Raw genomic sequence first — 68567 nt, forward strand, 5'->3', positions numbered from 1 at the left:
GTGTAGGATCTTTGGTAGGGTTAACTCTGTCGCGTGGAGCGAGGGCAGAGAGAGAGGGAGTCTGGCTGGAGTAGCGAGTGGAGCAGGTGTGTTGTGTGAAGCTCCCGCGAGTTGCCGCGCTTTCGGGGTTTGGCAGCATGTAATTGCGCTCAACTTGCTATGATAGTTTCTGACACGGTGTCGCGGACGGGAAGTGTTAGCTGGCGCACATTAAGAGCCCGTTTCGCCTGTTGACCGTGTCGAGAAGAAGGCGCGCCAACATCCAGCTTCTGCAACAGCGACGGCCGACAATGAGTGACTGTCGCCACCTCCTCGATCGACGGCTTCAAACCTTCAATCAACCAACAAGGAAGACTGGAAGCACGTAAAGTTTTAGAACTGTATGGCAGACCTCAGCTTTTCAAACTGTTCAAATCACAAAATTACAGCAACGTAGCATGAACCTTTGTTGCTCATTGTCCCAATTGCATTACCAAGCAGGGTCCCTTCCTTTTCCGGAATGAACCCGAGTGTCATTGAAATTCAAACGCCAGCATTAAAGTAATATTCTATTTCACTGCTTTAATTTCAAAGTTCAGTTAAAGTGTTCATAGCTGGCTACAATACTTAGATTACACAAGCACAAATTAGGAGTGTGAGTTTTGTTACCATATTTTAGCTTACCTGTGAGTGCAGCTCAGCTTGGTACGTACTAAATTTTACTATTGTTAATTGTTCAGAATCATTTAATTCAAGTTCAAAGTTAAATCTCTTATTTCTAAATTGCGTAGATTCAAGTAGCTTTTGAAATGATTGTTGAGGTAGTCCAAGACTAACCGTATTTTACTGAATTTCGATGTGCTTCAGAGATGAAAGCTCACTATTAACTTCAGTCACTAAATTAACTTTCTATTTTTCGGTTTTATTAATTCTTTTGCTAAATTAAGTCAGAGTGTAGCGAAATTTATTACTTCTGACAAACTTTCAGTTTTCGCACTACACGTGTCAACCTTCAGTTGCCACACTTCTAGTGCTAATTATATGTGTAATAACCTTTCTTTTTCATTTACTATAGTAATTGTCCTTAGGAATGGCGACCGTAATTTCCCCCAAATCTCAAATATCTAATTAGCGCCAATTAATTGTTAACGTGACGACCGCACATTTACTTTCTTTATTAACTTTACCCCTTTTTAAAATTAATTTCCACCAGTTTCATTTGCATTTTCCCTTTCATTTAGATGTAACCCTTTCCTCCCTCTTTACCGACAGATTAACTTCGGTGACGATTGCTTTTCCCAAATTTCCATGAGGCACGCGCGGTTTAATTTTTCACTGTCATTAGAGTCGATAAGTGAGGGGGAGGTTACAATCTCATCGATGTTCTGGATTTTTCTTGTGACTTTCATCACAAAAAAAGGTTTGATATGAAAAGTGTTGTTCAAGTGAAAACAATAACGTTAGGTATTTAAGTAAGAGATAAAGACTCCTCTATTTTGGCTATCACTTCCTTTGAGACACTATAATTTGTATTACTCTAGATTTGATAACACTCTTTTACTAAAGTGTGAATTGCAGATTATTGTTAAATAAGGCAAAGGCATTCTAGGATTGCTAAGAGGGGTACCAACTAGAAAACTTCAGGAACCACTAAAATAGACTAAGCAATTCAGTTTTGGTATCAACAAGTGATTGGTGTGAAACACTTAACATACTTCCATTTTTCTTTTAGGGACTGCAAAGTTTAGCCCGACTAGCTATAGTTTTCAGGTAATTTTCTTTTCATATGATCCATTTCTTCATTCTCCAAAAGCATTCAGTTGAGCATTTTCCCAGCTGTCCTAAGGCACCTTGGCACAAGATCGTCACCTTAACTTCGTAGTTCTTCATCCACAGATCAAGGTCATCCTTTAAAATTAGTCTTGAACGCTATTTTCCCAACTGCAGTGGTATTCTCTTTAGTGAGCTATGAAGAAAGGCGACCTGAGAAGGAACTATCCATTTGTGACTCTGAAACCCTAAGTGACTGAGCGGTGTGAACAGTCTGCTTCAATCTGTCGAGGTCTTCCCTTGAAGCAGGGCGACTAACTCTCCCTTATTTCCCAGGATCTCCTGTATTATAGAAATCATTTTTAATCCTCCCAGCTCCCTACTTGACCCCCTGTTTCTCTAGTATATTTCGTGAGTGATCATTGTTATAAATATTAATCTCGCGAAGTGCTATGGATAGTTCAAATTCCCTGACCAACAGATGTCGAAAAGTTTTCGTATGATAATCGATACTATTTTCTATGTATACCGCTTTTTTCTGTTCGTGCTTCCACGGAAAGTAGATGGTTTCGCTCAAGAGAATGCGAAAAAGAGGCATATTACTTAAACAAACTTCATTAAAGAATAGATATACTAAGAAGCAGTATTTAGTGTACATACAATTCTTTGAGTAAGTTCCGGCATGCTGTTCTTGTATTTACACAAAAAACGAGTCACATTTCACACTTTTGCTCTCTAACAACTTTTTCTCAGTTTTTGGAGTCATCCAAAAATGCAATATCGTGTGACTTAAATAGAGCGAAAGTAAGCAAAGTATGCTAGTTTTTATATTTATGTCTCCATTGTAACCCATTCCAAGAAAATGTAACTAAATCTTCCTTAAACTCCTTTAAAATCATGGTCAGCTGTTGGTCATCTCTCATATCATCAAATGCTGGTTGTGCTGCCTTCAAACATTGATGCATAACAGGCATTTGAGAAAAATTGCATCAAACAACATTGCTTGCTGCTCCTTGTTCTTACATTACATCTCTCGATGCTATCTCACCACCAAATACCTCAGGCCTGATGAAAGTTCTTCAAGTTCTCATCCAATGGCTGCTCGTATACAATTTTGCCAGTGCGCTACAATGTGGTGACCTATAGCCTTTTGACTTACAAGGGTCGTAGTAGTAACTAAATTGGCTGTATTAATTTTACATATATGAATTGAAGTGTTTAAATATATTTACATTTTATAATCAGTAGTTTAACAGTGTGAGGAATAAAATAAAATGAAGAAGAAATTAACAAATAAATATTAGTAGTGGCAGGGATCGAACCTGAGCGCATGAATTGTCAATCAGTGGGATTGATCACTCAGTCATGGCACCATCATGACAACTGCTCCTCTAAAATCACTCGTACTCTATGCTAGCACAAAATGTTAAGAGCAATTTCAAAGAAACATCTGACCTGGTGCTGTGAGCAACACAGCGCTCATAGTGCTATAAAGGATGACGTCACATCAGAGCATGTGCTGTCGAAAACAGGTAGCTGCGTTCCTTTTCTGAGTTGATCATAGAATGGCTGACCATCATTTCAGCACCTGATACTGGTTTCTGTTTATCGAGGTGAGAGTGCTTCAGAACGTGTTTTTATCCATTTTATTTATGTGTCATTACGGATTTGAAGAGATAAGGCGTAAATTTAGTGCAATTTAAAGAGAAATGGCACGATTTTAATGTGACCTCCAGCTCGCATTCAAAGAGAAATGGCGTAATTTCAGTCTGATATTTACAGTGTGCTGTAGCATATTAGCATTTTATAACCGGCTGCCACTGCTCATATCTAGTATCATTTGGTGCATATGGACTTCATACATACAGAAGTAATTTGGCTCCTGCATACTGACGTTATAAACGAAAGAATTTACTGGTATCGTTTACAAATACATGAACAACTCACAGCTTAACTACAAACCCCTAGTCATAATATGAAATTGAGCTTACACAATCTCCATTATTTGACACTGTCTGAATGTGGGAGGGGTTAGAGTGGTGTGTATGACATCGTTAGATGCACCATAACATTCAATTTTTAATGTATATAATGGCTTGGTCAGGACAATATTGTACATTCATTATGGAAGAATTTATACAAAATAGCGGATCTAAGATTAAAACACAGCGCGTGTTTCACACACATTTTGCTCTTGGTTGTCATGATCCCATTCTCACTGGACCAATAATTTGGTATTGGGCATCTAATTTTAGAGCAACATCTTCCGCACTGAAAAGAAAACCACCAGGACGAATTAGGACGTCAGTATTACTAGGAAACGTGGATAGAGTGCGGGCATTAGTTAACAATCCACCAGGCGTTCTGTTGTTCATAATCATGTCGCTTTACTTGGATTATCTGCAAGTAGTGTTAAAAGAATCCTCCACAGTCACCTTAAGTTGCATCCACACAAGGTGCAGATAGTGCATCAGTTGAGTGAAACAGACTTGGAAACATGGACGAAATAGAAAAACTAGTTTCATACTTTGTGTTTCATTTTCTAATCTAATTCTTTCAACATCAACTGACTTAATTCAAGTGAAATAACCCATGATTTACACTGATTGATATTCGTTTTATAATCACATTTGAAAACTCTATTCATTCCACATAATTATTCTTCCAAATATTTTAGTCTTCTGACAGGACAACAATGTCATCGACAAATCTAAATGTTTTATTTAATTATCTTTCCAAATTTTCCTCAGTATTTTTACTTCTGTTTCAACATATAAACTGAATATTATTGGGGAACAGACAATAAACGTGCTTCATTCCCTTCTCAATAATTGCCTCTATTTCACATCCACTGATTCTTATACTGTTGTGTTTATATGCAAGTTGTAGATAGATTACATTAATACTTCATCCACATATCATGAATATGACACTTTGTAATGATGTGGCATGTGTCAGCTTAACAAAAATTTATTTACATGTCATAATTAAACTTATTAATAATTATTTGATTGATTTTTTATGTATATATAGTGAATTGTGGAGCTACTGTGGATGTACGTAGCTCTTTAAATAAATGTTGGCAAGATGATCCTCCAAGGGATCCAGCTATTATTCTGATTACACACTTTTATGCAATGAATACTTTTTTCCTTCAATGATGGATTACCCCAAAATATTATGCCATACGAAATCAGTGAATGAAAATATGCATACTAAGCTAATGTACTGGTATTTTTATCACCAAAATTTGCAATAACTCTAATAGCAGAAGTTGCTGATGTCAGCCGTTCAGTAGTTCATCAATGTGTTACTTACAGTTAAATCTCTCATTAGTGCACACACCTAGAATTTGAAATATTCTGCCTTAGTTACAGATTTCTGTTCAAATTCTATTTGTATTAATGGTTTTATATCAGTTACTCTGCAGAACTGTAGTACTGTGTTTTGAAAAAGTTTAATGCGAGTTCATTTACTAAGAACCACTTAATAAATTTCTAAAAGACATTATTTCCGATTTCCTCAGATAATTCTTCTTTATTGTGTATCAATAATATCCTTGTATATCAGCAAAAAGAACTAACTTTGCATCTTTGTGAATATAGAGTGACAAGTAATTAATATACATTAAGAACTATAAGAAACCCAAGCCTGAAACCTGTGGAACCCCATTCTTCCTACCTCCCATTTTTAAGGAATCTGATGATTTTTTTCGTATTTTGTGAACTATTTATTTCGACCTTCTGCACTCTCCCAGTGAAATATGAATTAAACCATTTGTGCTCTGTCCCACTCACACTACAATAGTTAAATGTAAGCGTAGGCTTCCGCGGCCGTTGTCTTCTTCAATAAAATTCTTCAGGGTATCACACCGCATCGTCATAATTTAAAATGCGCCAACGTTTCGGCCAGCGTTGCAGCTAGCCTTCATCAGGGCCTTACGTTAACTGAACAAACGTTAACTGCTGGCCGAAACGTTGGCGCATTTTAAATTATGACGATGCAGTCTGATACCCTGAAGAATTTTATTGAAGGAGTACAATAGTTAAGCTTATAGAAGAATTCTGTGATTTACATAATCAGAAACCATTGAGATATCACAAAAAATATCCCAATGGGTGATGTTTGGTTATCAGACCATTTTATATTTGATCAATGAATGCATTATTGCATTTTCTGTTGAAAAGTCTTTCTGAAAACCAATTTCATATTTTGTTGGTACTTTATTTTTATAACTGTGTGAGGCTACTCTTGAACATATTACTTTTCCAAGAATTTTGTATAAAGCTGTTAGAAGTGAGACAGAAATATTTGTTGGCATGAGACCTACCCCCATTTTTATGCAATGGTTTAACAATAGCATATTTCAGTCTAGCAGGAGAAACACACTGTTTCAGTGAGCTATTATACATGTAGCTGAGATACTTACTCACCTCTTGGGAACAAAGTTTTAGTACTCTGTTGGAAATGACGTAAATTCCATGTGATATTTTACTTTCGAGTGAGTTTATTATTTTCAAAATTTCAGAAGGAGAGGTGGGTAGAATTTCAATTTTCTCAAATTTCATAGGTATTACCTCTTCCATATATAGCTTTACCATTTCAAACGAACATCTGGACCCTAATTTCTCCACAACATTTGAAAAGTGATTATTAAAAATATTTTCAACTTCTGACTTTGTTAACAATCTTTTCATTCTGTACAGTCTTCAGTGCTCTTGTTTGCAACGTTTACCTTTCAACAATATTCCAAATTCTTTGAATTTTGCCAACTGAGGTACTAATAATAACTTTCCTTAAATGTAACACAGTAGTTTTCATATTATTTGACTGTTTCTGGGTCATTACTCTTTCTTGTTACCAGATAAATTTCTCTTTTTCAGTTACAAGATATTTTTATCTCTTCAGTAAGCCTCAGTTTTTTACATGGTTTCTTATAGTTATATTCCACTGTTTTCTTAGGGAAACTGTTGAAATATACCTACAAATGTGTCATGAAATGAGTTATATTTTAAATTATTATCAGGTTCCTAATACACCTCATCCTAGTCTAACTGCTGCAAGCTTCCTCTAAAATTTGCAGTTATTAAATCAGTAACTGAACGCACCATTTTGGTGGACTGTTTTGCATTACTGTATGGAGCTATGTCATATACTGTAACTAGCTGTGCATCATGATCGGAAATATCATTCTTAACAAGGTAAAAGTTTATTTTTATTGAATCTATCTTGGTCTATGAAAACATCTATCAGTCTGCTGCTTTCCTGTACTAACCAAGTATGAAAATCAATAAGTGATATCAAATTGAAAGAACCAAGTAATACCTCAAGGTTATCCTTCCTATTAGACTGTCAAAACATCTACATTGAAATCTCCAAAAATAATAATTTGCTTCCCTCTGTCTGACAGCATAACAAAGAAGCCTAGTTTTGAGAAGTTACAGAAGATTTCCCAGTGGGGACCTACACGCAGTTACAGTAATAAAAGTACCATTATTTATTTTAAACTCACAGTCAAATGCTTCTAAATGTTTCCCTATACAATTTTTTTTTAGTTTCTAATTCTTTCACACGTTAATAACTTTTGACTTATAAAGCAACTCCTACTTTTTCTACTTTGTTTCTACTTTCATGTGCTGAAAGATTATATCCACTTTACCTTTTCCATATTTGTGACTACATGATTTTCAGACAAGGGTAGTACAATTATTACATCCTCAGTTGCTAAATCTACCAAACAAACAAAAAGCTCATCTTCTTTGTTTTTTAATCCACTAATATTTTGATGCAATATACTATAGGAGTCCAGTAGTCCCAGACTCCTACAGTCATCTGGAGAGAGTTGGGCAGAATGCAGTGGTGGGGACCTGGCTACACTTGAGAGCACCAAGAAAACATAAATGACAATAACACTTTTATTAAGCAGCAATAAAGGATTCTCTTCCAAAACGCCACACCACATCTGGGCTGACAGAGCAGCAGCCTCATCAGCAATCGAAGGCTGGCATGTGCTCAACTTGCCATTTCGACAGGGAAGCGTCACGTGGTGGCTACTGGAGCAGAGGGTGGCCAGCGACTCAAGGAAACTGGCGGCCTCCAGCTCTACATATCGATCTCCAAAGTGCTCTCTTGGACCTCGATGATTGCATTCGGGAGTCATGTCCCCAGGTCAACCTGAAGTACTCACTGCCTCGCAAGTATTAACTCTCAGCCTCCATTTACGAGACAGGAGCTGGCAGCATCCCGTCTGCCACAGGAACGAGATGAGCAGCAGCAGTGGCCCTCCCTCTAGAAGACGGATAATGGACCACATCCAGATCATGCAGGTCAAGCCTCCAGTAGACCTGCAGGGTGATGGCGACCTCTGCACCCCATCAGCATTGCCTTGGAAGTTCGCAGTGCAGTTGACAGCAGCAGCACCGTTCCAGCCGAACTTTGTGTTTACATACATGATTGAAGACAATTAGACATGCTGAGGGTCGACCTGTACAGCATCCCCCCTCACTGGATGGGTGCCTGACACAAGGGCTGAGACTATACTAGGTACACAGCAATCAGCACTCAGAACAGGGGGGGGGGGGGGGGGGCAGTATTTACGTTGGGGCTTCCCATGCCTTCTGCGATGGTGGGGATGGCTATGCCATCTTGTGTCCTGGTTTCCCTCGCTGTCAGCACTCCTATTGATTTCAGAATTTCACATCTCCACCTTTCAGGGGTTCTTTTCTGTTGGTTCGATACCTGAATACGTATTGTTGGGTTGTAACTAGCCTTCATTAAAACACTCTGCTTTGTCACTAGTATGGCAGTTTCTGTTGGCTTCCAAGATGTCGTAATGCTTTGCTTGCAGACTTGAGCGCTCAGACGTTCCCCCACCCCCACTGCAATAGCTTGTGTGTTTGCCGCTACTCGGCGTTTCCCGCTAGCGGGCAGTTTATTGGTCATTGACACAGGTGGTTCGGCTTCCAGGGGCTGCCAAGGTAAAACTTGGGGAGTAAAAATACTAGCATTGTTTTTCACTACACATTTATGAACACCTTGTGGTATTTTAACATCTTTAGTACCTGCCGGTATATCTGGAGAAATGATCAAAGAAAAGGGACAGGAAGGTGTTGATGTGCTGCATTCATTGTGTAAAAGTATATGGGAAACTGGGGAGCGGCCGGATGGCTGGTCAAGTCTATCTTCATACCCTTACACAAGAAAGAGTCTATCACGAACTGCTCCAACTACCAAACTATTGCCCTCGTATCTCACGGAAGTAAAATTTTGATCTGCATCCAGAACCAACGTTTGAAGCCATACATTAAGCTTCATATATCCACAGAACAAGCAGGTTTCGTTGAAAGGAAAGGAACTCGTGAACAAATCCGCAACATAAGACAAGTAACAGAAAAATCACGAGAATTCTGTGTTCCTCTTTTCATCTGCTTCCTTGACTATGGGAAAGCCTTTGACTGTGTTGTCTGGGAAAAGTTGTGGCAGGTGCTTGCAGAGTTCGGTGTCCCGCCCCACTTGATACCATTGATCAGAAGTCTATACAATAATCACTTCTCAGTTGTAAAGACAAGTGCTACGTCTGATTCCTTCAGAGTATCAAAAGATGTGAGACAGGGTTGTGTCCTGTCCCCACAACTGTACAACATCTATGCAGAACACGTCATTAGGAAAGCTCTTGATTGTTGGACCAAAGGCATCTCAATTGGTGGGAGAACTATCAACAACCTCCGTTTTGCTGATGACACAGTGCTTTTAGCCAACAGAAAAGATGAACTTGGTGAGCTACTAACAAGAATAAAGGACATTAGTCTGGAATATGGATTATCATGAGTCCAAAACTCATGATAATTGATCGAGAAGAACAGACCCAGCTCACAGGTCGATTTAAGGAACTGGAAGCCTTGCATTCCTTCATCTATCTTGGATTAACCATATGCAGCACGGGAAGTTGTGAAGATGAGATAAGAAGACGGATCACGCTAGGGCGAGTGGTTATGAATAAGCTCCCCAGGATCTGGCAGAGCAGAGTAATAACAAATAGCACAAAGATCCGGCTAGTTGAAACACTCGTGTTTTCTATCTTCTTTTATGGTTGCGAAACATGGACACTCAAGCTCAGAGACAAATAGCGCATTGATGCGTTTGAGCTTTGATGCTGGCGTAGGATGCTATGCATAAAATGGACCGGAAGAAGAACAAATGTGTCCATTATTGAACAACTCGATATCTCCAGACGCCTTTCTTTTCGAGTCACCCAAAAAATTCTCCAGTTCTTTGACCATATTGTGAGAAGAGATGGAGAAAATCTAGAGAAAATAATCTTGCAAGGAAAGATCGTGGACACGAGACCAAGAGGAAGAGCAGTGAGCAGACGGATAGATCAAATCAAGATCTCCAGTCCACCTCTTCAGCAGGCACTAAAAGAAGCTGACAACCGTCTGGGACGGAGACAGATGGTTCATGGGGTCACGACACTCAGCAATGAACACAACGACTTATGATGATGATGATGATGAGTACCTGCCTGTCATAGATACTACCTTAGTGGTAGCTGCAGCTTCCTCGTCACTAAATTTGAGTTTGTAGACTACCAGAATAGATAACGCAGTCAATGAACTTCATATTCCTTAACTTTTGCCTTTGGGACTACTAAATTCCATGGTACAGTAAGAGACTGGTGAGAGATTTCCATATATAACACATCTCAAACGTCATATCAACAACAAATGCAAAATCCACCATCTTTGTTACTTTGTGTATAGTAGTAGTAGTAGTAGTAGTAGTAGTTGTGGTAGAAGTAGTCGATCCTACCTTCGTAACAACATACTTATGTCTTTCTATGTGTATGTATATTTTGAGCAACCATACTTAGTTTCATTGTATTATGAAGACAAATCCAATATCATAGTGAGATTATCCCTGGATGAATAAACAAATCAAATCAAGTGCACTCGTATTCGTCCAAGGATCACTTTTACAAAGATATTGGACATATCCTAGTATTACACTGTAAGAACCAAAAAACGTAATTCATATATATGCAGCCATTTTGCATACCTGCAAAACCGACTTTGTTCAGAATGGGGCAGGTAGTCGGCCGTGTCCACGTAGCAGAAACCAGTTGCCTGATGTGATTAAGGAAAACATGGAAAACCTGTATCAATTTGGCCATCATCTGGAAAACAAGGCCAGCGTATGAAACAGCGTCACCTCATTCAGCTTGTCCCTAGCGTACAATTCTGCTTTGCAAAGAACTTACTTAATTATGTAAAAAGCTAATTCTACACTTGTCGTTCATTTCTCAATATCGATTCGACAAAATTCCATCACAAGTACCTTCCGTATGACAGACATGTATTTTTAATAACAAGAAGTCTGTTCTTGTCATAATATGCGACAAAATCCCTAATTGCTGTCAGCAATAAACACACGCAAGTGCCAAAAAGTTCACGGTTTTTTCTAATTTTTGAGACAACTCGCACACTGCTGTTAACTTCTCAGTTGCTAAGAAATACTAATCTCCACACGAGATTAACGGTGTTCTTCCTTAGGGTTTTAATAAAATTCTTTCCTTCCTGTGACGTCAAAAGTTATGATTTGTATTACGGCTAAATTTCAAGAACATGCATGAGTATTTCTTGTACGGTTGTTCTAGAAGTTCCGAAACTGGTGACCCCGACGCGAAAAGATTTCAGATGACCGAATCACCGACGTGAACTATACCTTCGCTCTCCTGGCTCGTCGTGCGTTTACCGCCCTTGTGGCCGCAGGAGCTTTGTGGTTCGAGCAAATAGAGAAGATGTAATCACAGCCCCCAGCTGTGATAGATAGCTTGTGGAAAACTGAGGACAGGACTGATCCGTAGGGTGCCCGCCTCGCCAGAGGAAAGTATTTCGCAAATTTAACGCAGGAAGACATCGGCGACAAGAGGTCGTCACAATACTTCAGACATCTATGGTATTGCCTAACAGCCTACTATGTACCTTGTGGAGCAGCCATCTACCACCTGAAGTGAAAGCCATTACTGCATCGCAAACTGATATGGCCTTCGATGCAGTGGCAGATTTAGTGAACAAAATATTCGGCACGAGAACGCCTGCACAGGTAATCGCAGTGACTGCATCATGTAACAGCTTGTCGCCCCCAGATAATGACATTCTGCTACCAAGGACGACTTGTTGATGAAGCAGATTGGCGAATTGTTGATCCGTCAGGACCACAACAAGGACAAAAATCGTTACAGGAGGCACTTGAGGAGCTGCTGTTCCACTACTTCCTCAATCTCTGGGATTATCCAACCTACCGTCAGCTGGCATCGCAAAAGATTGGGGAACCTGGTGTGTAAATGCAACATGTCTTTGCTCACCCAAACGCCAGAGGCAGTCGGACGTAGGCACATCAACCAACTGCATTTGTTTTAGCACTTATTTGTCAGTGACTGTAAGCCAGGGCAGTAAATCAGATCTTTGTGTTTCTGTGCACGCAGCTACCCAGCAAGGGACCATCAACTGTCTTCTGCCTGACTGTGGCTAATAATTCAACAGTAATGATGCACAGCTCACTGCGTACCAAGTTTGACTTCGAACTGCAACATGACCTAGCATGGGATTTTACGATCACCCTTGCGTCGGAACCATAATAGGAGCAGATTTTCTGGCATTTTACCAGATGTTGCCAGATATGGCAAACGCATGACATGTGGACAGCGTCACCGGCTTATGAACATCAGGTTTTTGAATAAATGCAGGCACGCACATGGCCAGGCTCATGCAAGCCACAAGCAGCGCGCAGAAGTTCGCAGCCCTGAGACGACAACTTCGAGCGCTGAAAGAGATACGTCAAGACATAGTACACTACCTTAAAATTACCAATCGTCCACCCATATTCTGTCGACCTGCGTATTTGGTTCGAGACCGCCTGGCCACAGCAAAAGCAGAATTCGACACTTTGCTGCCTGAAGTTGTTATGCGACCGTCGAGTTGTCCTTAGTCATCCATACTTTATATGGTACCTAAGAAGTGCGGTGCATGAAGGCCATGGGGAGATCAGGGAGATCATCGAGCCCTTAATGTCAGAACCGCTCTAGATCGTTACCCCATACCCTTGCTCCGAGACTGTAGCTACACGTTGAGTTGTGCGACCTTGCTCTGCATCATGAACTGTGCAAGGCTTATACTCAGATTCATGATAGCCGAGGAAAACATACCAGAGTTCGCCATAATCACTCCATTTGGCTTATTCGAGAGGTGTTTCATGCCACATGGCCTTCGTAATGCGGCACAAACATGACAAAGGTTTATAGACTCTGTGTTACAAGGACTCCCATATTGTTTTGCAAACCTGGACCACATTCTGGTTTTCTTAGCCTCACCACAACAACATTAGGAGCATGTAACTGAGTTGTTTCATCTATTACAGCAGTATAGCTTTGAACACCGCTAAGGACGTTTTCGGTCAGACACAGATCAACTTTCTGGGCCATAAACTATCGTTGTCAGGTTCACTACCGTTACCCGAGAAAGTTAAGGCTATCTTACAACATCCATGGCCATGTCCTTTTAAAGAATCGTGGCGGCTCCTGGGCGTGCTTAATTTTTACTGTCAACAGCTGCAGCACGCAGCCAAATTGCAGGAAGCATTAATGGCTGCACTCATTAGCCCTAAGAGCGGAGGCAACTCAACTGTGATCGAGTAGCATGACCTCAGCATTCGAGGCAGCCAAACCAAGCATAGAAGATGGTGCACGAGCAGTGCAGCAAATGCTCCTTTGGCAATATTGGACAAGGCGAGCCAGGCAGCGATTGGAGGGACGCTTCAGTAACACTGTATTAACACATGGCAGCTGCTAGCTTTCTTCTCACATAAACCTTCGCCGTCACAACGAAAATGGAGTGTCTACGATAGAGAGTTTCTGGCAGTTTATGAGTCCATTAAATACTTCAGACCTCAATTTGAAGCCAGAGAGTTCAATTTGTTCAAATGTGTGTGAAATCTTATGGGACTTAACTGCTAAGATCATCAGTCCCTAAGCTTACACACTACTTAACCTAAACTATCCCAAGGACAAACACACACACCAATGCCCGAGGGAGGACTCGAACCTCCGCCGGGACCAGCCGCACAGTGCATGACTGCAGCGCCCTAGACCGCTCGGCTAATCCCGCGCGGCCAGAGAGTTCACTGTTTATACTGACCACAAGCTGCTGACGTTTGCCTTACGCCAAAACAACATCGACTGTTCACATTGACATCACAGTCAGCTGATCTACATAGCCCAGTTGAGCGTGAATTTTAGGCACATTTCTGGGATCGAAAACGCTGTAGCTGACTACCTTTCCCGTGTTAACAGCATCTCATAGTCATAGCTAATCGACTTCACTACTTGCAGAAGAACAATGGACCGACCAAGAACCACACAGTCTGTTCAAGGATTCATTTTCAGCATTAGACCCCCAATCATCAATGTGCCTGGAGCTGATGTCAAGCTATACTGTGACATGGAACCCGATCAAGAACTCACACAGACTCCATGTGTGGCCTGGCAGCCGTAAAGACTGCTGGGAATGAACAAGAGCGTGCATCAGTGTCAACGTAGCAAAATTAACCGCCACGTGCATGCACCGATAGGTAATTTGCGGACACGACTACTTGTTTTGCACACGTCTATATCGATGTGGTAGACCCTTCTCCCCGTCCAATGGCCAATACTAGATACTGACAATGATCAACCACTTCACTAGATGGCCGGAAGCAGTGCTAGTCGATAACATTTCAGGAGAGGCTTCAACTTCCGCATTGTATCTATGTGAACGGCCAGTTTTGGCTGTCCACTGCTTGTCGCGATGGACAAGGGATGTCCATTTGAATCTGAACTGTTCGCGCAGCTTAAAAAATTCTGCAGCACTATATACCATAAAACCCACGCAGTACCGAGATTATAGAATGCTGGCACCGTTCTCTGAAGGCCAGACTGAGGTGTCATAATTCAGACTGGACAACAGCGTTACCATTGGTGTTGCTTGGTCTGTGAAGACATACAAACTGGACCTGGACTCTTTACCAGCTGAACTGGCTAATGGAGAAACACTTCAATTACCAGGCCAATATATTGATCCACAGGCAGTCCACATTAATGACTCCTACCAGGCAAATTTCGTGTTTTGCCTCAGGGAACAAATCATTCAAATCCGACCTCATCAAGCATCGAGGCGTGGCACTTAGCTCACCTTTGCGCACCGCGAGCTACAATCATGCACGCATTGACATGTTACGTGCGAGTGGAGTGAAATCAGAGCTGACATTTCCACATACAGCCCCTAACCTCGTAACAGGCAGAGACGAAAGAACCACAATGTCCTTGTCAACAGCAAGTCCTGTACCATCTCGCTGGACTGAGTGAAGCCTTCATACGTATTCCCAGAAGAACCTACTGCTGTACTGCGTACCATGGCACTCATTCACTGCAACATCCGCCCGAGCACCGGCGTCGACACCAGCTATACCATCAGCCATCGCAAACAGCTTACGACAAGACAGACGCGTCGGGTCCATTTTCCAGCGCACTGTTTGGACGACGCTCCATTTTCCTGGAGGACTCTGTTTTAGCGACTAAATTGTTAGTTGCTGTCAGCTGACGTACATACGACAAGTGTCAGAGAGTTCACGCGAGGCGCTGTATTTACGTTGGTTTAGCGTTCCTTGATTAATATGACTTTCCGTGACTGTTGTCCTTAGAGACAATTCGCATATTGCTTTTCACTTCTCCGTTGCTAAAAATATTAATGTCCATACGAGATTAATTGAAGACATGCGCGGGAAAACAGGCTAACACTTAAACGTAAAAGCTTAGATGTTGCTGGGTGCGGGAACTATCAAAATTGACATTGGTTCAATCCCCAAATATCCTAATGTGGTAACGTATTTTGGGGTGACACGAAATGTCAATTTTGATAGTTCCCGTACCCAGCAACAGATGGCAACACTTATCTCTAGTTTTTACATTTGAAGGTTAGCCCGTTTTTCTGTACATGTCTTCAATTGCATTCTTCATTGTGCGTTAAATAAAGTTCTTTCCTTCCTGTGACGTCGGAATTTATGTTTCACATTACGGCTAAATTTCGAGAACACGTACGAGTGTTTATCGTATGGCTAGTCTTTAAGAAGCTCCGAAGAGTTAATGTGCTTACGTACGCATTATGATACCACTTTTGTAGATATGACATCACGAAGTTTACGATAATGGGCTTTTTAAAACAATCGAAATTTTACGCTGCGGCTCTTAGACCATAGATGAAAATAATGGTCGCTTAAGATTTTACCAATTACTGACAGAGAATACAAACCAAAAGGTTTAATATTCTCTAAAGGAAATGATTGAATTTTACGTGGAAGAGAAACTGCGGTTAAATTATACAACGATGATATGTTTTTCCACTAATAGCAGAGCAAAAGAGTCACTTGGGAAGTTTAATTCAACACTCGCGCTTTATCTCTTCCTGTCGTTGTACATGTATGCCAACGCTACGGCAAGGTTGGCAACAAGCAAAAGCACGCAGTGAGAGAGTAGTGACGATAGGAAGCGTTGTGTTGTGTGTTAGAGAACAGAGGTGTGTAGTGCCGTGAAAAAGCTATTGACGGGTGGTGTCTTATAAGTTTGGTTGATTGTTGGTCGGTAATAGCCGGGTAGAAGAAGAAGTTTTGTACAGGAATCCGGTTTCCAGGCAGCTCAAGGTATGCTTTTCTGAGTTGATGAAAGAACTTCTACACATATAGCATTACTTGAATGGTAGATGGTTCAGACGTATTGTCAAGATTTTGTAGGTACGGGAAATTATTTTAATTGAACCTGTAAATTTATATTATGGACACCTAGAGATAAATGGAAAAGCTCCGGAAATAAGCATATTACGTTAACAAGACTGCATGTTTGAATACGCATTCTAATGAAACTTAGCTTCGTCGCAAAATTCGTGTTTGCCTACTACAGCCCATTATATTTAGCAGTAAGTAAATAAAAGTGCAAATAGTGCATTATTGAATATCTTGGTATGATGCCAATCTCTCAGCGTTGAGTGACAACCACCACGTCAGAAGTTTCATGAAAGTCTTAATTTCCTTAACTTCATTATTCAAATAAGGTTTTGCCACATGTCATGGAGAGGACTAATGTTATGAGTGCCAAGCCTATGTGCTATCCTCATTTATTTATGCAAAATATAGAAAAAATGCAGAGTCTGGAGGTAACTTTCAGTACATTCCCAAGTGCCTTATTATTTCACTAACTGCAGAAGCCACATTAAAAAAAGAGCCGAAACGATATTGTTAAGGGCCTCGCCCCAACACTGTGAATTTCTTGTTACACAAAGATCAGCGTGTTTTGATACATTTCTCTCTTTATGTGTGGAATATGTTGGCAATTTGTCTTGATACCCGTATTGTAGAGTATTATTTCAATAGAACGTGGTTGATTCATACATAGCTGAAGTATTGTGGATGTGCGAGCTACCAGTTGTAAACTGTGATGGTTCTAGCAAAATGAAATGCTGCAACACTGTCTTTACAGACCAGTCAAACTCCTCAGTACTATGTTGAATGAAAGGTTTGAAGAGGGAAAGGAGGGGGGGGGGGGCAGATGGAACATAACTTCTGTGATGAAAATTTTAAATGAATCCTCTTTAAAAGTGTAACTTTGATTGTGATTTCGATGATCCTGTAAATAACATTTTGTACCAATATGTACTTGAGATGTGAAATGAGGCATTATGCATACAAACTTAAAGAAGGTGTATCAGAATGTATAATAGTCTGCAAACTGTACATATCATAATATGGAGCACACAGTGTTACACAAAATGTAACAACTGATTTCCTGTTGCTATCAGTCTGAAGATGAAGTGTGGGTCCCCCTCCAAAAAGTTTTACCTCTTCCCCAAGCTTCATTACCAAATTGACAGATCCTTGATGCCTCAGAATGTGTGCTATCAACCAATCTCTTCTTTTAGTCAAGTTGTGTCATTAATTTCTGTTTTGCCGAATGTGACTCAGTAGTCCCAACTTTTAGTTACTGTATCCATCCCTCTAATCTTCACCATTTATTTGTTGTTCTACTTTTAAAAGTTTCTCTTCTCTTGCCGGGACTGTTTATTGTCCATGTGTCCTTTATGTACAAAGTTACAATTGAGATACCTCCAGAAAATACTTCTTAACACTTAAATTCATGTTTGTGTTAATGACTTTCTCATTCTCAAAAATACTTTTCCTGCTGCTGCCAGTTTGCATTTTATATCATCTGTATATGAGCCATAGTCAGTTATTTTAATGCACAAATAGAAAATTACATCTAATATTTTGTCTCATTTCCTAATTTAGATCTAATCCCTCAATATCACCTGATTTAGTTAAACTACCCTCCATTACTCCTGCTGTATCTTTTTTGATATTCGTCTTATATTCTCATCTCAAGATGACATCCATTCTGTTCAGCTGATCTTCCAGGTCCCTTATGGTCTCTGCCAGAATTATAGTGTCTTTGTCAAACTTCAGAGTTTTTTTTTTTTTTTTTTTTTTTTTTTTTTTTTTTTTTTTTTTTTTCTCTCCCCCTGAAGGTTAATCCCATTTCCAAATATCTCCTTAATTTCTTTTACTGCAAACTCAATGTACAGAGTGAATAATGGCAGGTGTAGACTACAACCCTGTCTCACTCCCTTCTCAACTACTGCTCCCCTTTCATGCTTTTGGTCGTATAATTGATGTCTGGTTCCTGTACAGGTTGTAAGACAGTATTTTATCCTTATTCCATTATAAGAATGTATTCCAAATGACATTACAGTATTTATGATTCATGTGAGGATATTTTTGCAATGATCTTTTGGTTTAATATAAGGAAAAACATAATTCATGTATACAGAAATACACATATACAAATTGTTTTTAACTAGTAGAGTGTGGGTGGTTAGCCATGGCCTGGCATTTGAATAAGTTATTTAAGAAACATATGAAAAACTTAATTTAAGGTAGCCAGATAGAGCACAAGTCATTCTATGTGAGAGAACCCTCTATACCAAAAAATTAAAATAGTTCAAAGTACCTTGAACAATAACTTTTCTACAGTAGATCCCTCCTCACAATTAAACAACTCATTTAAAAACATATAACTATTGTATTTCTATAGGTATTTCAATTTCACCATTGTACAGCTGATTGGTAAAGAGAGATCACAGCTTGTAGGTTGACTACCCTGATCACATGCTGTTTTGTTTGTTCATTGTTATGATCTGCCACACTAGCTTTTCAGATGTTGCAAGATTTTCAGGGAAATTTTGAATTAAGTCGGGTATGTTTTTCCATGTGTACTGTATCAGATCAAAATGTAATGATGTTTTGTCACACACACAAGAGAAAACATGATGTTACTTATGTTGTAACAAAAGTAATGAACTTATTAATTTAAAAGCTCCTGAAAGTAAGGTCATGACTCTGGTGACTAAAACTATGTTGATCATGTGACAACAGTTTACCAAATTATATTAACATTTCTAATTCAATGTTACACACTATGTAAATTAAACAATTGTATCATTATTTGCTTTCTAGGTATCTCAACTATTTCACAGTTTAAGAATGTAACCTGCTGAGTGATCACACATTTTTAGGGAAAAATTTAAACAAGGCCCAGTGAAGTATACAGAATATCAGCCAAAATAACACAAAATGTTTAAATTATGGAGGATGGATGAAAAAGCAGCACTTCAGACTTCTAGCAAGAATTTAACACTACAGTATGAGCAGGATATCATAAGACAGAAGCAGGGCAAAAACAAGTGAAAATCATTAGTCAAGACAGGCAAAGTGTCTCCATGAAAGGGTTCTTATGGCAGTAGCAGATCAAGGGTTGGCAAATAGCTCAAGGAAACATTTTGTTGATGAGGTACCAGACATTGCAAGAAATTTGAATCAAGCTTATGAATATGAAAAGGGAGGCAAAAGTCTGGATGAAGAAAGAAAATCCAAGATGTTATGATTTTATTTTCATAGTGACATTAGCAGGACAGAACAACATAAAAAGGGCACAGTTAGCATAAAGAAGGCCAAAACTGGGAAGAAAAAAGTGGTGCATGAATGCACAATGATGATTATTTGCTTGAGACTGGGAAGAGTTTGTGAAGGAATATCCAGACTATGTGATTAAAAAAGTTAAAGTTTTTTAGCTTTGCCCATCATTTGTGTTTCCTGTTTTCTCTATTCTGTAACACGTGTATGTAGACACCGTAATAACACATAATTTTTGGTGGATAGTATAGGAAAAGAAAGTAGGGAGTATTTCCACACAGGATACAAGAATTAATAGCCCTCCTTCTGTGTGACCCTGAAACTTTGAGTGCATGTCAGAAAGATGTTGCTGTAACTCTGTGCAAAATATCTTCAATGATGAATTAATTCATACTGAAATACAATGGCCTCAGTCGGAACATATTGATGGACATCCCCAAACTGGCTTGTATCTGACTGTGTGAAAAAATACAGATGCAGTTGCCAACATTTAAACTTCTTTGTTATGTGAAAAGAAAAGTCTTTGCACTTGGAATATGTAAAGAAAACATTTGTTAATCATGATTCAGTTGCTCAGTGGATTTTACAGTAAACTACACAGTTGTGACCCCAGAGCAAATTCAAAGTACTCACTGGCATCGTCAACAAACTACTACTTTCCCTGCTGTTGATTGGTTAAAATGTGGTATTGCCTACAATTATGCCATTATAATTGATGATTTGTCACATAACAAATATTCTTTCTTCGAGAACCAAAGGGAAAAATGACTGAACTTCAGCATGTGAAAGTATTTTCCGGTGGCTGTGCTGCATGATTAAAAAAACACTGTACACTGTCTAATCGTTTATATTTTCAGCCTGACTCTAATATTTCTGTTGACTAGAATTTTGTAACTCTTCCCATGGCAAAGGGGCAGTTGATGGTGTTGGAGGAACTTTGAAAAGAAGGGGTTGGTGAAATCACATACAGAGATAGTAAGCTCACTATATGAATTCTATAAGCATGCAAAGCAGAATTTAAAAGGTGTAATGCAGCAAGTAGACAAAGAAGGAAAAGAATACGAAGAAGAAGAATTCAAGGAAAAGTCCTCATGCAATAAAGACAACAGTAACATAAATCCAGGGGATTTTGTACTTGCTTCTGTAACTGATGTGGAAAGATCCAGGGAGAAAGCAGAACTATTTTGCAGAAGTGGAGTAGTATAAGGCAGAAACTAACAAAGTTTTACTCAACTGTTTGCATCCAAATGGAAAGTGTTGGATTTGAACAGTAAATGAAGACAGATCTTTGGAAGTCATTAGGAACTACAGAGAAAGTACAAACTTCTAATTTGATGCATACCAGAGGTCAGTTTGTGTTTAAGTAATAAATGTACTTTTTCACACCTGATTTTTTTCCCTCCCATTTTGTATTGCATATTTTGAAATGTATGATTGTTTTTATGTTCATTTCATGGTAAACTCCCTTTCATTTCTCCGATTTCATACTAGCATATGTCTTTGTGTGTCACACAGCAGTCACACATGTATAATTTTCGGGAAGGAAGAGGGGTGAAGGGAAAGGACTGGAGTAGTTTAGGGAAAGGGGTACAGTTCAGAAAAATCACCCAGAACCCCAAGTCGGGAGAGACATACTGGCTGGGATTAGAAGGAAAGACTGATTGTTGGGAACTGCACTGGATGAGATTTGAAAACCTGAGAGCTCAAAGGTGGAAGACAAGATAATATGCAAGACAGAGATTACTACTATAACACCATGCACGAGTTAATAAGACTGAAAAGCTAAGTGCATTGTTTGTAACAGAGTAGAAGAGGGGGATGGTGAAAAATAGACACGTCAGAAAATGAAAGCCGTAGAAAACTAAAATGCAATGAAGAAAGGAGTAGTTACAGTGAAGAAAAGCTGGTATGGAAGGAATTAATGTAAATAAATACCAGGTGGGTGGTGAGAACCAAGGACATGTTCTAAGGCTAGTTCCCATCCGCAGAGTTCTGAGAAACTGGTGTCTGGTGGAAGATGGCGCATGTGGTGAAATAGGCACTGAAGTCATGGCTCTTAACGTTGTACAACATGCTCTGCAACAGGATATTGTGTGTTGCCGGTATACACCCTCTACCTATACCTGACTGATAACTGGGTGTTAGTTATGCTGATGTAAAAGGCTGAACAGAGTTTACATAACGGCTGGTATATGATGTGTGTCGTTTCACAGGTGGCTCTCCCTATGATAGTATGTGTTTTGCCAGTGGCGGGGTTGAAATATGTGGTGTTAGGAGGGTGCATAGGGCAAGTCTTGCTGCAGGGACGGTCACAGGGGTAGGAGCCATAGGGTAGAGAGATTGGTGCAGAAGAAGCATAGGGTCTGACAAGGATATTACAGAGATTGGGGGGGGGGGGATGAAAAGCTATTCTAGGTGTGGTGGGCAAAATCTCTGACAGAGTAGATTTCATGGCCTTGTCAAAGTAGCTGATTGATACACTCAAGACCAGGATAATACTGGGTGACAAGTAATGTGCCCGGAATTTTTTTTGAGGAATCAGCGTACCAGGATTGGATGTGATGACCCAGGAAATCTGCTTTTACTGTATATTGTGACTTAAAACTGTGAACACTACATATGTGGAAGTGGCCACGTGCATAAGGAGCATACTTTATGGTAAATGTTTCTTTTCTGACAAACCTATGTCTAATGTGCTACATTTTATCCACTAAATATGACAACTTGGCATGAGGTTCCATCTCACAATAATAAGAATTTTTGAAGAGTGGGTGATGACAGCAGAGTCTGTTGAAACCGGTTGTCGAAAATCCAGAAGTATATATGCGATCTCGGCTGTGGTACAGGAATCTTTTTACCAAGTAAAACGGTTCACTCCTTCTCATTTCTCAACATGAGAAAATTTAGTTAACTTAATAACATGAAAGCTAATTAAGGCATACGCACTGTTGATTTTATCTCTCAGTGCTTTTCACTGTATGCACTTGCACATGACCTTAGGGTCATGATCATGAGGCACTGTCCCACTTCTGTTACAGCTCCATGATTTTGCTTTTGCCTGTCTGAGAAACTTCTCAGCACCCCTTCGTGTACTTACTGATGTACCCATCTAATCTTAAGTATACTCCTGTAACACCATATTTCAAAAGGGTTCATTATCATCTTGTCTCTACTATTTATCGTCCCCATTTCCCATCCATATAAGGCTGCACTGCAAACACTTTCAGTAAAGTCTACCAAATACAAATTTTGTGTGGGACATATTTTGTGAAAGATCATATGGAAATGAAGTGGCGGAGATAAACAGTATGGGCACAAAGTGAATAGTAGCTTGTGTAATGTGATTCTCCTAAAGATTAGATGGTGGATAATAGTACATAATTATTTAAAATACATAATGCACATATTCAAGTCATATTAACAATGCTACCACGGGATTTAGAAATATATACGTTATGATATATATTATTGTTCGTAATTATTCATGAGTTATGTAATACAAAAATTGGGTGTGGTTCTAATTCATTGTCTCAAAATCTCACAAATATATTTATAGCTTGATGGTCACTGGATGAACAACTTCAGCTTACCATTTGCCTGTGTAATCAATTAACAGAGATAAATCTCTCTCTCTCTCATATATATATGTCAGTGTAATTCAGAATTTGTGATCAAACCATTAAATTTTGGTTATTGTTAGTGACAACAGAAGAGCATTCAGTTAGAAGCATTACTGTATGTAACAAGTAAATGCGCCTTTGAATATATCTTGCTGTCTATGGATCAGTGGAAATACTTTTCCAGGGGCAGAGGGAATGACTTGTTCGTTTCAGCTTTTAACTATCACTGTTTATTCAAGAAACTTAATTGTTATTTTGCGAGGTTGAAATGTATCATGAAAATGTAGTAGTATTATAGGTTAAATATTTTGAAGGGATGAAAAATACAGCAGTGGAATAAGAGGACCATTGATTCTGTAGACTTTCATGGTGAGCGAACTTGACAAAGCTGTCTGATTTTCATTCAGATGGATTATCATGAATTTTTCCAGCTGAAAGCCAGGTTATTAAGAAGTGTTGTAGTTACAATAAACATGTTATTTACATAACTGAGCTTTAAGTACTGTACGCAAAAATATTTGGTATTGGGTTGTAGCAAATATGAAGCTATAGGAACTGTAAAAAGCGGAGTATACTACATGAGTAGCTTTCCATCTCAGTTCAACCAGAGGGCACCACCTGACTGTCTCGATTTTGTTAAAGCTTGTGCTGTAGCTGCAGATACATTTCAGAGGAAATTCTAAAAAGTTTTAGATAAAGATGTTCTGTATTTTTGGCACCAGTACTATCAGCTTGGAGGTCAGTTAGCCAATGAGTGTATATCATAAATAAATCATCACATTTAACAACTCATTTTAATCTGACTGACTTGGTGGTGCCAAGTTCGAATGTAACATGGACAAGATCAGTGAGGTAACACATTTTCTTCTACTGTTGCTTAAAGTGAACAAAAAGAAGTTACTGTGCCAACCCAGTTTCAGCTACTGATGTCTTCAGCCTAAAATATTTTTTGTTACAGTTTCTTTTTTTTATTTTTTTCATCAAAAAAATTGATAAATACATGCTTTTCAAGCTTGTTTAGTTACTGAGACATCTGGACCTAGACTAAGTGTCTTAAATTTAATCATCAAATTTTACCGATGTTCGTGCTAAAATATCTCAAATTGGTGGTCAGTCAAGGTTTTTAAACTAGTTCCAATAGTAAGAGCAGATTTCATCTCCTAGATGCTTGTTTTCACTTGTTGGTATTTTTTGTTTAAGGGGTAACATTTAATAAGTAAACAATAATTAATATTTAATAAGTAAAAACTAAAACAATCAAATGGTGATGTGTTCCTTAAAGACATTTATCTTCAAATGCAGGCAATTTTGTTGTGACAAGTGCATATTTGATGTAAATGGATATCCAAGAATCAGTTCTTTTTAAGGGCATATAAACTGAAAGTAAATAAATTGTAAACTTCACACTCCTGTCTGTTTGTGGCATTTGATTTGACAAATAAAATAATGATTATTATTATTATTATTATTATTATTTGTTTGCAGGCATTTCCCTTCAAATTTTGATTGATAATTTATGCTAGTTTAGGAAGCTCAATCATCGTGAGTACCTGCATTTTACTTGCCACATGGTATAGTAGTAATTCTGCCATAGATCCATGTTGAAATGGACTAGTGGGTAACTCAGCGAAGTTTCATTTGAAAGTATTTTACTCAGGACAAAATTGATTGAAGCCGATTAGTGAATTCGATGAAGATGAATTGGAAGTGTTTATTTGCCCGTCTGGAGTGAAAGACAAAAATTTGCTAATACCACAAAGCTGTATTTTTAACAAGGTATGAATCTCAACAAACTGTTTCCTGCAACCCTCTTCAAAGGAGAACTGCCAGTCAATGATCCCAATGCCTAGAGCTTTGAAGAATTGTGTGAAGCCAGGCCAGAAGCTTAGTGCAGCAAGTAGAATAGAAGCAATTGTTAATAGAAATCTTAATATCGGAATCAAATTATAATAAAGATACAGAAGTAGCTGAGGCAGTGAATGCAAGCTTGACAATATGTATTGCTTCCCCATCAAGTTTCAGAAAGTTAGCACCAGTTGCCACACAACACTGAAGATTCTTGAAGCACAGGATGTCATCAGTAATAAAATTGCAATTGCTGATAGCTTTGATCTAGATAAGGTGATGCTACCAGGTACAAGCCCTTTGTGCAAATTCTGCATTTACTTTGATTGTGTGATAAAAGAGCTGAAAGGGAAGAAAGGTTTAGCACGTGAAGATGAACAGCTACAGATATGGACAGTGGGAAAAATAGCATCCACATTTAATGTCTGAGCAGATGTGGTGAACATTACCAGAAAGCTAAAGAAAGGAACAAGAATTCTTGCACTTCCTGAATAGAAGCACGGAAAAAATATTTAAGACCAAATAAAGTCACAAATTATAAAATTTTATGAATATGGTGAGTATAGCAGGATGTGTCCTGAGATCAAAGATTGTATTTTTGTTAGAATTCAAGGACAGATTATCAGTAAGGAGAAACAACTGCTACTTTGCAACCTGAAAGAACTATTCAACATCTAACAAGACTGTAATGGGCCTGAAATTAGATTCTCGGAATTTTGTGTATTATGTCCAACATTGTATGTGCCTTTCAGTTTTTTAGAACATATTCAGTTTTTGTATGTACAATACATATGAATGTTAAGCTAATGATCAATGGAAATCCAGTCCAAGAAGATTACAGATACATACTCGGAAAACTGTCTATAGCATAGAATCAAAAGATTGCTTGCTCCATCATTGCAAAAAGTGCCCTGTTTTTGACAGATGCTTTCAGAAATAGCCATCTTGACAGTAATATTAAATTCAAGCAGTGGTTTCACACTGACAGAAACATTCGACACAAAACGGCTGGCAATTCATTTATTTCAGAATTAACAGGAAAAATACGAAGCCATTCGTGCCATTGCTACATCGCAAAGCATCGAAGCTGTCATTTGAGAATGATAAAAGACAGTTTGCAAATAAGAGAAATTTTTTTAAATATATTTCTCAGTAAGATATTACTGAGGTACTGATGTTGAAAATTCGAACATTTGCATAATCAGTTATTCCCCTAGGCATGGTATTGTTGCTGTGCATGTTTATTTGACAAGATTGATTGAGCAGTTGAAGGTTGCAACTGCAGAAATAAACTATTTCTGTTATTTTAGTGATAGTTCTGCTCCTGAATAAAAAAAATTCCAATGACTTCATCAACTTATGTTATTGTGAAAATGATTTTGGAAGCAAGGCTGAGTGGAACTTCTCTGGGACAAGCCATAGAAAATTTTTCTTGTGAGATCTTTATCTTCTAGTGATTTTACCCCTGGTCATGAGACATCAATGTACAGTGGCTTTTTCATTCCATTTGAATGTTCATTATGATCTTACACTCCAGGCCACATGCATCACACTGTAGACATATGGAGTTCTTTATGCAATGTCATTGCTGTAATATTATCATCACTGCTATTGAATATCAGTTTGCAGATCAGCATAGACAAATGACACTGTGAAACCATTCCTTGTACAAACAGTGCACATCTTGTTGGTCATTGAGCTCTTGGTCTCTCTGGTAGGTGTCAACACTGAAGACTGTATGAGCTCTGGATGTCATTTTAGTATTGGAGGCTTATGCCTATTATTCACATAGTAGAAGGAGAGGAAAATTTAATTGTGATTTTAAAAGGTTTCCTGATGGTATTCAGTCTGTACATTGAGCAATCAGTGAAGGAAACTGGGGAGAATTTGGAAAGGGAATTGAAGTTCGGGGAGAAGAAATAACTTCAAGGTTTACCAATGACATTGTAATTCTGGTACAGACTGCAAAAGACATGGAAGATCAGTTGAACAGAATGGATAGGATCTTCAGCAGAGGTTGTAAGATTAACATCAAAAAAATTAAAACAAGGGTAGTAATATGTTGTAGAATTAAACTGCATGATTCTGAGGGGATTAGATTATGAAATGAGACATTAAAACTAGTAGGTGGATTTTGCTATTTGGGTAGCAAAATAATGGATGATAGCTCAATTAGATAGGATGTAAAATGCATACTGGCTATAGCTGGAAACCTATTTCTGGAAAAGAAATATTTGTCAACACTGAATGTAAATTTAAGAGTTAGGAAATCTTCCCTGAAGTTGTTTGTACAGAGTGTAACGTTGTACGAAAGTGAAATGCAGACAATAAACAGTTCAGATATGACCAGAATAGAAGATTTTGAAATGTACTGTACAAGAATACCAAAGAATAGATGGTAGATCTAATAACTAATGAGGAGTTACTAAGTGAAACTGAGGAGAGAAGGAATTTATGTTACAACTTGATTAAAAGAACAGATCAATTGATAGGACACAATGTGAGGCATCAATAAATTGTCGGTTTGCTATTGTAGGGAACTGTGGATGGTGAAACTCCTAGAGGGTCTCTTGTGGATGTAGGTTGCAGTAGTTATTTGGAGGTGAAGAGGTGTACACAAGGTAGACTGGCTTGGAGCTGCATCAAAATAGTCTTTGGACTGAAGATGACAACATACAGGTTTCTATAGCTTTCCGTATGTTTTATTTTTTAAACTGTTATACTCCCAGCTGTATTTTTGCTCTCTAACTGCACAACAAAAATTTTATTTACTACTCAGCATACAGTTACCATCAGGTGTCATAAAATGTCAATCTAGAATACATAACTCATAATGCTATGTTGTCTGTTGTGCAAAACATTTCATCTTTGATAATGGTAATGGGTGTGGCTGTTGACTTAGGACTCGTACTCAGGTCCTTGCCTTTCCCGGGCAGTTCTCATGGCATCCAACCTCTCCGTGAATGATTTAGGACCTTCTTCGTATAAGTAGGTCACTATAGGCAAATGTTGTGGCAGTTTCTGAATCTTACGGTAAGTGCCTCCTCTTGTTGTAGTAAGTGCTGTTGATGATCTTACTGTCAACAAGATATTGAGACATTGTTAAATTAGCAGAGGGGAATTCATGAAAGGTAAATATGAAGAATCGCGTCTGGAATTGTCATTTCAAAATTGTTCCACAGATTTATATTAATGATTTATTTATAAAACACAGTCATGAGAGAAAGTGAAGATTCTTTTTAATTTCTTGCTCATGCCATGAATGTAAAAGGTTTCACAAAGTGGTCTATTTTTTTGTTTGCAGTGATTAAGAACAACTTGCAGAAAGATGAATAAAGCCTCTGCACCATCAGCACCAATGCCAGAGTTTGAAGGCAATGAATTTCAGGGCCACCCACCTCCACCGTCATATGATCAAGCAATGTCTGTGTATCCACCTCCAGTACATGAAGCACGTCAGGGTGGACACGCACCCTACCCACCACAGCAGTTGCCCTACCCGCCGACAGCGGCACAGATGTCTTATCCACCAGCTGTGGCACAGCCGCCTTACCCAGCAGCAAGTTCTCAGATGCCGTACCCCCCTGCAGGACAACAGATGCCTTACCCACCAGCTGGACAACAGATGCCATATCCCCCAGTGGGAACACAAACACAGCCGCCATATCCTGTGCAGCAGCCTCAGGGATGTAAGTAAGCCTTTTATGTCGACGATTTGTATTATGTTCTTTAATAGTGTTTCATTTTCAGTACTTCATGGCATTTGTTACTCTTGCCATTTGTTACAAGTTCCCAACTATGTTACAGTCAACATGAATCATTTAGTTTTGAAACAGAGCCTGTTAGCTTTGTAGAACATTGCCAATGTCATTTTGGATGCTTGCAAATCTGGACGTTAAGTTTGTTATTGCTTTGTTTATCCTTAAGTCATATTCTGTGCTAAGTATTTTGTCCATTCATTTCAACAGAATTTTCTGCATCATCCTTATATCCAGCCAGAAGGGCTTGTCATCTGCAAACCTTAGCATATCATCCGTTGCACATTTATTCCTGTTCCAGAATTTCCTGTCAATTTTGGTCATCGCTTTTTCAGTGTTCCAGTTTAATGGTTCTAGAGCAGATTGTTTGTAGTTCAGATAACTCCGCACAATAGGGACCTACCAAATGAGACAGAACAGTTGTTAATACACTGTTCTCATATTCGGCATGATGGATTTTGCTGTGCCCAACCATTTTGGTTTAGGATTCTGTGGTTTTTCTAAATAATTTCAGGTTCCTTCATCAAGATCACAGCCGAACAACTGGCCTATCTTCAGAAAAGCATACTTACATATTCTGTGGGTGTTTGCATTTTTGACTTACAAAGAAAACGAATAAAAATGAGTATTATGATGATAAATCCTATATCATTGTGAGATGTTCCCTGTGTGAATATATAATAAAACAAACAGTTGTAATAACATTTCCCCTCTTCCTGACACTCTTCTTAATACGAACTTGTCTGTCTTTATATTTCACTCTTATTGCTCTCACTCAGAGGTTGTTGATTATTTGTCTGTCGTTGCACTTCAACACCAGTCTTGTAAGGCATGTGAATATCTTATTTAACCTTATATTGTTTAATATTTTCTCTAGGTTTACAAATACCTTGAAGGTATTTGATTTTTCTTCAGTCTGCCCCGAGTAGTAAGCACAACATCGACATTACTTCTCTGGTAAATTTTCACCTTCTCAAATCAAACTAATTTCTGTCCTCTCAGTTTTCCTTCTTGTTATTCTGACCTGCCTTTCTGGGTCACTTATTTCATTCATGTGAATATGCTCCTCTAATGTCGCACTTAGGGACAGTTTCATACATCATATTAATTTTCAACATATTCCTGCAGTATGGATATCCTTTCTTCTGCATTTAATCCAAATCTCTATCTGTATCTTGTAGTTTAACAGCTATACTTTTTAATTCTCAAAAGTTACATTTAATCATCCTGTACACTGCGCCAGTTTTTCTTAATCATAACTATTTCAGTATATTTACAGGTTTCTCTCATTCATTGTGTACCCTCTTTGCACTTCCTGTTAATTTTGTTTCTCAGCAACAGACACTTCTGTCTTGATGCCCCATTTTTATGAGTCTTACATTTTCTTCTTTTACCCATAAACTCAAATGTTTTTGTGTTATCCATGTCTTCTTTGCCTCTGTTTTCCTTCTTTATTACATTCCATTTCTTTGACACTAAGCCATTTATCACTTATTGCAGGAAAGTCTGAGACTTCATATCAGTGTGTCGTAAATTTTTAGTGTTCCTATTTTATTAACACTTTGTTTTCTTTATTGCCATGAATTTAAGCCTATTGCTTATTACTACTCAGTTATGGGTGTGATTTATGATCAAGAATTTCGTTTCAAGATTTTCATTTCTAAATCTTTGTCTTACCACTAATCACTCATGAAGTCCCATAAGACTCTGTCTGTAGTCCACTATTGTTTTTAAAAATGCAAATAACAATCAGAATTAATTAGTTTTGTGGATGACACACATTTGCACTTTGAATCATTGTAAATGTGGGGGAAGGGCTAATCAGTTAAGTCGACATATTTTGTGTATTTTCATTCAATAATGTTATATGGAAACATGTTCTGCAGTAACATCATCTTTAAGAAAGATGTCTCCATTGCTCCAACATCTGCTGAAAGAATATTATGTGGTACTAACCAATGATCATCTTCTAGATCTTAGCTTAAGGAGCTAAACATTTTGACTACTGCTTCACACTATATTTAATCTCTCATGAAGTTTGTTGTAAGTAATCCACTACAGTTCAAAAGGAACTATGATGTGCATAATTACAATACTAGAAAAAAAAAACAACTGACATTATTACTCCATTGTAAGGTTGTCTTTAGCACAACGCTGCAACAAAATTTTTGGATATCTTATCCAGTGATATAAAATGTTAGACAGGTCTGAGAGATAACAAAATTAAATTTGAAACCAAATGAACATTGTATCCTTGACAATTTCCGCTATTCCATAGAATAATTTCTATTTTTGTAATCTGAAAAAGGCAGTGGATAGAAATTACCAACTCAAATCTGGATAAAAAAAAGCTTGTAATTTAGCAGTTTGTAGCCATATTTACAAGTATATGTGTTGCGTGAATGTAAAACGATGTATTGCACATTATTATGATTGACCATAAAAATGATACATGGGACATGAAACAACCAACTGACCATGATTTGTTCAAGTTGATATCTACAACTGCATCACCTGTTGTTTACCAAGTATTTTTTCTTTTGCTGTGATTTCGGGAGGTTGAGTTCACTGCAACCATTTGATACCTGTGGCATAACTTCAAAGGCCTTTCTCCAGTCTCATTTTTCACTCTGCCCGTATTGTTGAGCTACCTCAGTTTCCATTCCCTCCATTCTCTTTCGTTTTCATCAGTTCATGATGTTTGCAAGCAATCCTTTACAGCGATGATAGTTGTTGGATTTGTTCAAGTCCTCAGAATAATAATTTGGTGACTCTGTTGCTCATAGTGATTCACCCTGATACCTACATTATATTCATAAAGAAACCACCATTTGTACATCACTCCTAGACATTGTCGATTTATCTTGTAATCATCTGACCAAAAATACCTGTCCACTTTCCATTATATTTCCCTGACTTTATAACTTTGGATTGCTCATCTTTCTTTAGATTCTTTCCAACAACATTAAGACTTCTAACATTCCATGCTCCAGTTCATACAATGTTAGCTTTAGTTTTTTCCTTTTGGCATTTACCACCTGAAAATTCAAGTGGGGAACTACATTGTCTGCAGAATTATTTCCAAAGAAATGTTGATAAAGATTTTTTAGAAGACTGTTTGCCCTGTGGACACACATTGTATTTCAACATAGTGGTTTCAATTGCCTTCTGCAGCCTAATGCAGTTGATTATTTCTGATAGTTACACCTTTAGAAGTAGTTCCCACCTCCAGGGCAAGATGGTGCCCTGAAGCTCTAACCTCTCCTCCCTGCTGTTTTGACAACCTTGGCCATTTGCAGAATGAGGGTGACTTCTCGTATCATCATATGTGATGGTTGTTTATTCAGATTCTAAGCTGTGACTGGTATCAAACTCAGGATCAAGGAACTTTGGATTAGTAGCCATGCCGCCTGTACACCATGAGTCCTACACGAAGTTCCAGTAGTGCGTAAATACAGAGTATAAAAACAGATATGGCCAGACATTCAGGAAGCGTTCCTTGCAAATAGAATTAAAAAAAAAATGTTTTATATGGAGATGGGTCCATAATCACTTCATTTTCTACTTCTTTTCATAACCACATTAATCATGGGAAAAAAATGCAGAAATAGAAGGTACCAGCATTACTTAAAGCTTTCCTTAAATGAAATGTTCAAGTAATCCTCTTGGTTACATTTGATTAGAGTGTACAGTAAGTTGTAGTGCTTTGTTTTTTCCAGTTGAAGAAAGATAATGTTGACATGTTACACTCTTCATTGTTTGTGCTGACATGTGACTATTTTCATTGCATTACTGGTATCAAACACATAGCATCAACTGGTTGGTGTTCATTGTGAACTTAGCTTCCAGTACAGTGCAGTATTCAAATGTGGAGGTGGCTATAAGGATTATCAGATGTTAATGGCTGTGGTGTTTCATATTTGTATTAGGAGAGTGTTGTGTCTAGACAAGACAAACTAGACACAAGGTGAGGTTACCGAAAGGGCACGCGTCAACTCACCCCGACTGGCGTGAATTCTGGAACAGGATACGTAATTAATGCTCTAAAGAAAAGTACGTAGCTGATGTGATACTTAACTTTTAATCCATCATTTGTATACAGTATTATTGATTATACAAGTGAGACTCTCTCCAGAAATGGTTAATGGCACCTTGCTAGGTCGTAGCCATGGACTTAGCTGAAGGCTATTCTAACTGTCTCTCGGCAAATGAGAGAAAGACTTCGTCAGTGTAGTCGCTAGCAAAGTCGTCGTACAACTGGGGCGAGTGCTAGTCCGTCTTTCTAGACCTGCCGTGTGGTGGCGCTCGGTCTGCAGTTACTGACAGTGGCGACACGCGGGTCCGACATGTACTAATGGACCGCGGTCGATTTAAAGCTTCCACCTAGCAAGTGTGGTGTCTGGCAGTGACACCACAGAGAGATTTCCAGAACAAAAATGTTGTGTCAGGAGAATATTTGAAGCAATTGACCAGTGTTGTAAGGAGTGTGGGATGTTTACACCTACTACTGATGAGTGGGGGGACATAAAAGGATGACGACGCATCAGCTGGAGGAGGCTGGGTTCAATGTGACATTTAGCTGCAACATGTAATGTTGACCATGTGACTGTCTGGGGAGTGCTACAGGAGAAGCTGCTTTATCCATTTCATTTACAGCACTATCAGCAACTGATTTTCATGTGCAGATACACTTCTGCTTAAGATTCATTCGACTGTGAGCCAAGCTTTGCCTTAGTGCTAGTGTGCTGTTCATGGAGAAGGCTTCATTTCAAAGTAGGTGGATAATATGTTCTACGGTTGCAGAAACTGAGCTCTAACAGGGAAGTAAAGCTTTTCCGGGTCCATGGTCATACAATGTATTTTCTTCCTCTATGTGTGAGAAATGGTTTCTAAAAGTTTGGCCGCACCTTCTTCTTAGGCTGCAGTTATAGTGGAGTGTTGTGCCTTGACCAGAGCAGCGCAGCAAGCAGAGCAGCACTGTCAAAACAAACAAGTGCTGGTCAGTGCACTTGATCATAGTAGCACTGCAAGCACAGCAGTGCAGTGCAGAGCAGAGTGGCACAGAGAAGTGCTGAGTGAATCAAACATTTGTTTCTGAGCACAGTGACCAGAGTATTCAAATGAGCCTAGCTGCATACGGGCAACTCCAGTGGCAGCATTCGTCTGTTGCTGCAGGTGCAGAGGCAGTACTGTTGCTGACACTTGGGTTTCTTTTGTTGTACTGTTGAGAAAAGGGCATCAGTGAAAGCTTTGATAGCAGTTGTTTTTACTCGGCATCCTTTATGGAGCCAACAAAATGACTATCATTACAACTGATTCGTTCAGGACAAGTTATGTGATGAGGTGACAGCAGAAGTACAGACCGCAAGTACAGGATACATTTCATTAATCTCTTATTTCTTTCATTGTCTTAAAATGAGAATCGATAATAAAGTTGAAATAGAATAGCTGAGAACAACATGAAAATTTTGGATATTATGTGAGAAAAATTTTTCAAAACCATCTCTTTTTGGACAGGTTCATTTGAAGGTCTATTAGAATTTCATCCTCTCCAATAAATGCTTTGCATAGAATGCTTGATGTCTACTGTATGTTGCTCATCAACATTCAGAGGTCAGTGTAGGTCAATGATAATGTTGTGGTGAAGTTTCTATTGGCTTCCAGAATGTGCTCCACTTTGTGCTCATTATTCCAAAAGGACATTCAGTTAATCACCATGTTGTGGAAAAGCATTTGTTAAAATATTCATTCCATGGATCTAAAACCCATCGACTATAAGGTTTCACAAAATGCTGCAACTATGGATATGCCTCATCTTCAGTGAATACAAAAAGCAACACAAATTATGTCTTTGGTAGTCGACAGTTTGGCAGGATATTAAGCTCCCCTTCATGCAACAAGCTAAACACATTAGAAAAATAAAATGTACTACCTTCACTTTCCTTCCCATGTCCCCCAACATCAGTTATAATGAATATTTCCTGAGGATCTGCAGCTGCTTGTAGTAGATTGAATGAGAATTTCTATAACTGTAAACCATTGGATCAGAATTTTCTGGGCATTTAAGATGAATGTGTTTTCCGTCAACATCACTGACTTCGTTTGGAAAGTTCTGTATGTTATATAACAGTATTTGGAAGAAGGCACTCATATGTGGAGTGGCTGGAGGTAATCCCGTAATACTTTCGTAGTTGACTCCACAATGCTTTCTAGGAACCTATAACAATTCTTGTTTCATCAGCTATCGATTGCCTGTATAAATGACATTATTCCATTGGAAAAATCTGTGGTTGCTTGAATATTGGTTATATGTGGAAGTTTTGCCTGTTACTCAGATGGCAAAATATTCTTATTGTGTACTATCATTTGCCAAAATCTCGTTTCAGTATCTCAAACTGTTCGAGATACAAGGAATGTCACAAATATTTCATTCTGGCTTTTTTACTGGCACATGCGTTCAGGATGAAGCACTTTACATATGACCTATTTTCTCAAGAGTGGCAATAGTTGGCAATATCCTTCTAAGTTTAAAAAATAATTCATTATGTTAGCTACATTTCATACATTAAAACGTATGACCTAATGTGCCCCAAACAGAAATTCGTAGTGACTCCTATTTTTCAATGCAAACTTATCGTAATTCTCACAGTAGTTCACGTAATCCTGTAATAGCACAGTATCTATGATGATCAACAAAATGATAAGCAGTTCACCAAAAGCTGACGATTAAGGCTATGAGATGTGAAAGATTCATTTTTTTTTTCTTTACCAAATAGTTTCTTAAAATCATTTGAGGAAGGTTGCAGATCAGCCAGCTTGCACATTTGCCATCCACGCAGTGAAGCGAGCCTGCCATCTGCTGCACTGCTCTCTGCCCCACTAAACCTGAACGCGAAGCAGCACCGCGGCAGCTGCCCGATGCGCAGCTCTGCTCTGGTCTGTTCTGTTGCACCGCTGCACTATTACCTGGGACATAATTCTGTATATGTGCTTCATTTTGTGTGTTCCCCACTTTAAATACCCTAAGTAATGGTGCAGTATTTTTGCTGTATACAGGACGGTCAGAAACAATCGGAAAAACTTTTAAGGGTGTTGCTGGGTAGCTTGTGCTGAGAAATAATAATTAAGGAAAAAAGTTCGATGTGTTGCGCCATTTCAGAATTAATTAGTGTTGACAGTAACCAATCAGGCCATTGTACGCGCAAATTTAAGCAGCCTCTCAGAGATAGTGCCACCAAACGTGTTCCTCGTTCATGATACAGATATTGGGCATAGGTAGGGGGTGTGTGTGTGTGTGTGTGTGTGTGTGTGTGTGTGTGTGTGTGTGTGTGTGTGTGTTTTTGTGTGTTTTCCTACTTCAGGAAAAGGCCCTTTGGCCAAAGGCTAAAATGTATAGCAGTCTTTCCACTGTGCCTAGCTGCAATTAAATGTCTCCCCTATAGGGTGAGCAGGAAATCTGTCCTTTCCATAATATTGTTGTTATTCCATCCTGGCCTTCCCATTGTTAAATGAAGCCTCAGCTAGAACTGAATTGTCTACATAATATTCCCAGAGCTAGTTTCTGCTGAAAAAGTATTTTGGGTGCACTTTCCCACAAAACGATTTGGTAAGATAACAGGAATTGAAAATAGATGGTATAAGCTGGAACTCAAACAAGATACACTTCTAAAGTCAGAACATGCTAAACTCAATTTCTTGGCAAGTTTGTCTACGTGTTGACTCCATTTTAACTAGTCACTCGGCTGGACCCCTAAGTGTTTCTTCACTCAGTGTTTCATTTATTCTGTGATTAATAATGATTAGTTCTGATGCAAAAATGCTGTTTTTCTTCTTCTTTGAAATTGCATAATAAAAGGCTTTGGAAGATAAAGGCTTAAACTGTTAGCTGTGACTCAGTTACTGACCTGTTTGATTACCATCTGATCTAAGTTTAGTAATGTTGAGGTTTTTATCCTTGATTAGCACACTTGTTACCAGTCATTGGAATATTATGTACGCTCCTACAGGATGCTCAATGTTACGTTCCCCTTTTCTGAGGCTAGTTTTGTTCTTGCAACACATATTTTAACTTTGGCGATATGCTTTCTGTTATGAAGGTAAAATTCCATCCCTGTAAGAGCTATACATGCTCTTCAGTGGTTCTTTTATAATGTAGCCCATTAGTGGTAAAATTATATATAAACCTTTCACGTTTGTAGGAAGATAAAGAGCTTCTGTTTCTGTTCATTATTTTGTGATTAGGCATATATGTAACTTTGTTCATTGTCACATAGTATATAGAAATTGTCTGCTTCTTATTATGTTACAATGTCATGAGTGTCAGACCATAATCATGAAATCTGTTGTTCAGGTAATGACTAATCTGGCTAGTTTCTGTCACTTAATCTCAAGTTTTGTTTGGAAAATTAACCTGGAGGGGTGGATCAACAGTACAGCTATGATTCTAGACCTCTTCTAAATGAGTAGGTGAATGGGTGCTCAGATTGGTGAAAGGCAAAGTCCTACTGCCTTCAGAAGATCATGCTTGTTAATGTAAATTGGATGTTCAAAAGGAATGCTTGGGTTGATAGCACATTTATTTCATTGCTCTTATAAGTATTATTATTTTATGTATTATATACATACTCTACATTATTGGAATACTTCACTGTGAAATGATGGTTGAACTGTTTGCCTTGTCCTTGTCTGCTGCTGAAGAATTGTGATATAAATGTTTGTCAGAATAGGAAGTTACAGAAGATTTTGGAATTAACAGATAGAGTTTCTGACATTATGACAACTCATAATCCCACTAGGCTTTCAATCTATATGTGTAGCACAAACATATCTCACATTATCGTGTACTGTAAAACTGCTGCATAGCAATTATTCTGACAGTCTCAAGCTAAGACAAGATGTTTACATTTGTTGAGAATATTGAAGTTAAGAGATAAGTAGTGGGCAGATACATACATACATAAATACATGCATAACATTAATCCTTGTTCCATATATCACGAATACAACTTTTCGTAATGATGTGAAACATGTCACTTTAACATAAGTTTTCTTTACACAAAATAATTCTTTTTTTTTCGGTTACTACTTCATATCTAAAAATTCGTCTATTGAGTAATAGGAGTTGTCATTCAGAAATTCTTTTAATTTGCTTTTAAATGTTTGTTGACTATCTGTCAGACTTTTAAACTATTTGACAAATGGCCAAATATTTTTGTGGCAGCAGAGCCCACCACTTTCTGTGCCAAAGTGTGATTTAATCCAGAATAGTAAAGATCATCCTTTCTTATTGTGTTGTGGCTATGCACTTTGCTGTTATTTTTGAATTGGGTTGGGTTATTAATGACAAATTTCATAAGTGAATGTACGTATTGCAAAGGTACTGTGAATATCCTAAGTTCCTAAAACAAATGTCTTGAAGGTGATCTTGGGTGAGCTCCAGCTATTATTCTGATTACATGCTTTTGTGCAAAGAATGCTTTCTCTCTTAACAATGATTTGACCCAAAATATGACGCCATGTGAAAGCAGTGAATGAAAATAGGCATAGTAGGCTAATTTACTGATATGTCTATTACCAAAATTTGCAATAATCCCAATATCATAAGTAGCTGAACCTAACTGTTTCAGCAGATCATTGATGTGTTTCTTTCAGTTCAATTTCTCATCAGTGCACACACCCTGAAATTTTGAATATTCTGCCTTAGCAACAGACTTCTGCTCATAGTATATTTTCATCAATGGTGTTACACCATTTACTGTACAGAATTGTACAAACTATGTTTTCTCACATTTTAGTGAGAGGAACTGCAGCAGCCAGGACAACGAGAACTCTTATAAAAATTCCAGACTGCATAGAGTGCTAACTGTGGAATTTTTGTTACCTACACTAATGGGAAAAGCTAATTCTCAATGTAATGCATGTTACAACTCTCAAATAACCTGGAGTGATGTTTTGATGTTGCATGTTCTATTCTTGTTTGAAATAAAGGATTTCTCTCTTCCCAGTTATTCCAAGTGGTGAGCCACATTCCATTCCACAAACGAACATGCCACCACCTCAGCCTCCCGCACCCCAGCAGACATCAGTAACAACAGCAGGTAATTTATTCATTTATTTCAAGACAGCGCATCATTTATCAAGACATAACTTCAGATATGGAATATCAAAAACAACCTTACTGCTTTTTTGCACGACTTACAAAGTTTGTTCCCAGAAGTTGTTTAAAAATGTAGATAATGCAACTTTTGTGTTACATTTTAATATACTTGTATTATCAACCTTTATGCATTTGTCTTGCTCTTGTTCCTTGTTTGTTCTAAAAAAATTTTTTTTTAATTGACAGTGTTCGTTAATGGACCTGTGGCAGTAGGACCAAAACCTTGCAGAGTGCGGTGTCCTATGTGCCATTCAGACATTAAAACCAGCACGGTCACTGAAAACCAGGCTGGGGCTCACATCGCTTGTATTATTCTTTGCCTTCTTGGGTAAGTGTGAAATAACCAAAGTCCTTCACATTTTTGCAAGCACAGTTACCAGAAAAGTCCTGAGCTACCATTATTGTGTAATTGGAAAAGAAAATGTGTTAGTCTTGGTTGGTGTGAACTTGCTTTTAGCTTTATAAAATGTGGTATTGCTTACCACCCTTTCAGGAAAAGTAATAGAAAAGTTAGGGGCAGAAAATTTATGTAATGTGTGTTAGAGATGTCCTACCAATATCATTTTACGTATTGATGAAGCCAATAAGATGGCAAATTAGAAAGTCTTTTCCACTATTTCTTATTAACTGAAAGGAGGTACTTACAGCTAATTACAAGTGTACATTATGTTGTACATACTTTAGTCTATTTTTCCATACTGGTTCAGATATTTGTCCCCCCACAGTACTAAATTTGAGGTGCCTCTGTGGTAGAGTTTATCCAACTGACAGCGTAACAACCATCGGACTTCTGTGTTGGCTGCTTCATTGCATATAAGGGACTGTCCTGGCAGGAACTTCTGCAGCAGACCGAAAACTTGGAAATGACTAGGGCTGAGATTCCAGATTGTATGGAGTGTGGTCCAAACTTTCTCAGTGAAATGACTGGAGCTTGTCAGCGTTCATGACTGCCACATGTGGACTGGCGTTGTCATGGAGAATAACCACTTTGACCACATTGAGGATGCCTCGGCACTTCCTCCCAATTGGAAATGTACTCGAGTTGTACACACTAATCTATTTCACAATTTCATCCATGCAGGAAATGTTGTTGTCATTCAGTGACAAATGCAACCTCTCAGAATGCTAAGTGTCGTGCAAGTCTTCACGGCCTTTTGTGCACTCACATACCACCACCTCAAACTTCTTAAGCCGAGACATTTTTACCTGTATGTGGGCTGCATTTTCCTGTTAATTTCAATGGACATTTGTCCCTTGCTCCAAAGAAAACTCTGATTACACGTATAACTCAGTTCTCACTTCTCATTTTATCTGTTATCTGATGTTATTAAAGACCACTTTTACCTTACTGAAGATTTAAGGTTTACAGTTGCCTTCTCATGCTTTCTTGAAGCTGTGGACCTGCAGTGCTGTGCCACTGGTTGTGCCATGCGACTGGGGGTTAGAATAGGCCCGCAGTATTTCCCGCCTGTCGTAACAGGCGACTAAAATGAGTCTCACACGTTTCGGCCTTTATGTGATAGTCCCCAGTAGGGTTTCACCTTCATTTTTCAAAATTTTCCCAAAGAGTGAGCCAATTGGGGAAGGGTGCCTTACATGGTGCATCGTGTCCATCGTGCATAGAGATCTATAGCCCACTGTCACATCGTTGCATTGCAGTCCCGCTCATTCTCCATCTCTTCGGTGAGGACACCTTCCGGGGTGCGTTTTCCACCATGCACTATGCAGTGTCACTTTCTGTGCCGATGTTGACCATGGACTTCTTTGCACCTCATATCCAGCACAGTAGCCAGTCCGTTCTGGTGGGGCTGCCATGTACTGTGTTTGTTGTAGCCATCTGACAATGCAAGGATCGCTCTGCTGATGCCTGCGCCATTAACTTCCCACGTATGTCAAGGAGTAGATGCCCATCACCCTGGGGCATCAGGACTCCTGGCAATGGCCATCCTGCCAGGTGGCCTTTGCTGCGGCTGGATGGCACCTGTGGGGAGGGCCCCTGGTCGGAGTGGGTGGCATCAGGGTGGATGACACGCCATGAAGTGTAGTACGTCATCTCTTGCTGGAGGTACGCCGCCAGCAGCCTGTAAGTGGGCAAAGTCTAACTTCAGTGCTAAGAAATATGACCCCAAGTCATTCCCCTTCCTGGTCACACCATGGGAGGAACACCAGACTAAGGATGGCAGTGAAGCTTATTTGCTCCGGTACCTCAAGTATGAGAGCTGATGGGGAATCTTTCATGTCCATGTAGCCTCAGTTTTTTGTGGAGCATATGGAGGACAAGTTAGGGTAGGTGGAGGGCTTGTCCAAAATGCGCTCTGGGTCAGTTTTGATAAAAACAGCATCCTCTGCCCAGTCACTGACATTACTCACTTGTGGCAAGTTGGCGGATGTTTCTGTTACCATCATGCCCCATAAGAGCTTAAATATGGTCCAAGGTATTATATGCCACAGGGACCTTCTTTTGCAGTCTGATGATGAGCTGCGCACCAATTTAGAGCGGTGAGATGTTCATTTCGTCTGGGGCATCCATCGGGGTCCGAGGGATAACCATGTTGCCACCAGTACCTTCGTCTTGCAGGGTGTATATGACCCGGGACAACCAGGAGATCCGGGAAAAACCCAGGAATTTTTTCATCCAGGAGAAAACTAGGAAAAACCCGGGATATTTTTAGAATTCCGGGAAATTTTCATTGTTTTAGTTTTTAGTTAAATTTTTGTAATTTTGACTGGTAAGAACCGATACTCTAACAAAGGATATTACTGTATCCCGCTACTGCAGAATAATACTTCAACAATAAAACATAAATGAGAGAAAAAAACGAAAATAACTTAAATTGCAAAGTAAATGCGCCATATACGACGACGACACACGTTGCTCATGCAAGCGTCTGCCAATTGAAAATGTGTCAAAGGCTTAAGGAGTACTATGCAGTGCTTCATAACAACAAATTGCCTCCAATGAGCGTGAAGTCGCAACTTTTTACATTCGATTTGTTTTAGCAGTTACGCGCGGGCTCATGTGCATGCACAGTTGAGTCACGTTTGAGTAGTAGATTCTCTCACTTCTGGCAACAAGAATGTGGCTGTTGGCTGTGCAAGCAGTCGCAGCAAGCAGCTAGATGCTACCAGGGAAAGGGGGCGTAAAATTCATATTCTTGAGGAAAAAAACTTGTTTCACAAAGCACCTAGCATCCAGCGCAAGTTTGCCTATCGATTATTCATATGATTTTTAAACGCTTCCCTGTTGGTTTTTGAACATTTTTTAACACATTTTAAGTTGATTTCTGAAAGAATCATAAGTTGACTTCTGAATGCATGTATAATGTACGTGATGTCTCTGTCAAGAGAATCCTCGTCACATCTAGAAATAAACTTTCCGCAGACCAGAAAGGGGACGGGGCAATACGAACTGAGGGAGTAAAGCCGAACGTATGAATGCAAATCGCTGTCTGATTATGTGGTTGATTGGGTTTGCGAAAGATCAGCATCCATAGATTCAGACTACCAAAATGGAAATAAGCGACTGACAGGAATAACAGGTGAGAAAGATTACGTATTATCTTCTCAGTGTATCCAAGAAAATGAAATTTTGACAGAAAGGTTTTGGCCAGATCGCTACAATAGCAAGGACCAGTAGTACAGTCCCCAGCTAGCAGTCGCTAAGTTCTGTTCTGGAAATAACGTGTTGTACGAACATGTAACAACGCCTAACTGGAGAACAATCGTGGGATAACTAAACCTGTGATTCTGGCAGGGTTAGTGAAGTTAATCGGTGAACAAATTTTGACAGTGGCAGAAATAGCTACAGAATTGGTGATGACAAGATTGTTTGTTAGAACGAGGAAGGAGAAGAAACGGGGACACCACACAAATTATGGAAGAATTTATATAAAAATTTCGTAATACTACTTTTCGATCTCGTACTTGAGAACCTGGTGCATATGAATGAAATGTGAAACTATTCCCTAACATAAAGCTTTTCGCTTGTAGTAGGCCTAATAGGCATTTGATATTGGTAATTATTGGATTATTATCTGTCGTTTTATGAAAATGACCATTTGTGCAAAAACAGTCTTGTTTATTTGGTGTGTTACAAAATTGCTGCCATATTAGAAAGGCCTATTTTGTAGTATCTAGCAGACAGTGACAAAATAGACAGCTCGAGAAACCACACCGGTCTTGGGTATTTTTGTATTAACAGATATTTCAGTATTAGATAACGACATTTCGATTTTTCATGTAGCAAAACGTTTGACGAACTTTGATGATGTAATAGATTCTTTCGTAGAAAGGAAAGCTCGCCATGTAAAGCTGTAGCAAGATTAGAGAGAAAAAAATGCTAGGAGCTAAGGTTTGAAGAAATGTGTAATTTCTTGCTTATCTCTTATCAGTATTGGTTTTATATATCCTGTATTTAATTTTATGTCACACAAAACAGCAAGTTATTAACTAATAGGCAATAAAGAGTTCACGTTTTCTGAAGAGTTCTTGCTCTCTCGATTACAGATAATCCCATCCGCGCCGGCCGTGGTGGCAGAGCGGTTCTAGGCGCTTCAGTCCGGAACCGCGCGACTGCTATGGTCGCAGGTTCGAATCCTGCCTCGAGCGTGGATGTGTGTGAAGTCCTTACGTTAGTTAGGTTTAAGGAGTTCTAAGTTCTAGGGGACTGATGACCTCAGATGTTAAGTCCCATAGTGCTTAGAGCCATTTGAACCATTTGAATCCCATCCGCTATTAATTGCGAGATTTTTTTTAAAGAGGGGTAGGCTGTCAAACCGGCCTCCTGGGAGCAGGAGAGGCACCACAGGGCATTTCAGTGTCCACTCTCCTGAATATAGTTTGGACGTGGGGTAGAAAAATGCTTTAGGAAGAGGCGTGGCACTGCACTTTGGCATACGTAAGACCAAATAATATGTCTTACATTTCCTCAAATATATTTGTTTTATGTTTCAAACTTTTCAGAAAGATGCGCGCTACAAGGTAAACATATTTTGAAAATTAGATTTTTTTTTTGGTATTGACCCGGTTCGCAAATGTCGTAGACCCGGGGCTGATGCGCAGAGCAGTCTCAGTTAACAGTGGGTAGTCTCCACGTGAGCAGTGTTTACATTTAGTGATTTTGCTGTTTCCCCTTCGTTTACTCTCAGGTCAAATGAGAACAAAATGGATATCTGTGGCCGCGAGCTATCAAGTGAATTAAAACACACAATCATATTTACGGAAGGCTGAAATATGTCATTAGTTTCAGATTTTATTTTATTTCCGCCTTTGTGACAGTCAAGCATTAATCGCCTTGCGGAACAATGAATTTATTTTTGTCTGTTTGGCTAAAGAAATTTGACTTTTGTTAACCTTTTCGGCAGAGGCAGTCAATGTATTTGGAACAAAACGTTTAAATCCACAGGGCTCGTTTCAACTGTTCGCTGTATTTCAAGGGCACGTTTTCATTTTCTAGCACGTACGGCATTATGCTATAATAAAGAACCAAACATGATATATAATACAGTACTGGTGCTCCAAGAAAATTTACACCCCGAAAACCACACTGAAAAGCTTAACATCAGGTCGAGGTCTACTTAATTGGGAATCTGGACACTCGAATGTGCACTTTAAGTATGCACTTTAAATGTGCACATTTTTATATGGTTCACGAAATTCAGATGCTCTTGCAGCATCCTCTGATGTCTTGTTTCTTTTATGATATAATGTATGATCTTTCAATGTTTTACACGTACGTAAATACGGGCTTCCTACGTCATTGTAGCTGCGGAAGCGCGCGGTGTCGTCTGTGATCTGCGCTCTCTGGCAACTGCTGAAACGAACCTATTTCTAACAGGTCGCGCGAAAATATTGCAAATATTGGTTTGAAAAGCGTTACTTTCAAAGTAAATATCCTTTTACGTAAGTTGAGTTATGTGCAAGAATGTACCAGGAATTTATTAAATCACAGAGCGTTTGACTCTCAATTAAAAATCAATTCTTTGATGACGAGCCATTTAGAAGACTTTCGAACCCTGAAGATCAGACATTTATGTCATTATTAAAAATTTTACTGGCACATTTGTGCGATATATCTTAAGGTGTAACAAGCGTAAAAAACATCAACAGTATATGCGAAAGCCTAGCTTCTCTTGCAGCTTGAGACCAATATTATATGTGAAAGCTTTGCGTTTCGTGTAGCAACACTATGTATATTAAACTATTAACTTTCCCTGTTTGTGAGTTCGTGCTACTTAACAGTGATGTTGCTGTTGGCTCACTACATCACGTGTCCTATGCTCCGAATATCCGCTGTCATCGGCTGGCGAGATCACGTGACATGAGCTACGAACGACCTACAAAAGCGCTTCGAAATCGATTTCAATGATTTGGAAAGTAACATGCGGTGTTTGGTGGAATTCCAATGTATGCTTTCGTAATACGAAAATTCGCAGCGTACAAGTTGCTGCACATCAAAGATATTTCCAAAACGTGTCTTTTTACCTGAGTTTCGTTTTCTAAAGTGCCGTGAAATTGTACGCCCGTGTATAAAACCACAACCATTCAAAGGATTGATAAGGGAAAATATACTGTCATCCAGGAGAAAGTGTATTTTTAACCGGGAAATCCGGGAAAAATCCGGGAATTTTTTTTCCTTGTCCACATATACACCCTGTCTTGGCGTTCGAGGGTCACACATTGCCTGAGAAGGTCAAGGTGATGGTGACCGCTGTGACGTCAAGCCATATATCCCTCCCCTGATTCGGTGCTTTAAGTGCTGGAAGTTCGGCCATATGTCTTCGCGCTGTATTTCCAGTCCCACCTGTTGAGATTGTGGACGTCCGTCGCATACCAGTACTCCATGTGCCCAGCCTCCCATCAGTGTCAACTGCAGATAGCATCATTCACCTTGCTCACCAGAGTGCAGGATTTTGTAGAAAGAGAGGAAAATCGTGGAGTATAAGACCCTGGACTGACTGACCTACAAATGAGGCTAAGAGAAAATTTGAGCGCCTACATCTTGTGGTTATGACTACTTCATACACCGCCGCTATAACAGTTGTCGCCCCATCAGTTCCTTGAATTCCTGTCACCTCCGAACCGGGAGACTACACCTGCCCCCTTGATGGTGGGGAGCACTTCCCTCACTGTTGCTCCCACACCACCAGCTTCGGGAGCAACAGCCCCCCAACCATCGGGGATTTCAATCCCCCCTTCTGAGCCAGAGAAGTGGAAGTCTTTTTTTGGCTCATCTTGCTAGGAAGTTGCACTGATCGATCAACTCCCTAAACCTTTCCTACTTCTGGGAGATTTTAACGCCCATAACCCCCTTGTGGGGTGACACTGTGCTTACTGGCTGAGACAGAGATGTCAAAACTATACTGTCTCAATTCGACCTCTGCCTCTTAAATACTGGGACCGCCACACGTCAGTGTGGCTCGAGGTAGTTACTCGGCTATTGATTTATCAATTTGCAGCCCAGGACTTCTCCCATCTATCCACTGGAGAGCATATGACGACCTGTGTAGTAGTGACCACTTCCCCATCTTCCTGTCACTGCCTCGACATCATGCCCACGGATGCCTGCCCAGATGAGCTTTAAACAAGGTGGACTGGGCAAATTTCACCTCTGATGTCACCATTGACCCCCCCCCCCCCCACATGGTAACATGGATGTGATGGTTGAGCAGGTGTTCACCACAATCGTTCCTGCAGAAGAAAATGTGATCCCTCACTCTGCAGGGTGCCCCTGGCGAAAGACAGTCCCTTGGTGGTCATCGGAAGTCGCTGAGGCAATTACGGAGTATCAGCGAGCTCTCCGGTGACATAAGTTGCACTCTTCCCTAGAGCATCTGATAGCCTTTAAGTGGCTCTGTGCCCATGTAAGCCAGCATATAAAATGACAGAAACAGGAGTGTTTGTATAGGTACATGTCGACCATTGGGTGCCATATGTCACCTTCCCAAGTCTGGACGAAGATCAGACATCTTTTTTGGTACCAGACCCCAACAGGTGTCCGTGGCATTACCATCAATGGCGTGCTATGTACCGACGCAAATGCGATTGATGAGCACTTTGCTGAGCACTATGCTCGAGGCTCTGCATTGGAAAACTGCCCCCCAGCCTTTTGCACCCCCAAACGGCGGATGGACAGGAAAGTCCTCTTGTTCACTACAGGCCACTGTGAACCCTATAACACCCCATTATGGAGTGGGAGCTCCTCAGCGCACTTGCACATTGCCCTGACACAGCTCCTGGGCCAGATCGGATCTTCAGTCAGATGATTAAACATCTCTCGTCTGATTACAAGCACCATCTCCTCATCATCTTCAAAGAGACCTGGTGCGATGGCGTATTTCCATTGCAGTGGTGAGAGAGCACCATCGTTCCAGTGCTCAAACCCGGTAAAAACCCACTTGATGTGGATAGCTATCAGCCTCACAAATGTTGTTTCGTAAGCTGCTGGAACATATGGAGTGTCTGTGGTTGGTTTGGGTCCTAGTCATCTGGCCTTCTGGCTCCACGCCAGGGCAACTTCCGCAAGGGGCGTTGTACCACTGATAATCATGTATCCCTCAAGTTTGCCATCCGAACAGCCTTTTCTAGAGGCCAACACCTTGTTGCCATCTTTTTTTATCCATGCAAAGCGTATGGCACCAGATGGCTTTACCATATCCTTGCCACATTATACAGGTGGGGTCTCAGAGGCCTGCTCCCGATTTTTATCCAGAATTTCCTGTCCCTCCATACGTTCTGTGACCAAGTTAGTGCCTCCCATAGGTCCCCCCCCCCTTCCCATATGCAGGAGAACAGGGTCCTGCAGGGCTCTGTATTGAGTGTATCACTATTTTTAGTGGCCATTAACAGTCTAGCAGCAGCTGTAGGGCCATCCATCTCACCCTCTCTGTATGCAGACGACTTCTGCATTTCGTACTGCTCCACAAGTACTGGTGTTGCTGAGTGGTGTCTACAGGGAGCCATCCACAAGGTGCAGCCATGGGCTTCCAGCCACAACTTCCAGTTTTCAGCCTCTAAGTCATGTGTCGTGCACTTCTGTCGGTGTCGTACCATTCATCGGGAACCAGAAATTTACGTTCATGACGATCCACTCACTGTAGTGGAGACATATCGATTCTTAGAACTGGTTTTTTACGCCTAATTGACTTGGCTGCCTCACTTTCATCAGCTTAAATGGAAGTGCTGGCAGCACCTCAGTGACCTCCGCTGCCTGAGCAACACCAACTGGGGTGCAGATCGCTCTAGCTGCTTCAGCTCTACAGGACCCTTGTTCAGTCCCGCCTTGACTATGGGAGTCTAGTTCATGTTTGGCGGCACCCTCAGCATTGTGTGTACTCGATCGAGTGCACCACTGTGGCATTCGTCTAGCGACAGGAGCTTTTAGAAAGAGTCCAATGATCAGTGTCCTGGTGGAGGCCGGGGTCCCTGCATTGCATATGCGACGTGCACAACTGCTCGCCAGTTATGTTGCACACATTCATAGTTCTCCTGAGCATTTGAATTACAGTGTCCTTTTTCCACTCACGGCAGTTCGTCTCCCGCATCGGCTTCCCAGGTGAGAGCTAACGATTGCAGTTCGCGTGCGATCCCTTCTGTCTGAACTGGAGTCCTTCCCTTTACCACCTCCCATCCAGGTCAGTCTGCATACACCTCCATGGTGTACACCTAGGCCGCAGATTCGTCTGGACCTTTCGCATGACCCTAAGGACTCAGTTACGCCTGCCACTCTCTGCTGTCACTTCCTTTCGATTCTTGACGTATTCTGGGGCTCTGAAGTGGTGTACACCGACAGCTCGACGGCTGATGGTCATATTGGCTTCGCCTACATCCACAGAGGCCATTTTGAACAGCATTTCTTGCCCGATGGCTGCAGTGTATTCACTGCAGAGCTGGTGGCCATCTCTCATGCACTTCAGTATATCCGTTCATGCCCCAGGGAATTGTTTCTTCTGTGTACTGACTACTTGAGCAGCCTACAAGCTATTGACCAATGCTGCCCTCACCATCCTTCAGTAGTGTCCATCCAGGAGTCCATATATGCCCTGGACCAGTCCCGTCGTTCAGTGGTGTTTGTGTGGACCCAAGGACACGTCGGCATCCCAGGCAATGAACTTGCCGACAAGCTTGCCAAATAGGCTATGCAGAAACAACTTTTGGAGATGGGCATCTCTGAATGTGACCTGCATTCTGACTTACGCTGTAGGGTTTTCCGGCTTTGGAAGACAGAATGGCATAACAGTATACACAACAAACTGCGTGTCATTAAGAAGACTACGAATGTGTGGAAGTCTTCCATGCAGGCCTCTCGCAGGGAATTAGTTGTCCTCTGCCGGCTCAGTATTGGCCTCGCTTGGGCGACCCACGGTTACCTTCTGCGCCATGAAGACCCACCTGAGTGTCGATGCAGCGCCCGGTTGACAGTAGCCCACGTTCTGGTACACTGTCCCACATTGAATGCCCACCGACAAAATCTTGGGTTACTGGATTCGTTGCCGCTAATTTTATCTGACGACGACTCATTGGCTGATTTAGTTCTACGTTTTATTCGTGAGGGTGGGTTTTATCATTTGATCTAAGTTTTAGTGCATGTCCTATGTTGCTCTGTGTCCTCCACCCTAGTGCTTCTAGGATGGAGGTTTTAATGTGTTGCAGAGTGGATGGCTTCTCCTTTTTATTCTCATGGTCAGCCATCCATGGTAATCTGCTTTGTTGTTTTAATCTCTTCATCCAGTTTATTGCATTTCTGTGGTTTTCTTGTCCCCTTTTGTCCATTTACATGCTTGTTGCCTTTCATCGTACTTGTGATTTTTCCTTTCATTCCGTTTTGAGTTGTCAGTCTCTTTTGTTTTATTCTCACACTTGGGGCATTGTTTTATTCAGACCAAGGGGCTGATGACCTCATAGTTTGGTTCCGTTCTCCCTTCTTTAATCCAACCAACCAACCAACTAACTTCGTTTCCAGCTGCATGGGGTCAAGGGCTGTAAGAGAGCTCACAACAATCCCGACTCACTACAAAATGATGTCACTGCTGTTTAGAGAAATCTTCGGTATTTAGTTGTTTTCACATTCAGTATATTCAGTCTGTGGGGACAACTGCCTCATTACTCGAACAACATAGCTGAAGTGGGTCTTGGAACAGCCCATAAGAGAGTGACATTTGTCAACAGTTTCTATTGACTGTTTTTGGGTGTTTACTTTGTCAACGGAGGTGCCTTCCAAAACACCACCAAGCAATTACACCAAAGTAACTTCTTACACCATCACTGCACAAACCAAAATTGAAGTGCGCGCAGTGATACTCTTTCCATGTTAACTGCCTGAACAACATCTTTACATGAATATCTTTCATCTGGTTGCGAGCAAGAAGTGAAATTTATTTTTATGAAATGAAACTAGTTCCAGAGTTCTTTTGAAGTCTTAAACACCTGTGATGTGTACATGCAGACTAAAGTGATGAATGAAAATGTGTACCAAGGCCAGGAGTCAAACCTAGGTCTCCTGCTCACTAGTCAGAACACCGTCACAAAGTGGCTTTGCACAGCTGCACGAACTATCCTGGCATACCTCCCTTCTTAACCCAAATTCCCATTCAGGCCTCAGCCCACTTGCGTTGGGGGAGGAGGCATGCTAGGATGGTCCGTGCATTAGGTCAAAACCACGCTGTCAGGGTGGCATAGTGGTTAGCACATCTGCCTAGTTAGCAGGAGGCTTGAATCCAGGCCTTGCTATAAATTTTCATTTGTCATTTCAGTGTTCGAGAAAATTTTTTCTCAGTATTGAGTTTATGCTCTGCTGAACCAACTATTACATTTAACACTTAACTCTATGTTACAGCAGACAAAAACAGATGAACACACAATAACGTTGTTGTTGTTGTTGTCTTCAGTCAAGAGACTGGTTTGATGCAACTTTCCATGCTACTCTATCCTGTGCAAGCTTCATCATCTCCCAGTACATACTGCAACCTACATCCTTCTGAATCTGCTTAGTGTATTCATCTCTTGGTCCCCCTCTATGATTTTTACCCTCCACGCTGCCCTCCAATACTAAATTGGTGATCCCTTGATGCCTCAGAACACATCCTACCAACTGATCCCTTCTTCTAGTCAAGTGGTGCCACAAATCCAGTTCTATTCAGTACCTCCTCATTACTTATGTGATCTACCCATCTAATCTTCAGCAGCACCACATGTTGAAAGCTTCTTTTCTCTTCTTGTCTAAACTATTTATTGTCCATGTTTCACTTTTATACATGTCTACACTCCATGTAAATACTTTCAGAAATGACTTCCTGACATTTAAATCTATACTTGATGTTAACTTCTGATAAGTAAATTTTCTCATTGCTATTCTTTCCTTTTACAAACCAATAAATAGTAATTGTCTCAGGTAAGTAAAATCCACAGTGCTTCTACATGCACTCAATAGAAGCTCACCTAATAACCTCCTGAGTTTGGGCTGTAAATATATTGTAAATCTTTATCTTCTTGTGATGCATTAAACAGTACAATTCTCACTATTAAATTCAGTATATCTGCAGAACATAGAATGCCTTAGACAACACAGTGTTGTCTATCATGAAACTTTATTCTCTCAGCTAACAGTAAATGGCATGTCAGTGCATGTACCATATGTCCATAACTTAGTAACTCATCCATATGTTCATTCAAAGTCATAAGCTTGCTGAAATAAAGCTTAAAATTAGTATATATTTCAGTATCTCCACACGTAGTTCCACTTTCCTGACATTCACTGTATCTCATGCGAAAATCGTCATTAGAAAACTCGTTATAGCTTAAAGCTTCCTTTGAATACAGATTTGCATTTCTAAACTGATTACTGCAGTGCTTAAATTCAATATACCTGTGCATATCTTTACTAATAAGCTTACTTCTCTGATGACATACTGAAATCAAAAATCAATTTTTCACTTAAGTATTAGTACAGCACAAATATTTTTCATGCTGAGGTTTACAATATTCAGACTTTAGTAAGCTCGCTAGGACACAAAAAGTATCTTCTAAATGCTGCTTCAAATGGACACAGTTAGAATTGTACTCTGGTATTTGGCACTCTAATATATCACTTCCTGTTGTAAATGTTTAAGAATAAAAGTTCATTTTAGTCATATCTGCCCAGACTTTGGGTAATACATCCTTAAATTGCTTTAAAAATTCAACGGGATGTACAGACCCATCTGGTTTGAACTTTATTAATTCCTTCTGGCATGCTATGGTATCATCCAAAGAATTTGTGTTAATGTCAGTGAATTAAAGTTTCTCATGTACCTCTGACTCATCTACTTGTTGTAGGTGTTCCTCCAAACTAGCTGAAGTGTTTGTACCACCAATTACATCATCAGAATCTCTGTTCTGCTCTAGTACTTCTTCTTAGTGTCATGTCACTGAGATTTGGTTATGTGTATCTTCGAATTCCTGTGCGGATTCTTCCTCTGTATTTGTTATTTTACTTTAAACTTCTTTGAATTGTCCTGTTACCTCCTTCTGGACTAAATCACATTGTTTATGTATTTCAGTTTGTAACTCCTTATGTAATTTGACTAATGTTATGTCTATATTGGCAATTTTACTATTTGCAGAGTCTATTTTTGTAGATATTTCTTCTGAGGTCTGTCCTTGTGTTGTAATATTGTTTAATATCCTGTCTAATTTTTTAACTGCTTCATTTGAGCTGTACTACTGTTTGACAACTCTTCTAGTTTAGCAAATAAAACTGTTATATTTGCCTTTATCTTTCCTGTGGTGAAGAGCTTTTAGTAAAGAACAACAGTATGCCTGTGAAATCACACAGAATTATCATTAGGCAATTTTTACAACACTGCACAACATAGAAAAGTGTTTATGTATAATTTCACACACCAAATTGAAAAGAAATCTCAGGTTGGGGTTTCTTACAATTCAACTAATAGGGGGCACGGCAAGCTGCACAACTCGGCTGATTTGTTGTGTGTGGACGAGACAGAGTGATTTCTTGCTGTACTGTTGTGTAGCCATTGCTGTATTCAGCTAACCAGCTGTCATACTGTGAAGCATAGGGATGCTGCTGTTGTTGGTTGGCTGCCGCAAGCCGCTCTCAGAGGTTTCTGATGCCCTCCTAGCCATGGAATCGGCTTGACAAAAATCTTCTTTTTCATCAAGTCAACAGCTATTACAACACTGAATATTGCTAGTTGACCAGGGTGCTGTGGTCAATTAATTTTATTTACTACTTCTGTTGTAACAATTCTGTTATTTAGGGGTCTCCCCCGCCCCTCCCCAAATCACAGAATTATTTTTTCGTAAATATTGTAATTAAACTGGACAACACTACAGCATTTGCTCATGTATATTTTCTCCATTGTTGACTTCAGTTGCTCTGGGCAACATTGTATATTTCTTGAAAACTCCTTTTTCATATCTCAAAAGCTCCCTCATTTCAGTGCCTCCTATCTGTATCCTTCACCTTGGGTGCCAAATGAACTGTTTCGGAATACTCGTTGCAATGTGCAGATGCTGGAAGAGTGCTTAAGTCTTTCTGCGAAACTGTCTTCTAGAGAACTCTTCTGTATTTAGTCATTCTCTTATTCAATATATTCAATGGTGACAAACCTTGTAGTACTCAGGACAACATATCTGAAGTGAGTGTTCACATTGTCAGCAGCAGAGGTACTTCCTCCACGCCTTCCGAAACACTGCCAAGCTGTGCTGCCGAAGTGTTATCGCTGCCTCCAGAGCAGGTAGAGACTGAAGACAGCATCACGCCGTGACGATTTCCTGTGCTCGTGCTTCTCACATCATTTTTGCACAAACCAAAATTGAAACATGCACAGTGGATACTTCTTATGTGCTAAGTACCTAAACAGTCTTGGCCGGTCTGGTCCAAGAAGGGTTCACCACTGGGAACGGATATGTCAACTTCACATTTGCTGCTGTAATTTGACTGAAAGAAAAATAGGGGCAAAGACTTTCTAATTCATCCACATTAATATACAGCTTATTGTTGTTGTTTGTTACATTTCATAGTAGCTTGTCACTGTAATTTGTTCTGACTTACTATTTCATTCGTGTAAGCCTGCCTCTCTCTCTCTCTCTCTCTCTCTCTCTCTCTCTCTCTCTCTCTCTCTCTCTCTCTCTCGTATTTTTATTAATATATGTTGTTATATATGTACACCTGTGTGTGTGTGTGTGTGTGTGTGTGTGTGTGTGAGAGAGAGAGAGAGAGAGAGAGGGGGGGGGGGGGGGGGGGGAGAGAGAGAGAGAGAGAGAGAGAGAGCAACAATTTTTCATGTTGCTTCTAGTGAATACTTATCCATTATTTGTAAATGGAAAGTAAATTTTTATCCAATATTCCGATTGGGTGTGGAGTATTGGTTTAGAGTAATATGTTACCTGCACATAATCTTTATCTCCAAAATCCCCTGTTCAACTTCTATCTAGTAAGATTTTCCTTGCTTGCTTTTACTTCATAATTTTTAATATATCATGTCTGTTGCACTGGATAGTATTTTTTTCTTTAAATAACTCAAACTGCATTGATTACTTTCTACTCCTGTGGCTCTTCCCCCCACCCCCATCCCCCAACTCATCCCCTGCGTACATATTCTATCTGAGGACAACGTTTACTTTAAATTACATCATATTTGCTTTTATCTGTTAGTGTTTTTATTTCACTGTTGGAATTCTCGCATTTGTGCCATTTTTCAAGCATTTGTAAAGCGTAATACAACATGTTGTGAAAATATATTACTGAAGTTTGTTAACATTAGTATACTTAAAATATTTGATGTTATAATATGTCGTATAAATAAAAAAAAGTAACAGCTAAAAGTGAATAGGACATAATTAAAAGATTTAGAGAAGCTGTATATCCTTATTACAAGAAATTAATTTTGACTTACTTAAGCCTACATATCAATAACAAATCAACGTATCTTTTTAATAAGAACATATTACTGTAATATGATAAAGTGTAACTCAGTTCTACAGCAACAATATTAACATAATATAACATCAAATCTTGTGCTTGAAAACAGCACAAATGCTGAAATTGCAATAGCGAAATAAAAACAGTAACAGCTAAAACAGAATATGACATAATTTTAAAAATCTATAGAAGCTGTAGACCCATATTAGAAGTACAGGTAATTAATAGCTGTATGTTCGACAGAATAATCAAAATTTAAATAATTCATTCATTAACTGTATTCTGTAGACCTTACTTAAAAGTAAAAGTTTCGTGTGTTACCCTGCTGAAAAATAAGGAATTTTGTATGTAGTGTTTCATTCAGTGCTCATTAATCTCCATTTCTGATACCATTGGATGATTTTTGTTAATTTGATACTGAGGTTAACACTGAAACCATCTGATCTGGACCAATTGTAGACTTGTAAATAGTCTTCGTGGGTTTGCTGTCGGATGGCATTGTGCAAATTCCACAATATTTTCTCGGAGCAACTGTCCAACATGACATGTTCAGGTGGTTCAACCTTACTGGTGGCTAGGTACGACAGTCGTACCTAGCCACCAGCAAAGTTGAACGACCTGAAGATGGCATGTCGGACAGTTGCTCTGAGGAAATATTGTGGAATTTGCACAACGTCATCTGGTGGCAAACCCATGAAAACTATTTACAACATGTCTGCTGGGCAAGTTTGAAGAGTCACAATTGTAGACTTGCTTAGCCGTCACCTGTACTGTATGGTGGAGTTTGGCAGTTGATTAACATCCTCATCATTGGCAAACATTATTTTGTGAACAGTCCTTTATTGTCTTGGAAGATCAGTTGTATAGGTGAAGTGTGAGAGTACCCACAGCAATAAACTTTATGGAATTTCACACCCTTTTCTCTGCCATTCTGTGTTGACTCAATGTAAAGTCCTGCTTTCTGTTAATAAGATAAAAATCCAATCTATATAAAACTGAAGCTGTTAGTGCACTGTCATTCTAGTTTCTTCAAGTAGAATTTTATAATACACACAGTCTAAATATATGACAATATCACACGAGGGAAAAGTTCCAGTGAGTCAACATTTTATTACGTGCTTAATGACGCAAAAAAAATTGGAAATGATGGAAGGAATGAAGTCTTTCAGTAATTAGACAGAGAGGTGTTAAGATTGCATATTGAATTATTAAGGAAATATGAAAAGAATTGTTGACTGATTACAAAGGTTGCTTTTTAGGTGGTCATTGCAAGATAATCAAAATATTTTATATGCCATCAGAAACACATAACTAATGTCTGTTGCCATTTACATGGTCTATTGGAGTAAACGTTAACACATATGCATTTCGCTTCTAATCGTTAAAAATAAGCTTTTTGATAGTGTCCATCAGAAGGGTAATAGAGGTCTGGAAAATATCCCCATGTTTTCTTTCCAGTCTCGTCCATATAAACAATTTGTTATGCACTCTTCATAGTTCTGCACTTTTTGGTTATATCGCCGTAGATATATGGTGCATGATTTTTTTTTTTTCTGTCTACCTTAGTCACTGTACTCTTCACCACACACTTTGCCAGCTATGAAGAAGAGCTTGCACATTACGCATGTAAATGTTTGAATGAACACAAGTGATTTACTTTGTGCTACTACAATTATGGCATTATTTAAATTAAATCTAAATGATAGGGTAGTTGAAGAAGAAGATCTAACCAAATTAGTTAAAAACCTGATATATGGTCTGTTTCTAAGATATCCTTGTGCCCAAAAAGCATCTGAGTTTCCCACCAGATATTAAACAACAGAAAGCCAATGGTGGATCACCAGTGGTTATGAAAAGGATAGATTGCTGCTCACTGTAAAGATAACACATTGAGTTCCACACAAGCACAACGGAAAGACTGTTACACACTAAGCTTTTGGCCAAAGCCTCCATCAGAAAGAGAGAAAAAACACACACACGCATTCACACAAGCAGGCACACCTCAAAAACACACATGTGACGACCATCTCTGGTGGCCTTCCTTTCTTTTCTGAAGAAGCCTTGGCCAAAAGCCTAGTGTGTAACAGTCTGTTGTGCCTGTTTGCAACTCTGTATATCATCTTCAGTGTGAGTAGCAATCTGGCCTTTTCATAATCACCAAATATTAAGAATTGTTATGCTCAAAATAATTAAGTTAAAAATTGTTTCAGCAGGTATCATTCACAAGTCACATTATCATATTTCCTGCCAGCTTACCTGTACTTGAATATGTCATGTACTTTGTATGCCACCATTCCATTAACAGCCATTCGAATTGTGACCCTAAGTGGTGGTGGTGGTGGTCGTGGTGGTGGTGGTGGTGGTGGTGGTGGTGGTGGTGGTGGTGCCGCCCATTGATGGATTCTGGTTCATACTGATTCAGCAGTCCCTAACAGTTCCTTTTAATCTGGTTTCTATTTTTTGTTGACATATAACAGACTCATTTTATATGAAATTTACAGTAAGGACATGTGTTGCAACTCTCTCTGCATTAATAATGCTACTGTTACTTCAGTAATTACCCCATACTGTTTGTTTTGCACAAAAAATTGGAAATACAGAGCAGCCTTTCTTTCACAGGTGCTTTCTGTGTAGCTGTATTCCATATTGCATGGATTCTTGCAAGATTGTCCAGCACAAGTGTCCAGTCTGCAAGAGCTATCTTGGAACCTATAAGGGCTAAACAAATTCTGCAACTTGCAACACCGGTGCTCTGTGATTCGTGGTTGCTATGAGGAATGTTGCATTTGATACTCCATTATATGTTCTTGTTACATTGTAATCTCAATGTTGTATACTACATCTGTTGTTGTCGTCTTGCCATTTCTGCAGTGTAATTTAAAAAAAAAAAAAGAAGATAAGACTAAGTTCAGTCTTCTGCGAAGATGAAGAGCAAACTTCATAATTTTTCTTAATAATCTTAATGCCAAATACTTAAACTTGTGTGCAAGTAAATTTTTGTTTTTCGTGTAGAATTTTATCTAAGTTCCAGGAATACTGTGTAAAAGCTTGACAAAATTTATGCCACATAACGGTGTGGATGTTGTGTAGATCTTCATAATTAAATGTGTGAGGAAGACAAGTGATGAGTCTTCCCTTGTATATATGTTATAAGCTATAATGTGTCAGGGATAAGACCTGCCTGCGTGTAATATGGACAGTGGTATGAAGTGTTACAAATAATAATCAGTTGTTCATTGTCTTTGCTTCGTTGTGCAAAGTAACAATACCTGCAAAATAGTTGCGGTAGATTATTCAGCCTCATATGGTCACAGCCAAAGTATACTCGTTTATAAGTTTCAGCTTTCATGTTTATAATATTTATGTTTACTCTACAAACATATTTTTCTGTTTGTTTATGCCATATTCTTTTACTTTAACACAGCTTGCCAGGTATACTCTTTTAAATTAGAACTTAGATCATTCCTGTGATTATGATTTTCACGTGTGACAGTGAAGCAGGTGTGCTGTAATTATGAGAAATGTGTGATGATTGTCATGTTAACATCAAAGGTTGTAAAAGTAATCACTTTCCATTTATCATTACAGTATGTGTGTGGTGTTACAGAATGGGTATCTGTGTTAAAATGTTGGTATTTTCCATTATCAAAAGTTTGTAAGCCACCTTATTTGGCTGTTTATGTGGGAATAAGGATATAATCTGTGCCAATTGACTCACATGTCATACAGATCATATTGAAAATGACAGAGGAAATAGATTTTAGATACAAGGTAACTTTTTTATCTGTGCTATCATATTTAATGAAATTGATAAAAATTTGAAGGAGGAGACAAAGTACTTTTTTTTAATATACCACACCCTTTCTAAGCATTATATTTACAGACAAAATGTACATAAATTGCAGGCTTCTCTGTGTAAAATTTACGTTCATGACATGATGGCCTATTGTTAAGTATCCCCCATCATATTATAAGCTTTCAACATCATTGTAACACTGCTGTATTAACTATAGTTCCATATATGTGCATTTAAATTTTACAGTTCTATTTATCTATTTACTTTGTTTCCATTTGATATATTTCCTTCTAAGTCTTCCATGTATGGTTTCATTTTCCCATATTTTATATTTAATTACTGTAAATATTTTTACATGACTGATTGTAATTTTAAGTCATAAAAAAGTTAAAGGACATTTCATTGGCATACTTCAATTATTGTTTTATACAATTGTGGATGCTGTTGGCTTTTATTTATAGAAAAGGTATCACCTTTTCAGTATTCAATATGTAATGCAACAACTCTAGTTGATATTTACACTTCTATTTTCAGAGCTGTGATTTGTAGATACCTATAATTTTATTGCTGTAGATATATGTCTATTTTTGTAAAAATTTCTAGGTCAGATATATTACTTAGTTACCATGACAGTCAGTAATTCAGCTTAATATGTGATGATGTGGTGCTCATAAAAGAAATCCAGTGGTATAAGTTCCAAGTCTCTTGTTCAACAAAAGGATAAATAACACAAAAGCTGTATGACTGCAGATGGTCTACTTAGTTTTATGTGCCCCATATGTTAAATTATTCTACTTACCTATGCTGTTTTAAAATCTTGTAGGAAAGATATTTGTGTGGAATGAAATACCAGTGTAAAGAAATAAAATGCTTCTTTGTGTGGACCACGGTGGTGTCATTTGTGAAAACTTTGAATTTGTATTAAACCAAAATGTTTATGTATTACTAGTCTTTCACAGGGAAAATACTTGCATTGCGTATTGTAGAATAACTAGAACTGAAGTTGCTCATTGTAGGAGAATAAAGTGCAATAAACAAGTAAGTGAAAGCACATTTCTAGTAAATGCAAGTGAATCGTCTAGATGATTGAAGAAATTGACAAATGACCCCCGGGAACCATGGGCCATGCCACTGAGAGATAGGTTGCGTGCCTCAGCGGTAAAGATAACCATTTCATGTAACCACATCAGAAAGGTATCTGTAGACAAACCAGAGTAACTTATGATTCCTGAACAGGAGTAGCAGTCTTTTCAGTGGTTGCAGGGCGAACAGTCCAGATCACGAACAGGAAAATACAAGGTGGGGGTCAAGCACACGTGGGCTAGATGGGAGTAGTGATGTCACCATGAACCCTCTCACCACCCTGCAGGACATTGAAGCACATAGGCACATGGCGCCCATGTTTAATTCATTTGTAGTCATGAATGTTATCTGGATTTTCCATGGTTTAGTGTATTATTGTCATTTTTGTTGATGCTGTTGTTCTTGTTAAGCTTTATTAGACTGTTTTTCTATGGTCAGTGAAATGATAGTGTAAAGCCTCTGAAGGACATCTCGGAGGGCATTGCTTTTTTGCGGAGGGAGGGGGGGGGGGTCTCACATACACTTAGACCAAATAGATGTGTAGTACAGAGAAATCCCGTATAATGTCATTTTAAATTCTTCAACTATATTAACAGGTTTCCTGTTTCTATTCCAGAAAATTACATTACACCATTTTTCATTTTTGTCAGATGGTTGTTTTTTTTTCCCACATGTCTGATTAAAGTCCTTATGAAACACATTACAGCAAGGTCCTCCATTCCTAGATACTTCTCATTTATAATATTCTTTAACCTTACAAAAAATTTGGGTTATGATCAATGAAATTGCTGTGGAATTGTTGAAATTCTCTTTCCATTTCCGAAATTGGTTTTCAGTTGGCTGCATTAAAGACCCTCTTTAAATTCTTTGTAGCCAGTTCTTTCCTGAAACACTTGCATGATTAATTAGTTTACTACACAAATGTGCTTAATTGAGGAGTTTGCATTTAACTCTAAAGGAACAGACTCTGCAATCATCTCTAACAGCTTAACATTATCCTGAAACCTGGGACATTTTATCTTCGTATTTGGTGCAGTTCTCAAAAATTTCTCCCATCTCTGAAACAATCTGTTCAACTTCCTTGTTGTCACATTCACTTTCCTGTGGACAATAAATGTCTTGCTTCTCAGACGATGATGGTTGTACAGTTTCCAGCAATATATTAGCACTTACAGTATCGTATTCTTTCTCATTTTGGCATGTATTCTGTTATAGGATTTCGCACACTTTCTGGCTCAAAAGCAGAGACTTAATTCTTTGGGAGCCCATGACAGGCAGAGGATAGTCATAGAATCTCCTCAGTTCTCTTACTTTGGAAAAGTAGCTCTCAATAATATCTTGATTGTATCTTGAAGACATGACATACTTATAGCCTTCCTGTGTTAAATCCTTAAACAAAGGGCATAGACTGTTCAGACGCCAGAAACTCTTTCTGGAAATAAAGCAAATCAGTCGTTTCTGTATAAGACAAATTATCTGATCAAACAATGGAAAATCCAGGATGGAATAATGACAGTGTTATGAAAAGGATAGATTGTTACTCACTGTATATAAAAGATGTTGAGTCACAGATAGGCACAATGAAAAGACTGTCAAACAAGTAAGCTTTTGGCCAGAAAGGCCTCCATATGGATTATCTGATCAGCTTTTTCTCCCTCTTCTTTTCTTCGTATTATTGTCGTTGTGGGAATTTAATCATACAGCCCTTCTAACGCGTTATCTTGTTCTGATAAATAATTTTGTAAACACTTTTTTTAATTCATATCCATCAACAGGAGTTATGGAGTTTAGTACATCAAATCTATTGTTTATGACTTTGATAGCCTCACCAACTTAACTGAACTTAGGAAGATTGTGATGAATGACTTGCTCTACAGTTGGAGAAAACAGCTCAGCTGCTTTCTGTACCAGCCACAAGCAGATGGTTCATGGGTACTTAATGGGCATATTGTAAATCTACACCAGTTCAACTAACTTAGTGAATGGTTCTTTTGTGAACAAACTACCAGATTTTAGTCAGTAACTATCATCGAGCAGATGATTCCGTAACATTTATAAGGCATGAGTCACATCACAGAAAATTTATGCTTTTCTTTTTTAATCTGATGGATTTTAGAGTACAGTGTTTTGAATGTAACTTTCAGATAACCTACAAATTTTCTGTTTGGTCTCATATCACATGCAAATGGCAACATTCTCTATTACATGAATCGTTTCAGTGAAGGAGTGCTTAGAAATGGCTGGATCAAAGTTAAATAAATGGGCCATGCCGATTTTCAAACTTCTGGTGATCGTAACTTGAACATTATTGTGCAGCTCTCTGATAATCCCCTCTAACTGATCTAAATGTAAACACTGTTTACTTTCATTTCATCAAAGCTAAGAACTATATCGTCTTCAGAGTTTGGTAATAACTTCGACAGAGTTTCCCAAAATACTAAGGCTTAAATCAAGTCCTGGTGAAATGTAAACTGCCTTAGCCTTCTGTTAATAGTGACTTAACTGGGAAGAGAATATCTTAAATATGTCCCTGACAAAAGGCAACACTTTGTAATGGAGGCAACGTGAAATTGCCACCATTACTATTTCTTCAGATGACCAGTTAGTGCACTGTCCTTTCATAACTGCTTGGTTATGACAGAAAAAGAGCCCTGAATTACTTTTTGAACATAATTTAATTTGAGTAATTTAGTGCTACATCAAGAAAGCCAATCCTGTAAACCTGCTTTCTTTTGCATAAGTTGTTTAGTTTCTGTTCCCATAATTTCTATTTCTTTATGGTAGCTTGGTTTTTGTGCCCGATTATTTCTCTCGTTGTTATATTCATTACTACACCATAAATCAGCTCTGGAGGATGGTAGAGTTACAGTTGGAACAGCATCAGTCTTCAGCTTGCATTTCGAAAGAATGTTCAACAGTTCACTTTTCAAATCCCTTTCATAATCCAAATCAGTGAAATGTATTGAGCAGACATGAGCATTTTCAACTGAAAACGAATCTGAGCATTTAGAAGCATTTACCAATTTTTATTTTGTCTCATTATTTTTAGGAAATACATGAAACTTAATTCCTGGCTTGCTTATTTGTCTGCTGAGGTTAATACAACTGACAATTGCTCGGTAAACTGCTAATTGCCCCTTACAAAAATTCATGCTGCCATAAACAACCTTGTTTTTGCTCATAAATGCAATTACAACACAATGCATTACAGCAATTGTGGACTAATGAGCAGCGATTGGGTTCACTCTGACATGTCTTGGGACCCCTACCGTGTATTCCCATATCTGTGATCTTGGGCGACTGATCTGCAATTGTAACCTTAACCAAAGCAGATTTGCTATGTTGGTACTGTAAACAGTAGAAATTGAGGAGAAGCTATGGCTATTATGTTTCTAATGACTTACAGCTAAACCACATGATTTAATGAAGATGGCATCCTCTTAAGTAAAATATTGCAGGTGTGAAATAGTTCACCACCACCTCTGCGCCCCCCCCCCCCCCCCCCCCCCCCCAAATACCATTATCTGTTTGAGAACTATCTAAGAAAAATTTGGTGTTCTACAGATCAGAATGTAGAATATTAAATACCTCAATAAATAGAAAATAATCAGTTATAGAAAATGAGAGAAGGAAAGTTGCCATCCACCATATAGCGGAGGTGCTGAGCCGCGATAGGCACAATAAAAAGATTCGCACAATTAAAGCTTTCGGCCATTAAGGCCTTTATTAGCAGAGACTGCAGATGTGTGTGCAAGTTGCGCTTGCGCGATTAGTTTGTGTGTGTGTGTGTGTGTGTGTGTGTGTGTGTGTGTGTGTGTGTGTATACTGCTGACAAAGGCCTTAATGGGCGAAAGCTTTGATTGTGTGAATCTTTTTATTGTGCCTATCTCCGCAATATGGTGAGTGGCAACTTTCCTTCTCTTGTATTGTTACATTCCATCCTGGGTTTTCCATTGTTTGATTAGAAAATATAATTGGATAGATAAAAAAAACCTACTCGCCAAGCAGGCTAGGACGAAAACACATACACAGGTTAATGAAATGTGCAAGCTGTCGGAGCCAGTGGTCAATTCTGTTGGCAGAAGGATTTAAGGGGGAAGAAGAGGACTGAAGGAGAATGACTGGTAATGTCAAGGCATGGTGAGAGTGACCAAAAAAGAAAGACTGCTTCTCGTCCCGTATGGTAAGTCTCACCTGACCTTGGGTTTGTAGCAACTTTTGCGTCACTCTCCCCATTTTCTAAATGTCACCAGTTCCTTTCCTTTACCATTCTTCCATGCCCTTCTGCCAGAAGGAGCTGCTGGCTCCCAAAGCGTGCAGATTTCCCTAACTTTTATATGTGTTTTCTCTTGCCACCACTTGGTGAGTAGATTCCTGAATCAGGTTCATAGGTTACAGAGCTTGAAACATGGATAGGCTAAAGTTAGATACTGTGGAATCAAGACAGTAAAGTGCAGTGGCAGCACGTACAAGACTTCTGCTCGAATGAGTAAAGGGTTATCGGCCCAAAATGTGATAGGGGTAATGAAGGAGTAACTCTAATAATAAATAAGACAATAGGAATGTGGCTGAGCTACTATGAACTGTGTAGTGAATGCATTACTGTGGCCGAAATAGAAAACAGGCACACACAGCAATTGTATAAAAGTGTATGCCTACTATCTCTGCAGATTATGAGGTGGTTATGAAATAAAAGAAATTATTCAGTTTGTTTTCTGAGGCTCGTTGAATGCAGTGATGACACACATTGTTTGTTGAATCCAATGATTATATGTCTAGCAAACAATTGGTAACTGGCTTGCTAGGCTTATCATGGATCTTTTGTGTTAGTAACTGGTGCAGTAGCGTGTCAGTGTGTGACATGCATTTCCTAATATCAGTAAGGCTTATAGTTTACCCACCAACACTTGGCGAGGCTGATTGCAGAGGATATCTTTGTAGGCAGAAGCTGGAAGAGCAACTAACTGCCTGGTGGAGGGCAGTTGCAGAAGCAGGCATGGTAATATGCTTAACGAAAAATTGAGTTAATCAGTCAGCAAGGAAATTGAAAAAATTAATGATAAATTGTAATGGAGAACATTTTAAAGACTTTGATGCTTTCAGATATTTAGGAAGTGAGAGAACCAGGAAAGGAAACATCAAGGAAGAAATTTCAAAGAGGATGGAAAATAGCTCAAAATTTTATTCTTATGTATCAGACATACTTAGGAACTGGCCGAAGCAAGGGTCATGATATGCATATCATATTATCTATCAATTTTGACTTGTGGATCAGAATGTTGGATTTTGACCAAAACAAAGAACTGAATAAAATGCAAGTAACAGAGATCTGCTTCCTATGAGGGATCTCAGATAAGACCAGAAGAGCCAGGATAAAGGATCAAAAAAACAAAAACAAAAAAAACACCACACACACACACACACAGAAAATAACTAAACATGCTTCAGATCTATTCCCTAAAAGAAAATAAGGAAAGAAATAACCCGAAATGGTTTGTGCACTTTAAAAGAATGGGAAAAGAAAGATGGGTAAGAAGAGCTCTGGAATGGACAGAATCTGAAGCAAGATGGAGAGACCAGATAAAGGATGATGTGAATTGGAGAAGACCCCAGTGGCAGGACACACTGAACAATCCCGAGCACGGGGTCCCGGGTTCGATTCCCGGCGGGGTCAGGGATTTTCACCTGCCTCGAGATGACTGGGGTGTTTGTGTTGTCCTCATCATTTCATCATCATCCAGGAAAGTGGCGAAATTGGACTGAGCAAAGAATGGGAAATTGTACGGGCGCTGATAACCACGCAGTTGAGCGCCCCACAAACAAACCAAACATCACACTGAACAATAAAATGTAGATAATGAAAGATTGGAGGAGGCTTTGTGAGTGTCCTGCATAAACAGAAATGTTTCAGGAAGATGAGAGAATTAGATTCAGTTTGTCAAGGGAGACAAATTTTAATTGTGAGGGACCTGGAATTTGACAGTGGCAAAGAGAAGATAAGGAGAAATACTAAGAGTACATAGACAGGTGCAAATGAATGAAAGGTGTTCTTGGGTGGCAGAATTTTGCACACAGAGTAAATTAATCATTGCTGAATTATGGTTTAAGTATTGTGGAAAAGGCTGTATGTGGAAGAGACCTGGAGGCAATGGAAAGTTTCTGATCAATCATATAATGATAAGACAGAGCTTTTGAAACAAGACTTTAAACTTTAAAAGACATTACCAGTGGCAGATGTGGACTGTGACTTTTATTTATTGGTTATGGAATGCAGATTAAGACAAGAAATAGCAGAAAAGAAGGAAATCAATGAGTTGAGAACTGGATAAATTGAAAGAACTGGAGGTTGTCAAAAGTCTCAAAGGCAGCATTTAGCAACAATTGACTGACACAGGGGTAAGGAACAGAATAGAAAACGGATGGATAATCCTGAGAGATGAAACATTGAATGCAAGGCCTAGTAGAAATGCTTGCACAACACATGAAGCACTAAATTTGATTCATGAAAGCACCAAATATAAACTAGTAGGAAATGTTTCAAGCAAAACAGAATATAACTGTCTTAAGAAATGAGACTGACAGAAGGTACAAATTGGCAAAGTAGGAAAGCAGTAAAAATATTTACATACATATTCCATAAGCAACAGTATGGTGCATAGTGGAGGATGCAACATATCACTCCTAGTCATTTCCTTTCTGGTTCCACTGGCAAATAGAGCGAGGAAAAAACAATTGTTTTAAAGCCTCAATGTGAGCTCCAATATCTTGCATCTTATCTTTGTAGTCCTTATGCCGAAATCTATGTTGGTGGCAGTAGATTTCTTCTGCAGTTGTCCTCAAGTGCCAGCTCTTTAAATTTCTGCAATAGTGTCTTGTGAGATTCCAAATTGAATTCACAAAGCATCTCCATAACACTTGCCTGGTGTACAAACCTGCAGGTAAAAATTGTAGCAGCAAGCCTCTGAATGCTTCGATGCCTTTCTTTAATCTGACCTGGTGAAGGTCCTGGACACTCCCAACAGTACTAAAAAATTGATCATTCTAGCATTGTATATGCCATCTCCTTTATGGGTGAGCTACACTTTTTGAAAATTCTCTCACTAGACTGAAGTCAAGCATTCGCCTTCCCTGCTACCAACCTGATGCACTCATTTGATTTCATATCACTTCACAATGCTATGGCTAGATATTTGATCAGTGCAGCTGTATCATGCAGCACCCTATGAATACTGTTATTTGAATGTTATACAATTGTTTTTCCTACTCATACATATTAACTTATATTTTTCTACATTTAAAGCAAGCTGCCATTATTCACACCAACTAGAAGTTCTTTCTAAGTCATCTTGTATTCTCCTACAGTCACTCAATGGCAGACTGTCATCTTGTATTCTCCTACAGTCACTCAATGGCAACATCTTCCTGTAGGGCACAGTGCAAACAGCAATAAATTGCCGCTCATACTGTCCCTCAAATAATTTACATATATAGAGAATAAGAGCAGACCTCTCATATTTCCCTGGGGCACTCCTGACAATACCTTTGTCTTCAATAATCACTCCCCATCGAGGACAACATACTGGGTTCTATTACTTAAGAAGTCTTCGAGCCATTCACATATGTTGAAACCTATTCCATGTGCTTGGACCGTCAAGAATCTGCAGTGCGGCACCTTGTCAAACGTTTTCTGGAAATCGAGGAATATGGAATCTGCCTGTTGTCCTTATCCATGGCATGTAGAATATTGTGAGAAAAGAGCAAACTGAGTTTCACGTGAGCATTGTTTTATAAAGCTGTGCTAATTTGTGGGCAGAAATTTTATTGTTTCAAGGAAATTTATTATGTTCGAACTCAGAATGTGTTCAGGAATTCTGCAGCAAGCTGATGTGAAGAATATTGGTCTGTAATTATGCAGATCTGTTCTTTTGCTTTTCTTACATGCAGGAGTCACTTATGCTTTTTGCAGTTGCTTGGGACTCTGCACTGGGCAAGAGATTTGCAATACATGCTAGCCACAAAAGGGACCAATGCAACAAGTATCTCTGTAAAACTGAATTGTAATTCCATCTATACCTGGAGACTTATTTGTTTTCTACTCTTTCAGTTGCGTCTTGACACATGGATGCCTCTTTCTATCTCCGCCAAGCAGGAGTCTGTATGACAGTCAGACGGCAATACGTTTGTACAATACTGCTGCGTGAATGATTTCTCAAACATGAAATTTAAAACTTCAGTTTTCTTTTTGCTGTTTCTGTTGCAACCCCAGACTTTCCAGTGAGTGACTGGATATAAGCCTTTGACCTGCCTAGTGATTTTACATATGACCAGAATTTTCTTGGGCCGTCAGCAAGACCTCTCAGTAAGATATGACCATGGAAGTTGTGTGCTTTGTACATTGCCCTTAAATCTTACTATCAGAGACAGATGCAGTCTGCATGAAAATTAAGAAACATTTGGGGAAAAGAAAGCAGCTGTATGAATATCAAGATCTCAGATAGCAAGCCAGTAATAAGAAGAGAAGGGGAGGCTGAATTTTGGAAGCAATATATAGAAGGACTGTACAAAGGAAATGACATTGGCAACAATATTATAG

At 39.1% G+C, this 68567-nt stretch overlaps 1 protein-coding gene across 1 annotated transcript; it reads left to right on the forward strand.

Annotated features, from left to right (window-relative positions):
- The first annotated feature begins 16283 nt into the window (after positions 1–16283).
- Positions 16284–59775, forward strand: LOC126185782 (proline-rich protein 2-like). Its single transcript, XM_049928158.1, has 5 exons — positions 16284–16476; positions 28564–28948; positions 39022–39114; positions 39360–39501; positions 57715–59775. Exons 2-5 carry the CDS (start codon positions 28588–28590, stop codon positions 57815–57817), a joined length of 699 nt encoding a protein of 232 aa, XP_049784115.1. The 5' UTR covers positions 16284–16476; positions 28564–28587; the 3' UTR covers positions 57818–59775.
- The last annotated feature ends 8792 nt before the right edge of the window (positions 59776–68567 follow it).

The sequence above is a fragment of the Schistocerca cancellata genome, chromosome 1 (genome assembly GCF_023864275.1).
Source record: "Schistocerca cancellata isolate TAMUIC-IGC-003103 chromosome 1, iqSchCanc2.1, whole genome shotgun sequence".
NCBI classification, from domain to species: Eukaryota; Metazoa; Arthropoda; class Insecta; order Orthoptera; family Acrididae; genus Schistocerca; species Schistocerca cancellata.

Excerpts from the sequence above, each read along its gene's own strand:
- LOC126185782 (XM_049928158.1), top strand. The coding sequence starts at position 28,588 with ATGAATAAAGCCTCTGCACCATCAGCACCAATGCCAGAGTTTGAAGGC. Across the intron at positions 39,115-39,359 it reads GACATCAGTAACAACAGCAG|TGTTCGTTAATGGACCTGTG; the intron begins GTAATTTATTCA and ends TTTAATTGACAG. Across the intron at positions 39,502-57,714 it reads ATTATTCTTTGCCTTCTTGG|GTGCTTTCTGTGTAGCTGTA; the intron begins GTAAGTGTGAAA and ends TTTCTTTCACAG.